This window comes from Dermacentor albipictus, chromosome 1 (genome assembly GCF_038994185.2).
Source record: "Dermacentor albipictus isolate Rhodes 1998 colony chromosome 1, USDA_Dalb.pri_finalv2, whole genome shotgun sequence".
Taxonomy (NCBI): Eukaryota; Metazoa; Arthropoda; class Arachnida; order Ixodida; family Ixodidae; genus Dermacentor; species Dermacentor albipictus.
Genome location: NC_091821.1, coordinates 96,537,405 through 96,609,493, shown reverse-complemented (window position 1 = coordinate 96,609,493; position 72,089 = coordinate 96,537,405). Strand labels below are relative to the sequence as shown.

Sequence of the window (72,089 nt, the reverse complement as noted above, 5' to 3'; positions counted from 1 at the left end):
TATGAAACTACTCACAAATTATTTGAAACATTATTGCAGCAGCTGCTAAGTAGTACATGAACTTTAGGAGTAGGCAACTGACCAATAAACTTTTGTGTGCTACCTCAAGCATCAAGGTTCTCAAAGTTGAGGCCCTCGCTATGCCATGAGCAAAAACTTGTCAGTATTTACCAGGAAAGCTTGCTTATATCACAGGCCTCCCATCGTGCAACACCGCTGTCTACACCATAAGGTGCTATGGTTAAAAGTTAGTGGCAAGCACATTCTAATGCCAAATTGAAAGGCGTTATAATATCCTGTGCATCTTTCACATTTTCTCAAAGTTTTGTAGTTCTTACACATCTGTATTGTCAGTTGCAGGGTGCAGGTGTGCATTCTACTGAACCTTTAGCACAACACTTTACTACCTTCGCATGCCATAGAAGGTGGCAGGCAAACATGTTGCGTATGTGTGCCTACAGCAAACTGAATGGTAGCAGCATCTGCTTCACAAGCATTAAAAGGTGTTATTCGCGTGGCGAGTTGTTTAGGCATTATCAAAATTGGATACACAATCAATAAACTTCATGTGAATACATTATTGCAATCTTATGCTTTCTAAGCAGAAAAATGACGAGTTAATTGGTGTTTAATCTAATACGAAGTGCATTATACTTCATCACGTGCTTGTCATAGAGCAAATGATGGAGACCATCTACGTTTGTATTAAGCAATCACCTTCCATCAAGGCTGCATCCTTTAATAGTTTTCAGTTGCGTTGCTATCCTGCAACTGCATGCTGCTATTAGATTCAGCGGTGGTGTGTAATAGGTGGCCGTGATGCTGGCACGTAAGGGAGGCGGCCTGGCTTAGTATGTAATCAATGCTTTGCAAACTTCCATTGCCAGCAATTAGCATACTCTAGTATCTGCATTGCAAGTGCAGGCGCTGGAAGCTTACATGTCATTGTTTCTACGTTAATCTAATAACACCACAGCGGTGCAAGCGAAAAGCATTACCATGCCATACCGTCATTGGTGTGCTTTCCCTAGTATGCTACATAGCACCAGCCCACATGCCTTAGCATGCCTGACAATATTATTGTGTATATTTTGTGCTGCTAATAAGCACAATGGCATGATTGCCTAGCCCAGTATGTAGCTTTGTATCCATAAAAATCCGGCCAGAAGCTCAACAAATGAGACAGCAGTCCCAGACAAACTATTATACAGGATGCCAGTCAAAGAATCGCATTGTGCAGTGCAGAACATGCCATGAGCTCTCATTTCATCTCTAACCCATGCACCCCACTCAAAACCAGCACAAGTTGAAACCCAAACTGCCAAGTCACATGTACAAACCATCATCAAAAGAAACAACCACTGTGTCCATGCTTTCAGCTGAGTCTGGGACATCTAGTTGGCCTTGAAGCTGACACCATTGCAGCTACAGTCAAAAATGCATTGGAATTAACCAGACATAGTAAGGCCGATTGGAGCGCTTACTTTAAACAGCCAGAACTCTGTCACCACAGGAACAGTGGTTAAAAAGCAAGATGTTTGTTGCACACACAATTGTGTTGAAAAACCTAGAGCTTGAAGGCCAGAAATTGAGTTATGTACGGATCTTGAGACATAGCGCACTGTGATACAGCTTTTGTGTGACAGCATTACTTAGGAGACTTTCTGCCTAAACAATGCCTTTAGGTGGTTAAAACCTTTTCGTACGACCACTGAGAGCGCATTATTCACAGTAGAAAACCTCAATTCAGTGAGAGTGCAACAAATAACTACACGATATCCAAAAGTTATTGTTTCAAAATTGCACCAAGTGCAGTGTGGCTCGAGCTTGAAGCAAGCCCCCTTGTAACATATCGGAAATCTTAGGTGGTGAGCGTATGGTACCACAAACCACAGATGCATGCGTAAGTTCTAGGCAGCACTTCGCATTGTTTGCATGTCACGGGAATTAGTTGTGTATTAGGCGGTTGATAAGTAATAAAAAAGAGAAGGTAAAAAAGATTATCCACACTTGAGATAAATGACGCCATAGGAGGAGCTTTGTCTTATCAACTGAACAAGTGCAGCGAAACGGAGAAATAAATGCAATGTAACCGAGAATGCTCTGCTTTCAGCTGTGCTGCCATGGTGGGCTTGCAACTACTCTACTTGACTGACTATTATGATTCCGCAGCATTCTATACCACATTATCACCAATTGAAATTTCTGTGACATATAAAGGAGACCCGCTTCTACCCTGCAGAAGCCCACCAGATCTTGGGACACATATTGAACTCGCCACATAAAAAGATTAATGGCTTGTTGTTTGCTTGAATAATTGTGCACTCATACTGTGACTCGGAATTTGGCAGCTACCTAAAAAGCAGCAAATTTTATTGTCTTGATGCTCGTATCATTTAGGAGATGAAGTATGGCATGCAATACGTAATTGTGACCGAGAAAAGTGAAGAATTTAGGTGTGCAGGTATTAGTGTGAGAAGTGAGCTCCGCAAGACTACATAATTATTCAGGTAACCAAAGCTTTCTGCTTCTCTCGGGTGGCTCATAAAGAGACATCCTCATGCTCCTCAATGATGTTCCTAAAAAAGCAATCTGGCTCGATTAATATGCAGTCTTTATGGAGTTTATATTGCATAGTCACTTTGGCCCCGTTTATATTTATCTCAGAAGAACCTAGTTTAGTTACATTGTTTTAACTGAGCGCTCGCCAGATAACTAAAAGATATTGTGCAAGTGATCTGCTATTAGAAATTCTGGAAATGGCATACACAGTAAAATGATTGCACATTACACAAACATATCCTACAACTCACAGTGCAGTGACAGTTTTGTACACACCTTTAAAAGCATGCAGGGCAAGTGTATCATTGTGCGATCCAGTTTGTAGCAGTGCAGCAGGTTCCTACAGGTTGTAGGCTTGACTCAAGGATTCGCATAACTTTCAACAGTAAGAAAGGTTTAATTTATGGCGATGTGAAGCTGCAAACGTGTGATTTACATTGTCAAGTGGAATTGAAAGAAAGGGACTCGCACATCAATCTGTACCTGCTTGTACAGATGTCTCGTAGTTATATCTCAAGTGGTTACACTATTATATCGTAAAATTCAGACGGGAATAAAACCAGCAGCAAACATCAGACTACCTGGGAAATTATCCCCGAAACTTAAATATGTTGTAAATCAAACGAACAATCAATTATGAACGGTCTAAAACCTAGGCCGCGATTTTGTAGCTGTGCCTTTTCCGATGCTACTCCTTTTGCTCAGTGGTCAGACTGACATTCCGCCATCGTTATTAACTAGAACAGCCAGCCGTGGACGGTGGGTCATAAGAGTGGCAAACATCAAGCGTTAAGCATCTCAACGAAATTCCAACACTTATTACGCAGTGCTACGTCCCACTGTCTTTGACAACAATCGCAGGAGCTGACATCCTGTTCTTCAGATGAAAATATTAATGAAAACGAGCGTCTGATTGACATGCCTCGATTAAAAACAAATTGAGCTGTTGTAATGTCGGTCTATATTGGCCGTGCAATATAGAAGACAAGTACGCGAGCGCGTCGAAAAACACAAACAATGCAGACAGGTTCTCGCGAAGCTGGATTTAAAACTGAACTGCATCAATAAAATACTCTTCACACAAGCTAATATCTGCTCAAGTCTCAAACACCGCAGTCGCGTGCCAACTCGCCATGCCCACGACACATCGACATACATTACACACGTAACTTGCGGAAATGCATATCCACGGAAGAATTTCTTGCCCGGAAACTATGGAGGAAACAATAACTTTCAGCGTTTACGTTAATGTTTGCCCATTCAGTCCCAACAATCAGCGGTGGTAGCACATCACTACGGAAAGCAAGTAAGCAGTCAGAAATAATACATTTCACGGAAACTCCCGTCGTGAAACGGTTTGCTAAATGTGCACAGCAACATGGGCAACATAGGCTGCGAAAGTGCTCTGTTGTCATTGCACAAAGCTATATCACCGACCGGACTCGGTATATACCATGTGACGTTGGCGTGGGCAAAATCCCGCCTACAATTTCAGCGGGCCTTTTCCGGTATTATTGAAATGAAAATAAAAGGAAGAAACGTAGTCATCGTATAATGGTGACGGCTATCCCTTTTCGCATAGCGGGAACATCATAAAATATATATGTAGGAAATTAAAAGAAACCACGTCTCAGGGTCAGAAATTCCCAGCACATAGTCCTATACACCCATGAACACATAGATATAAAAAGCAAATGGAAGTTGCATCACAATGAGTTTGTAAACAAAGTAACAAACACATACAAGTGGCCGTGATGTAGATGGGGATGGGCATATAAACAGATGAGGAATTATACAGAATTGAAATAATGCCCGCACAGAATATAAAGAAGTATGGCACGTAATATACAAGCGCGAATAATTACAAATAATAGACGCAAGTTATAGTAACATCATGTCACTATTCAGTGCGATATCTAGTATTTGTTAAGGATGCTGCATCATTGCACGCAAGGTGGCGAATAATCTTTATTGCCCTCCATATCCGGGCTTGCAACCAACCAGGGTTGCCAGCCGAGAGCGGTGCATGCAGCTATGTCCAACTATATACATACGATACATCTTCCCTCCTTTAACATCAGCAATAAAAACTCATGATCGGACGAATCACAGTCACACACCTCGCACACCCATCACAGAGATGTCGCATGCACCACTTTCAGACATCGATCTTCCCACTTCACTGAACTACATCGCTGAGCATAACAGCGCCAGGGTCAGGCGAGCTGCTGGAAGTTTTCGTCGTAAGACAGCCTTGCTGGTGACCTTGGCCACCTGACTGATCTACGTTCTTCTACCACATCAGGTGACTGGCACTGCGCAGCTAGCGGGAGCCTGTTGTTGAGGCTGTGAAACTGTAGATGGTCCATCCGATGAGCAATGGGATCTGGATTCCCTTTCTGTGTTTCCGAAACAATCCCTTGTTTTAGCACAGCCGTCGGTATAGACGGGTTTGTACTGTTCCTCGGTTGAGAGCAGATGCTGACAGTTCCTGCGGAGCTTGGTTCCATCTTCCGTGACCACAGTGTATCACCGCGGTACTACCAGAAGTTCCTTGAGTTCACGCCATTCTTGCACGAAATGATTTGACCACTCAAAGATACTGTCACACTTGATCAGTGAACGCAGTAATATGCAGTTCTAGCTGGCAAGTTTGGGATGTACTTGTCAAAATAATAGGTTCCTAGGCAAAATAAGCTTAGGAACCTGAGGACAGCTGTTTTGTCTTCTGGCAGGGGAAAATCTCTAACCGCCGCCATGAGCTCGCCACAAGGGCCTTATGCCACTTTTACTAATTATGTCACTCAGGAATACAATTTCTGAGAGCCCAAAGTGACATTTTCGAGATTAAATGTAGCATTCTTGCATTTCAGGCGAGCTAACACAGTACGCAGTCACTCACCATGCTCTTGTCTTGTACGTCCACAGACTAGAATGTCACCTATATATACTTTTGTTCCCGCTAGGTCTTCGAACATCTCGCTCATGGTTTTCTGAAACACCTCAGGCTCAAAACTAATTCCGAAAGGTAACCTCAAGTACTGGTACCGACCGAATGGCGGTGCGACCGTATATATATTTGATGTGGCTTCATCCAGTGGAAAGAACCCAGAATTCGTGTCAAGTTCCTAAAAGTAACATGCGCCAGCCAGTTGGACCTGGATTTCCTCGCGTTTGGGCAGTTGGAAGTGTTCACCTTTCTAGTTAGCGTTGATATGTCGTGGATCGAGACATACTACTCTGAGTTGTCCATTATTTTTAGGCACACTGACAAGACCACTCACCCAATCTGTAGGTTCTTGAACACGTCGCATAATTCCAGCTGTAACTAGGTGGTCCAGTTCCTTTCGTAATGGGTTTCTCAGTGCAAGAGGCACACGTCTCGCTGGCTGCACTACGGGCTGCGCTCCTTCACGTAGTACCATCTTGTATGGTCGTATCACACATCCAAGACTTTGAAATACCTCCGGAAATTCAGTTAGGACTGCTGCCTTTATAGCGATCGACTCTTTCGAAACCTGCAATACCCTGTTGATGATACCAAGTTGTTCACAAGCGTGAAAGCCAAGTATTTTACCGTTGTGTATCTTGACGACGAATAATTTAAGCAGTGCTTTGCGTTCCTTCCACATAGTGTTCACTGTTACGGTACCCACGTGTTGAATGGCGCTACCACTGTAAGTCGGCAAGATTACCTTGCTCGAGTTAATCTTCGTAGTTTTACAGCGAAAGCTTTATACGACTAACCTTCCGTAGTTTTTTCGGTGTCCGGCAACAAAAATGGACTTACCGATTTCTAACAAACCCATACGGGTGCACTGCGGCGGCGCAGATGTCAAAATGCGGAACAGATTGGAACGCTCGCCGTGGGCAATAGCGTGACGTGAAGGTTATCGCAGGATATAAGCAGGAGAGTTATCGGCCCTAAAACAGCTGCCTTATCGATGGGGCGGACACGTATAGTTCGTACACCCGAAGAACAACATGCGTACGAGGAACGCCGGAGGGAACAACAACGAGAATGTCAGCGACGCCGGCGCGAAATGACCGCCGATGAAGAACGCTCCCGCGATGCTGAGCGAAAACAACCCCGACGCGCAATTCGGCGTCCCTTGTCAATCTTCACCACTGTCTTGCGCGCTTCTTCGAGCCCTAAACTTCATTTCGCGCCTCTTGCTCCACTGTGGCCACAATTTTAAGGCGATAGCGCTAAGGGCCCCGTATCACAGAAAATCCGTCGTCGGACGTCACATCGGCACAAAGAATTTCTACACAAATTCCGAACCACGAATACCCAACCACTCTTCTACCACCAAAGTTACTCATACCTTATCTTTCATTCTTTACAATGTTATTCCTCGGAATTTTGAGAACGGCAGCCCACAAACAAATGTAATGGGAAAAAACATCGACGGCGCATAATCTTTTATGTTAGCTCTTCTCAGAGTGAAATTTAAAAGTGTGAAACAATTACAGGAGGGAGCCCACGCAAGAGGACGCGTTTCTACCAGAAAGCTTGCCTTCGGGCATAGGGTTCGCCGCCAGCGTTTCCCGGTAAACGTTACGGTTACATAAGCTACAGTTGCCAGGAAGCATGAAAGCAGTCAGGGGTCTTTGAATGCTATCGCGTTCCACTATTAAAGGTGAAGCTTAAGCAGCCTCCAAATTTTTCTGTGTTCCCACGAACATTTCATCTTGTTTCTTGGCCACCTCTTCCGCTCGACACACGCGGATAGCTTGCGCCAACGACAGATCTTGCTCCCAGAGCATTCGCTGACGCAGTTCGCTGTCGGCGATGCCACAGACAATCTGGTCGCGCAGGAGTGAATCCTTTAGCTGGGAGAACTGGCACGATTTAGCTGCAAGTATTTCAAGAACTGCTCCAACGGTTCGCCTTCCTCCTGAACACGCATGCGGAAAACGTATATACAGCGTTCGTAGGTACCGTTCTTTTTCGGCATACAATAACCTTCAAAACTTTTGACGATTGCGTCATACGTAGCTTTCGACGCGTCTTAAAATGTGGTATACACATCCTGAGCCTCCTCACCAGCAACACGGAGAAGCAAGGTTATCTTCAGAGCGTCTGTGCATCCATCGGCACTTTCTGTCGCCTTGAGGAACCACTCGAATCGTTGGCGAAAGCACCTCCAGTTTTCCGCGACGTTGACCGATAGTACGAGCTCCCCGGGTGGCTTCAGAAACTCCATTCCACGAGCTTGTTCTGTGGCCCGTCTGCCGAAAAAAAAAAAAATCACCGAAGCACTTCTGACCCCATGCATTGATGCACGCAAGATTCCGAATAATCTTTATTGCCCTCCACATCCGGGCTCGCAGCCAACCAGGGTTGCCAGCCGAGAGCGATTGATGCAGCTATGTCCAACTACATATAAACGACGCAACAGTTAGCTCGTAAGTTATAGTACGATCGTGTCACTATTCAGTGCGATATCTAGTATACTTGTTAAGGATGCCTGTCCTTTCGTAAAAATGTTCAAGTGGGTTCGTTCTTTTTCGCGGTGCTATATTCGGTGGCCATGGGCCCAGCAATTTTGCGAGTGAGAAAGGTCGGTGAGGATCAATGGTTTGTAGCTCTTGTTCTAGCGGCCGTCTTTGCGTCGCGTATATGGGCCTATTTAAGCGGCTTCGCAATGTATATTTTTGTATTATCTTCTTTCTTTCCTACTTCGTTACCATGGAATAAACAGCGTAAGTTTTGCACTGGAAATCGTCCTCGCCCCTGCCTTGTCGCGATTGTCTCTCGGACGCATTGCGGCCTGCCGACAATGCCACGCTACCCAGTAGAAACGCCGGTCGAGGTTCAAGTAACCGGCGTCGCAACAGGAGCCTGTACCTTTGACACATCTGCAAATGCCAACTACCGCCTATGACTCGGAGTGACATTTCCGAATGTTTATTCATACCATATTGGAATGGCCGATAGACGCCGGTCCGGGTTCCGGTGTAGCAACAGCAGGCTTCTTTCACGCTCGGACAAACACTTTTATGTAGCACGTATTGAGCAACAGAAAGCTGTATCGGGAGTTTTCCATCGTGCTCTACAATTTTCTCATTTACACTTTTAATCTCATTACAATATATGAGAGGTTGATTAATGAATAAAGACTATTTATGTAATTAGGCGGAATGCAAAAAATAATCTGAGTATCACCAAGCGACGGCAAACAACATTACCTTGATTCTGTCCAATTACGTGGCATTTGCATACTTTTAAATCTTGGTGCATGATAGTTGGGACACATTGTATATCGGAGTCATCTTTATGAAAGTATATGGCAAGTCACCATGAAGCGCGATCGCACTAGAAATTTATATATTAATTAGCCGAAATATGGTTGCTCCGGCTCTGTGAACTTTCTGCACAATTTTTGATGCGACTGTTTTACGGCTAGCCGCGTGCATTGATTCAGATGCTTCTTACCAGCATATGTTTCGCGCAGTGGAAATAGTGGATTCAAATCTTGCTTTGAAAGTTCAAGTAGCGAAAAATTTTGGAATGCGACGCACCGTCTTTGAGAGAGATCTCAGTGAGCTACGGTGAGACGTGGGCTGTCTGAACCAGGGTTGATAAAGCGCGAAATACATGCGCGTAAAAACCGCCGATACCGTCGTACAACGTGTGTGCTAACAATTTCATTCATGTTTCGAACAAGTTTATGACAGACTGTAATAGTCAGAGCAGCTATAATTTCGACGCGTCCTCCGACGTATCGGATGACTTTGACGCAAATGGGTCTTACATCTGAAAGCAAGACGATTCAAAGTATGTATTCTAGCGAACCATATGAAAAACAAAATGTCTCTATATGTCATGCACGAGGCGTGGTATTGTAATGCCACCGAAATAGCCAAAAATATATGCCTTCAGACCTAAGGTATCCTTCACATCTACTAATAATGTAGCCAAGAATGAGGTGAGTAGAAGGCGGGCTCGAACACGCTGCTATATACACTGGGGCCGCATTCATAAAGCTCTTTGTTCGTAAGTGCTCTTTGCCATTCGCTGGCCGCCTTAGCTAATATGTCCAGAATCAGAATTTGATAGAAACTGCTCTTACGAACAATTCTATGGTAAGAGCGTTTTGTCAATACGAGCCCAGGGTTTGAATCCACAAAGCTTTTCTTTCGTAAGTGCTATTTGCCATTGGCCGGCCACCTTCGCTAAAGATATGTCCAGCATCAGAAGTGGCTGAAATTTCCTCTTAGGAACAATTCGAGCGTTAGAGCCTTTTGTCAATACGGGCCCAGGAATCCATTTCCCGAAGATTTTCGTTCGTAAATGAGATTTACTTTTGGCAGGGCTCCTCCACTAATATTATGTTCAGTGTCATGATTGGGTGGATTTTGGTCTTACGACCGATTAAAGCGTAAGATCGAGCATTTACGTGAATCGAGGCCCACGTGTATTCATACATTGGCCAGTTTGAGTATAGCGAGACAATCGTCTATTTCCAAATTCACGATCTCAGCTGCAGATATGCCACCAGTATATCGGTCAATAGGTGACATAAGCAGTGGCATTCGAAAAGAAAACCTGTGCAGACAGCAGCCTAGCGAAAACGTTACTACCGCTGAGCCACTGACACGACACTGACATTAAATGAGAAACTCAGGTGGGTCAAAACCACCCCATCCGTCGAACGAAGAATCGGGAGAATGGCTGCACTAGATGATCTTTGAAACTTGTTCGAAGCTTTCTGGGTGCGCTTGTTGGCACCTCGTACGATGTACTGGGTGGATTTTAAGCTCGCAAGTTGAGATTTAATCTCCAAAAGTCCGCGCCATTCGGGCTGCATGCATTTCAAGCAATTCACTGAGCATTCACTGTGCAGGTGGAACCGTAAGAAATTATTTCTTACTGGACTAGTTGTTGATACTCCGTTACATTTCGATCCTGGGGGAAAAAAATGAAGAAAACACAAAAGAGAAAAGATAAGTGTACGGGACAAGCACTTGGTGCACCTGTGCGCGGGCGCTGGACTTTTGTGCGCTCCTTCGCTCGCCGCTGTCAACTGCTCGATGCACTCGTCGTCCTCGCGACTATCGAGCAGGAATGTGCACGGGGCGGCGCGCTATGCAGATGCGGCGGCGGCCTCGGCCGACCGCGTGTGACGCTGATGGAGCCGGACGGACGCCCACAGCGCCCAAGAGTATGTCGCCCCGGAGGGATGACGTCCCGCGCCCAGAAATGCTGTCAGGGCTGATGGGCTAAAGTGGTCCCGCGTCTGTCGTGCCGACGTAGCGCCGCCGGCGAACGAGCCGCGTGGCTCTGACAGCAGCCGGCCGACGAGGAAAAGAAGTGCGCCGGCAGGGCGCCCTTTTTGATGCCCCGTGGTGTCGTTCGGGGGCCGCGCGTGTCGGCGCGCGACCTTCCTCGAGGCGGGGGGCCGAGGGGGGAGGTCGAGAAGGTGGAAAGCACTAGGCAGCTGAATTCAGCTCTTAGCATGCAAATTCTCGCTTCTTCAAATTCCGGCACGCCGCGACGTGTGACCCTCGCTGTTCGCCTCTCTTCCGAGTCACTTAACGTTACCTGACGCAAAGTGTACACGCGGCAAAGTTTATTCAACAACCCATGACGTCCTGCGACGTAACTTGTGCTCTCAACTGCGTTGTCTTCTGCCACGTTTCCACGTTCTTTCTCTCGATCCTTGCGCGTCGGCTTTCCTTGTAGAATAAGCGAGTGCAAATGGGATACGCATATTGAAGAGAAGCTATATATATGTCTTCTCAATAAGAACTACGCGAGAATAAGTGGCCAAGTGGCATAGACAGCGGCAAAAAGAGGACGAAAAGATAACTTCGACGTCACCGCCTACTACAAATCACAATTGTTCCTGGTGGCCCGAGCATATTGCCTTCGGTAACGGGACCCACATTGCCGCCCAGAACAGGTGCCAGTCGTTACAAGCCATCGTGAGCACGGCATCTTCACTCCGCTCTCTGACGTCCGCCAAGTGAATGCCACGTCTCGAGAATCGCCCGGCCGTTCCGCGACGACGACGGCAACCAAAGAAGGGTGACCCTGGCTCCTTAGAATGAAAACGGGGCTGACTGACAGGACGACATCAAACGGTCGACCCGCCACCGCCTCTCGAGCCGACGATTCCGATGCCACGAAGCTGGCGAACAGGCGGTCGAAATCGCCGCCGCCTGTCTGTTGAAGCGCGCTTCTGCGCTCTCAATCAATCCAAGAACAAGGGAAAAAAGAAAGAAAAGACGAATCTTAACGAACGCCTTTGGGCCGCCGTTGCGGATGGCCTCGCCATCAATCCTCGTCGCCGCCGCGGGAGAGGGGGAGCGCGTGCGCCGACGAGCCTCCCCAATTCTGCCCGCAACGCTGACCCGCGAGCGACGGCCACCTGCCAACGTGAGAAACGAGCGAAACCGTCCAAATCACATCAGCGACGGCCATCTCCTTCGTGCCGCCTCGGCGACCGAACGCAGCTCTGGCTGTCGGCTTCCTTTGCGTGCGTGGCTTCCGCTCGGTACGACGCGCGCGCGAGTGCGGCGTGCAGGGGCAAGGGCTCTCAGCGAATTCCCGTTACTGCCATTGAGCCACAACTGCCTTCAGTTGGTTGTCAACACCGTCGTTGAGCCGTGCCTCTTGGGAGCGCCGGCCTGGCCTGTTTGGTCCTGGTTTCGGTGCCGCTAGAGTTCATGGGTCTCACTTGTCAATCGCGAGCCCGTATAAGGAAGCCCCTATTTCAATGCCTATGCGCCGCGCCAGAATCATCATTATTTTAATGCCATTAGCATCCGTTGGCTACTTAAGCCATATTGAGCCTATCTATCTATCTATCTATCTATCTATCTATCTATCTATCTATCTATCTATCTATCTATCTATCTATCTATCTATCTATCTATCTATCTATCTATCTATCTATCTATCTATCTATCTATCTGTTTACGCCGAGTCAGTGGCTCAAGTTGTTTAATAGCTGGGGCCACTAGGAATATGCTCGTAGTCGTGATGCTGTCATGGTTATTGCATCGTCCTCACTCTAGCTTCGTCATCAGACTCTAGTCATGTCACGGTCGTCATACAGGCTTCGTGATGCAGTCGTCATCACGCCATTGTCGTAATACAGTCGGCGCTATCCAATTGTGACCATACCGTTGTCACCTCATCGTCGTCACACACTTGTCCTCATGCATTCGTTGTAATACCGTCTTTGTGATGGCGTCGCGGTCGTTCCTCGTCATTCTAATTTCGGGACATCCAATTGTCGTCATGCCGTCGTCGTCACCCCATCACCGTTACACAGTGTTACGTCTCAACACCACCTAGGGGGTTAATTGAACGTGTGAAACCACCGCACCTCCTAACCAGACCTCAGCGCGGCGTGGACAACGAGTAAAAGCGCCCCCCCACCCCCCACAACCATTACCTGGGAACCGGAGAAAAGGATGAACGGGAGGGAACCGCACGACAACGAATGGATAAGCGCAGTTAATTAAACGAGTCAAATCACCACCCATTCCTCGGCACTTATCCAGCCGTCGAGGCAGCGTGTAAACTGGCCGTTGCAGGATTCCACGAAAGGCCCTCAGCCCGACCTTCACCTTGCAGACTGTGCGAAGAACGGGGTGAGCTACGGCGAACCAACCTGGTGTCGCCCTATGATTTCTTTTTGCCGCAAATTCCAAACCAGTTTCTTCGAGGCGGAGTTACGGCGGGTTATGGATAGCATGGGCGTGGCATCGCGATGGAGTCGACGACAGTGATTTGCTGCTGGACAGTCTTCAGATTCCCTAGTCGACTCGCCTAGGGAAGAAGACGGGATTAAAAGCAGATACTTTTCGAGAGTAAGGACAGGGGGTCCTGATGTGAACTGAGACGTTAACTTGCTCCTGCATGGATTGGGCTTCCGCGCTGGAGCCGTGTAACTAAGCGAATAAACCCTTTTCCTTCCTTTTCCACAACTTGATGTCGTAGTCGCCGATGGGCTTGGTGGATTCCATGCCCCGAACGCCACCCTAGCCGCAACAACAGTCACCGTTCTACCATTGCGGTCATGTCTTCATCGTCACTCTGTCGCTTTACAATCGTCATCATTTCAGTAATGTTATCTCATTGACGGCATGCCATCATCGTCAAAATCCCTTAGTTAATCCATCGCCGTCATTCCTTCTTCGTGTCATTTTATCGCAATTATGCTGCCCTCATTCAATCTTGAATTCGTGATTATGCTGTCATTGGCATGCTGTCGTCGTCATTGCGTCGTCGTCAGACTGTTGCTCTTGTGTGCCGTACCATGCGGGCCAATATACCGTAAAGTAATTAATTAAGAAGGTAATTAGTGCATTTCCGTTGATTAGTGGATATGTGTTTTGATTTCTTGTGTAAGTAATGTCGGCCTTTGCATATTCTAGCTCAAATAATGGAATTGTGCTATCGGCCGCCAGGTTATTACTCTTTAATATTCTGTAAAACTTAAAGTTGACCACCCGGTAACATCATCGTCGTCGTCATCATCATCAGTCTATTTGTTATGTCCCCTGCAGGACGAGGGCCTCTCCCTGCGACCTCCATTTACCCCTGGTTTGCCTATAGCTGATTCCAACTCGCGCCTGAAAATTTCCTAATTTCATCACCGCACCTAGTTTTCTGCCGTCCTCGACTGCGCTTCCCTTCCCTTGGCACCTATTCTGTATCTCTAATGGACCACCGGTTATCTACCGACCCAACGCAACAGACTCCAAAGACGCACATTCCCACTACCGCATGACAAGCTGAACAGGAACCAGGCCGTAACCTTACGCCTACTCCAAACACACACTTACCCTAGCCTGGTCGTCTTACACCGCTGTTACACCGCTTATACCCTACTGATGCGTATAAAGCGTGCGGACACAGATGGACGCTGAGACATGCTCTGAGAATGTGCCGGCAACAACAGTTCTGAAACCACCGCCGTTCGCGACGCCTCCATAACCGCCGCCGTTAACAACGTACAGGAAGCCTCGAGCTCACTCTTTCCCGATGCCGCCCCGGCTGCGGGGGCCGCCGGGGACATTCTCCGTCGGCATCGTCGCCGCTGGGAGGCGGCTCTCAAAAGTTCGGAGCTGGAAGACCAGCCCTGGGCCATCTGGCAAGCCGAAGAGGTCGCCCGAGTCCAAGGACTTCGAGCCGCCACCTGAGGTCACCACAACCAAAACTGCCGGGCCATTTTTCTTTAATAAAGTTTATTTTCTTCTTCTTTTAATGTCAACTAGAATACCGGCTATACCCGTCTTTTCTCTGATCCACACCGCTCTCTTTTTGTCTATTAACGTTACGCCTAACATTTTTCTTTCCATGGCTTTGTGACAGATGATTAATATTTCAATAAAAAGAAAGCGGGAGTAGGGGGGGCGAAATGGGCTAGGTGCATGAGCGCTAAATAAAAGACAATCGGAGGACAAAATTTACGAGTGAAGTTCGGATCATGTTACGCCAGGAACAAAACTTTCTCTTTTACTACATCGTCGCCACACGCGTTAGTTCGTTAACTCCAGAATTATTTTGGAAAACCATACCAAATTCCCCAAATTTCTTTTATGTCTTGTTACAATTGACGTTTAGCATTGTTTACCCGGCATCCCTTCTCGACGATTAATGTTTCACCGGCAAGCGCGCAGCTATGAAGGCCCTTCACCCTGTATCGTCATTTCCTCAGAACCAGGGGCTACTAAATCAGCGCAATAAAAGCTGACGGGCGAGACGAGCCCCCACTTGGACGAGACTGGACTCGACATAGACGGTGACAGGCAAACAAAGGGCTCACGTCGAGGTGACCACAGCCGGCGTCCATCGTGGAAACATCAGCTACCTTGCATACCACTGTACCGGAGCCTGACCCTGACAAATAGACTGTCACGAATGGCCTGCTAATTTATCAAAGGGGCCAACGTCGAGCATTTTTATGGGAACGACTTCGACATCAAGTTCCCAGCTGGTCACGTCGTTGCTTCGTATGCGGGGGCGAACGTGCAACATAGGAGGCGGAGCCTGGCGGAACGATGCGACGTCACGGATGGGATTTTGCGAACGGTTCAACAACTGTGGTTGGCTGAAAAGAAGAACAGTGAATTTCCCCGACGAAAGAAAGGGGGAAAATAAGCGCATAAGTAGTGGATCTTGAGTGCTCTGGGAGTGTGCTTCGACTCGCACTAGTGCTCTTAGTCGTACGGGTGCTCCATCTCGTACGTGTTGTCCTACTCATGCTCGGACTAGTACTCGTACTCGTGCGAGTATATGTGAACTCTCATCATGTAAATTTGTAAATAAACCTTTTATTTTTCATCTCTTGAACGTCGCCCGGGACCTCTCGATCGCACAGCATATGGCTCATCATAAATAAGAAACAGAACCGTAATGGCCGCTCGGACGCAGAGTCACAACAACTCTATGACAGTGATGGAATTCACTACCCTGAGTCCAAACAGAAGTCATATATTTTAGATGTCGTTCTGATTATGAGACTACATTACCTAATTTGTTTCTGATTAGAATTAACAAAAAAAAAGCTGCTCTTGAGAGCAGCTTTCCTTCAATGCGGACCGTAATTCGTCTCTGGCGGCGGGAGCAGCAGAACGTCGGGTCGAACGAGTGTGACTCGTCATTGGCGATACTGGTACAACCTCCTATGACGAGTACAGCTTGGGATTGGGGGTTAAAGGGTTAATGAAGGTATCGTCTTAAAATGGTGCAAAATTTGATTTTATTGAACCGTTATAGACTGTAATGAACGGTGTAAACTGCTTCGAAACATTCCGGACCTGTACCAGGACCGAACCCAAATATGTGAATTGTAACGTGACCAGAATTGAAAATGCTTCTGGTTTTACACCCTGTCTGCAAGATCCGGAAACTAAGAAAATAAAGCAGCACGCTTTCAGTATATGTACCCCGGATAATCATAGAGAGGGAAAAGCTCCTTACTGGAAGGCAGATATTTTTTTCGGCTCGCATGATACATACCCAGACATCCTACTTTGCATAGGGAGTGGGTGGAACATTCAAAGATTACAAAGGAGAATGCAAAAAAAAGGAAAAAGAGAAGTTATTACAAAGTGTACGCGACTGAACCTGGCTGATATTTACAGAAACAATGTGAAGAATGAATTCCTTTCTATATTACGAAGCAGCCGTTGGCTTAATCTTTCCGAGAAGGCTAACTGTAAAAGGTAATGAAGCAATAAATCCAAGGCCCACCGCTCTGTCGAATGGTAAGGCATAGTACCTAGCATGCTGTGTAACATCAACGAAGCGTCACAAACTATGTAAATTTGGCGCACAAAACCAAATTTCTCGTCGCAATACGCGGGTGCTCCACGGTGTTCAAACTGCTACAGCTATCGTTGTAAGGATCAGGGGTCTTATGGGACACAGGTAGCTGTCCATGAATGCTACGTTGAGTCGAAGCCAAAGGTATAGCGTCTCTGAATGGCGAAAGAATAGCCGTGAAATTCTTGATCTTACTCTAGGGTCAACCAATCACAGGAACTTCTGATAGTGAAGCAGCAGATTGCAAAGGCGAGCCCATTCTTCAAAGGCATGACCCCCATCTGCTGTAGCAACGCAAATGCTCTTAACGTGGGCTAATGTCTACTTTCTCTAACTAGCACATCTAAGGACCTAGCAAAATTGGATTCTGGAGCCTACATTGGCTTCTAGAATGAAATTCACTGAAATTGTTTATTTAAACGAAATTCAAATACCAAACATATTCCTTACTGCGTGTAGAAGGCAGACATTTGTTGTTTATAGTAGATACGAGCTAATTATGGTATACCAGTAAGTATCACTGACATACCTCACAAAACAAAAAAATATCAACAAGAAATGCTATCTATATATCTCTTGAAAGTAAAAATATTTTTGTACAATGTTTAGAATCAGCCTCTTGTGGTTTACACTCACTATATTTATAAACATCATGAAGGCTCGGTCACTATGTGACGTAGTGAAATTAAAACACTAAGTACCGACAAAATAAAAATTAAATTATGTATATTAACATTCGGAACGCACAGTAGGCTATATGAAGGCCACTGTAGAGGAAAATTAGGAGGAAGCTAGTTCGGGCCCAACTCTGATTTCCCCTATCAAATACACGTGAAACGCAGAAATGCTTTCCTGAGACAACCACCGGACTGATCTGAATGGAATTTGTTGTATTTCGGAGACAAATTTAAATTCTAGTACCTCCAGCAAACAGAGTATTTATTTAGGACTTGGAATGTTTTGCAAAAAATAGTCTATAATTGGTAAGCTTAAAGACAGAATGTTTGCCAAAAGTTTATAAATCCGTAACTCAGCACTGAAAACAGATATCACATTTTGTAAACTGCATCTGTTAGAGCATCTAAAGCAGATAAATGTGATGTCTGAACTTACAGCTTTTGTGGAATTGTTATAATGTTTACGGTGGTTTTGCAAATGTTCTACTCACAATTTAGTGTTGTGTAGCAGAGCGGTGTATAAAACATCAATTTTGTTCGCTTTGGATTTATTATTTGATGCAATTTACAGAATTCTGATATCCTTTTTTATTGGCGAAATGCAGAGTTGTAAACATTGTAGTTGTGTGCGTGTGCGTGCGCGTGCGTGCGTGCGTGCGCGTGTGTGTGTGCGTGTGTGTGTGTGTGTGTGTGTGTGTGTGTGTGTGTGTGTGTGTGTGTGTGTGTGTGTGTGTGTGTTTGTGTGTGTGTGTGTGTGTGTGTGTGTGTAAAATAATTATGCAGATCTCAAGCACTGCAAGTGAAGCTTTCTATGCTGTTCGCTTTGATTGACGATAATTAGGGGTGATGTCGACGGCGAACGTTTCCTTTCTTCAACGTTTTGTCCAACACGATAGTGGTGAGTTCACGTTAAACGTTACCTTGCGTCCGCCACTGCTGTTTGTCTGCGTAGTACACAAAACACAAATGGCGAGGTGTTTGCTTCAGGCGTTGTTGTGCGCCATATTTCATAACCTCTGAGAGGGTTGAGCATTGTCGTTGCCTCACATGGCAATTCGCATCGTGACAGAAGCATAAAAATTGAATTGGATTATGGGGCTGGTACGTGCCAAAACTACAATCGGATTATGAGGCAGGCCGTAGTGGCACACTCCGGATCAATTTTGGCACCGTGGTGTTCTTTACCGTGTCCCAAAATCAATGTGCTCGAGCGTTTTTTATTTTGCCCCCGTTGAAATGCGGCTGCCTCGGTCAAATCCGCGACCTCGAGCAATGCCGTAGCCGCAAAGCTATCGCGGTGGGCACAGAAGTGTTGATTTGACGTGCGACCGCTTCCGTTGTGTCGCCTAAACCCTGCGGTGCGCTTTAATTAATGCGGCTTTGCTTCTGCACGCCCTCCGTAAGTTGTCCGCTAGACATATTTGCATGGTTTTATTTTTCAGAAATAGCAGAAACGCGCTCTATACCGTACCTTGAACTTAAGTTTATCCAGCGTTTCCTTGCCTTCTACCGTCACATATTCCCTATCCCCCTCCTCCTTGTATTTGCATGGGAACTGCGAGCGAAGAGTGGCAAGAGTGGCACTCTTATTGCGACTGCGTTGGTTCTATCCATTCTCTGCCTCCTCTCTCCCTTCCTCTCTTCCATTCTTTCTAGCTTCCCTCTGGACTTGCGCGTTGGTAGAAAAGTAAGCGTTTGCAAGGGGTCACGGATAATTACAGCTGTCAAGAGGCTAATGCAGCGACGACCCGGGAGCTCTAGAGGGCATTGTGCACATTCGACAAGGTGTGGTCCAAACGAGTTCCTCGGGTCTTTTTTCTTCTCTGCCATGCTCCTCCAAGCTCTGAACCACTCCACGACGCGGTGTGCCGGACAGCAGCAACAGTGGGAAAGTCGAAGTAAAAGGCAAAGAAAGCTTCGCCACGGCCGCTCGATAAAAAAGCATCCAGCGGCCGTGGCTTCGATTTAAAAAATGGCGGCATAAACTGAAAATCCACTTGCTACAGTCACTAGATCATAACATTCATGCAACAGATCATGCAACAGGCCTCTTCGAATTCGGTGCAGCGGTTGCCGAGAAAAACGTCTTCTTTGTCCGCATGTATTTAGATAGGAATTCCCTAGTTAAAGCATCATCTTTTCTCGCAACACTTCTCACATCTTCTTCGCCAATACTCACTGGCCTTCAATGCTCCCTATTCTTTAACAAATATCAGCAGCATGGGATTAACTATAACGACGTTTGTAAAAAACAGTTGCGCGAATACTTTATTTCAGAACTGTTCTGAACATTCACATCCATTTCTTACCCCTACACTTTCATTTAATTGTGGTTATACCATCACGATCACTAAGCATCCAGTACAAGATTTCTCATTTGACAACATCGACTGGTTCGGAGCTTGTTGCCCTCCGAGGTGCCGTTGATTATATTAATAACCAACCGGCTAATCGGTGGGCTATATTCTGCGATTCCAAGGCGGCCTTACAATGTCTTCTGGCATCTCTTCGTCGCGGGTCATGTGAACAACTCGTGTCGGAGATACGAGAAATGCACCATCTCATGATCGCGAAAGGACACGACGTCGTGTTTCAGTGGCTGCCTGGTCATTGCGGTATCTCCGGCAACGACCTCGCTGACGAAGCTGCTAGAAAAGCACACGAAGGAGCAACCCTTGTTTCGATACCTTTATCGCGGACCGACGCAGCCCAACACTTAGGCAAGCTAGCGCACTCTTTGACATTGGAGAAGTGGCACACATCTGAATTCACTCACCATCGCTTGCATTCTCTCGATCCCTCTATGCAACTGCGGCTGTTACCAGGTCTTCCGCGAAATGAGGAAACAGTGCTGTGCCGCTTACGCTTGGGAGTCGCATTGACAAATGCTTATGCATTTCTGATTGGAATGGCTGATAGCGCCAAGTGCAATGCCTGCGGTGTCGAGGAAACCATAGAACACCTACTGTGCTACTGCCCATCTCATGAAAACGAAAGGAAAGACCTCTGCACAGCTCTCAATCAGCTGGATGGGAAGCCGTTCACCTTGAAGAAGATCTTGGGACCATGGCCTCGCATATCGCAGCTACAAAAGGCCACAAAAGCGCTGCTGCGATATTTGAAAGCGACCGGATTGAGTGAGCGCCTGTGATTCGGACTGAGTGACCGACTGATATCTCCAGTGGACTTTCTCTTCTTTTCATCTTTCCGTCCCCCTTTCCCTTTCCCCAGTGTAGGGTAGCCAACCGGGCTCAGTCCTGGTTAACCTCCCTACCTTCCTTTTATCATTTTCTCTCTCTCTCTTCATTTAATTGTACCTGATTGCCATACTTTCGTGCATTACATCTTTAAGTACCATAAGTGTCTTTGGCTTTATTTTTTTTTATTGATATGATATAAGGAGATGTCGGCGCGCAATTTAAGGCGCCGGCTACTCCTTATCTCTTGGGTGGTTCCGTCATACATCATTCAGGGTTCACGGTTACATATCAAACAATCATTTCACACAAGCACCAGGACTTATAAAGCAACGTTTCCACAGGAAGACTATGGCAAATGTCTCCACACTTACGTAGTCGAAAGTCTCAAAAGTAGAAACGATATTGTCGCCTAATAACACATTTTCTAGTCAGCGGGTCAGCGGGTACATACAATATACATGGCAAATGTCTCCACACTTATGTAGTCGAAAGTCTCAAAAGTACAAACGATACTGTTGCCTAATAACACATTGTCTAGTCAGCGGGTGGTATATACATCGTGTAAATATATTAGCACATACAGTCACAACAAAGCAGTCAACATAACATAATTCCCAAACAGATGGATATATAGAGTCACATTGAAATGAACAGAATAATGAAAGCACTAATAACGTCCAGCGATGCCGCTGTCTTCAAAGAAAGTCTTTAGTGCTTTTAAAGCGCTCTTCTGCAAGGCCGTTGTTGGCCAAGGGCCCAAAAGTTTCCTTAAACTGAAAGGTCTGCGGTCTAATTTACTTAGCGCTGATTTAAGTCGGCATCTTGGTGTGTCGTGATGTGGGCAATCTAGAAGGAGGTGATATATATCTTCATCTACAAATCCGCAATCACATTCGGGGGTTTCCGCTCGGCCAATTCTGTGTGTGTGTTCAGCGTTTCCATAGTTCTATCTAATGACAATGAAAATTTGAATTCAATAAATGGATCAATATGATATAAGTCAGAGCTCTTAGAATTCTGGTCAAACCAAGTGTTTCTAGACATGTTGAAAGACGTTGTCCTTATAATGCAGCGTATTCATTCTTTGATATTGGGAGCGGAGCCGTATCATCTTTCAGGTGCGCTTGTCGTGCTGCTTCATCGGCTGCTGTGTTGCCAGGAATGTTGCAATGCCCTGGTATCCACTGGAATGCTATTGCATGTTTTGCTTCGCTTGCCTTTGTGAGGTATTTAAGTGTTTCATATATTATACTGTCGCTGAATGTTTTCCCCTTTGTGCTGCAGAGTGATGTTAGAGCCGCCTGTGAATCGCTGAAAATTACCCATTTTTGCGCTTCTGTTACTGACAATATAAATTTTACCGCACATAGGATTGCGAACAGTTCAGCCGTTGTGGACGAAGTCGCACGAGATAACCTAAATGATTCTTGTTTGTTGAGGTGCGGTATAATGAATGATGAAGTTGAAGAGGTTGCTGTACTGGAGCCGTCTGTATAGACGTGTGTGTATCCTGAATACCACATATATATCTGGTATAGTGCTAGTTGTTGAGCAGCTTGAATGAACATGTCTCTTTTGCTGAATATCCCTTCTACTGACAATTCAATTTTTGGAACTGTAAGCAGCCATGGAAGATATTCGATGTCTGAGTTCCAAAATTCATTTTCTGGCAATATGTGAAGATTTTTTTGAATTTCTATATGACCATAACTTCTATCTCGTTTCATTATGTCTAGAGCCAATGGGTGGTTTTTATGCTGGGTTTGAAGGCGGAAATAATGCCGGCATGTTTCTGTAGTTCGCATAACTGGAAATGGTGATTGGCGAGCCTCAGCTATTACAAGAGAACTCGAAGTCGCTCGTGGAACTCCTAGACATAGGCGTAGTCCTCTAGCTAAAAGTCTTTGAAGTCTCTCTTCTGACGTGTGGGAAAGTCCGTGTAAGATGGGCGCGGAATATGCAATTTTTTGTCGTATTAATGCATTGTAAACAGTCAGCATGATGTAAACAGCCCCATGATGTAAACACATGTAAACACATGTAAACACATGTAAACACATGTAAACAGCCCCATGATGTGCCTGCAAGTCTGCGAAGTACAGTCACTATGGCATTGACCTCGTTTTCGAGTTTTTTTAAGTGGGGTGCCCAGGATAGCTGCCTATCAAGTATTATGCCAAGAAATCGATGCTGTGTGACAATCATTAGAGGGTGTTCTTCCAGATTAAGAGTGAAAGATTAAGAGTGAAGACCTCGTTTTCGAGTTTTTTTAAGTGGGGTGCCCAGGATAGCTGCCTATCAAGTATTATGCCAAGAAATTGATGCTGTGTGACAATCATTAGAAGGTGTCCTTCCAGATTAAGAGTGAAATTTTTTAACACCCTCCAAGTGAAGGGCAATACAGCAGTCTTTGCATGTGATAGTACCATTCCTCTTTCTCTCAAAAATTTGTTGATGATATTTATGCCGTCTTGCAATGCCATCTGGAGTAGTTGAGCTTTAGACCCAGATGTCCAAATACACACATCATCTGCATACAGTGAAAACTTTAACTGTGATGGCAGTCTTCGCGTTAAATCAGCCATGACGCAGTTAAAAAGGAAGGGGCTGAGTACGCTTCCCTGTGGTACTCCCTGTTTGACAATATGTTCAGCACTCTTTCCTTCACCCGTCTGAATAAATATTTTGCGACATGATAAAAATTCAGAAATCCATCGCAAGGACCTGCCAGACAGACCAAGTTCCAACATGCTTAGCAGAACATGAACGTGACTAACGGTGTCAAATGCCCTCTTGATGTCTAGGAATACTGCTATCGTCATGTTTCCACGTGCACGCTCGTGCTCCACACAGGTTACTATATCTAATATTGTATCCATTGTGCATCTATGTTTTCTAAAACCTACTAATTAGTTGGACAACACCTTCGTTTCATTACACCACCATTGAAGTCGCGCGTCAATCATTTTCTCCATTACTTTGCATAAACAACTTGTCAAACTAACGGCGCGGAAGGATTCAAGGCACAAGGGCGTCTTACCAGGTTTTAAAATTGGTATGATTCGAGCGACTTTCCAAGAGTCAGGTACAGTTTCCTCTATCCATAAGTTATTATAGATGTCTAAGAGCGCATTTGTACCTGTCGGTCCGAGGTTTCTTAGCATATTGTACGTAATGCGGTCCGGCCCAGCAGCGGACTTTTGGCGACATGATGCAATTGCACATTGGAGCTCGTTTAATGTGAAAGTGTGATCTAATTGAGGATGTTGGGCCCAGTAGCAAGCAGTAATTTTTCGCTTAGCCAACTCTACTGAAATATCAAATTCTGCACATTGTGATGAAAAGGCAGATCTGGAAATTAGCTCACAAAATTCATCTGCAACTATTATTTCACACGTGTCCCGGGCTACAGCGAGAGCACGAAATGGGAAGCTTTGTGTTACAGGTCCGCTTAAAGAACGAATTACTAGAAAAATTCGTGGGACAGCCGTGTGAGGAGACAGCATGCCGCAGAAATCGCGCCAGCGCCGTTTGCCTAAGCTTTCCATTCGTCTGCGCATTACATTGTGTATTTTCTGAGCGTTTCTGTATGCTTCTAAACTTCCGCTCCGTCGGTAAGCTCTTTCGGATCGGCGTCGGATGGCTCTTAGGAGTTCATATTCTCCGTCAACTGCAACATAGTCTTTTGGTATTGGGACCTTCTTTGTGCATATGTTCATATTATCCTGCAAAAATTCTGTAAATTTTTCCACTGTTACATGTTGGTTAATTTGATCCGTTAGGCTGCACCGAAAAGCTTGCCAGTTGGTTAGTCTGCTGTAACGCCTGATATCATAGTGCATGCTAGGGTGGTTAACAAGAATGGGAAAATGATCACTTCCGCGCGTTTCCATATCTGTTGTCCATCCCACACCATTCACTAGATCATGTGAACACAGGGTAACATCTATGCAGCTTGAGTAATTATATCCACGAAGGAATGTTGGCGACCCATCGTTTAAAACAGTCAAGTTGCATTTATCTATGGCGCATTCAATAACATTACCCCGTGCATCACAGTGATCACTGCCCCAGATGATGTTGTGTGCGTTGAAGTCGCCACATATAAATACATTAGAATGAGCTATTTTGAATATATCCACTAGCGCTTCTACTGAAATCCGGTTTGAAGGTTGTAGATATAGATTAATCACTGTTATACAGAGCTTGCCAAAGGATACTTTACATGCGATGAATTCCGGGAAGTCTGAATCACTGGACTGAATTTGATAAGATGGTAGGTCCTTTCTGACGCACAGGAGCACTCTGCTAACAGCACCTTGACGAGAAGTCTTATATATCACATAATTCGAGAGGCGAAAGCCGTCAGTGATTCCCGCCTCTTGAATGCAAAGTATTGGGAAGTTGTATTGCACAAGCAGTTTACGAAAGTCAGCGCACTTTCTTCGAAGACTGTTGGCATTCCACTGAAATATGGAGACATTTTTGTAGCGGTTATTCATGTAGTGCCTGCCGCAGTTTCGGCCCGGATTGTTGACACAACAGTGCTTCTAGAGGCAACAAGGCTTTTACTTCTGGTAGGTTGTTTGCTTCCGGCAAAGCAGATAGGATTGCCTTAAGAGCTGCGAAAAGCATTGGCAAAATCAGTTGTGTCACCGATGCTGTAGTATGTTCGCTATTAGCTGGTGTTACTTCTGCAGTAGATGCGTAAGGTCGCTGAGAGAAATGTGTGGGAGTACAGGAGCTTTCTTGTGTATTACTTTCTGCCTGTTGTCCTCTGGGTTTCCGTAGTACTGATGCATAAGACTGGGCGCTTGACTGTGATCCTCTTGATTGGTCTCTTGATTGCACTGTTGGTTGTTCTCTAGAGGAGGGATATCTTGTTGGTGCTCTTGGCTGTGGTGGTTCCGGTGCCCGCTGAGGTGGGTGATCTGGCACTGGATGAACAATCTCGAGGTTTGGTGCGGGTTCATTGCGTCGCGGTTGTCTTCCATGAATTAGTTCATGTCGACGCATTTGCGCCGCTGCTTTTTTCTGTGGGCAGCCTGAGAAGGAGGCGGCATAGTTCCCCGCACAGTTCGCACATTTAGGTTGAAGAAGTGACTTGCACTGCTTTGTGGTCATGGTCTTCTGAGCAGATTTTGCATCTACGTGTGCTACGGCAGGTTTTCGCAATGTGCCCGAATCTCTGGCAATTATAGCAGCGAAGTGCGGGTCCTAGGTATTCCTCGACTGGGTGACTGGTGAAACCCAGGTAAATTCTTCCAGGAATAGGGCGGTCGTCTCTGAAAGTCAGGATTACCGTGTGAAGTGGATATGACTTCACTGCTCCATCTTCTTGGCGGGAATACCTTATCTGTCTGCGTGCAGATATAACTCCTGCGTCTTTCAAGAAGTCTAGGAGTTGATCGTCTGTGTACTGCAGAGGCACATGTTTTATTTTCCCAACGTTTCGCGTGTACGACTCTGGGATGAATGGCTTGACCTCCAGGCCACCTACACTTGAGAGCATCAAAAGCCGTTTCGCCGATGCTAAGGAAGCAACGCTAACACTGAAACTTCCATCTCTGGTCGTCCTGAAAGACTGTACTTTCTCTTTGGCAGCAGAAACTATTTCGGCAGACACTCGGTTTGGATTTACTTGCAAAAAGTAGTACCTTCATTTGTTGGGCGAAAGACAACCGGAATGCCTTCGGCTCGCTTTTTCTTATACGTGATCACAGTAAATGGTGCATCTTCACCCATCTCTTCTTCATCACTTAGCTCATAAGTCGATGTTCTATCATCGTACTTGCCGTCTTCTAGGCGAGGTTTCTTGGTCTCGGCTTCACCATCAGCCATCATTCCTGAATTCGGTGAAGTTGATTCTGAGTTGGGGAGAACCAATCGTGCCGGCTTTATGAAGTTTTGTGACGCTTGCAAGGCTCCAGGCTTTTCATTACGGGCTGTAGCGTCATTCATATGGCTTGTTACGTTTGGACGAGCATAAGGCTCGTGACGATGTTCTCGGCTGTCGATCACCGTAGCGGCGGGGTAATAGACAGGTCTTCAAAAAAGAAATGTCGTACCTGTAAGGCGCCTGGCTCGTCGAATCTTCCCCCGATGTCTTGTTAATCAATCGTCGTCAAAGGTAACCGTAACTATCCAAAAAACCAGAAAACTCAGAGCACCACATAAAAACAGCGACCGAAGAGATTATCGTTCGTCTTTCACAAATTATTACTTTGCTGTATCTAATTGATGCCATTATTAACTTTGTTACTTCTAGTAACACCTGCGCATGTCAAATGTATGTATTGGTTATGTTTATCTGCATTTTATGTCATTACTTTTGTCATACTAGTTTAAATATTTTTTGTTCGTTATGTATGCTATATTATTCTGTTCTGTGGATATTATCTACAAGTTTTTGTGTCTGCTGCCTTGTGCACGGGCCCTGAGACACCTTCAAGGTACATTTTGTCGCTTTTCGCTTGGGGTGAGCCCCAACTATTATGTTGGGAATAAAATATTTTAATTAATTGATTGATTGATTGATTTAAGGACTAATTTTGGCCACTTAGGTTTCTTCAACGTGCACCTTAAGAGCGGTACTCAAGAATTTTTGCATTCCGCCTTATCAAGATATTGCTATATACCTGGAATCGAAGCTTTCGCCCGCGTGCTGAGCAGAAAGAAGCCATGGCAACTGAACCACCAGGATTTGACCCATCTGTCTTGCACCAACAAACTGTGGCGGATAAGAATTCAACGATTAACGGTCGCTTGTACTTGCCATTGCAATACAGCGAGAAAAATACACCACAGTTCTTGCAAAGTATTTTGATTATAACCCATTATTTTCTAAAGGCGCTATAACCGTATCCACCCTTTGACTCTATATTCCCAGCATCGCCCCCAATGCTCGTTTTTTCGGCTCCTGTAAAACAGTGCGGTCCGGCACACGTCTCGCACGGATGGAGGAAGTGGGAAGGGTCATTAGCGGGTGAGCGAGACTTCCACCTGAGTGCTGCGCTCTCCCTTTGGGCAAACGACTCGATTCGCGGGCCCTTGCGCCGGCAAGCCCGGCGACAGCGCATGGGTCACAAGCCAAACTAGGCACAGGTCAGCGCGCCCGTTGGTGGGCTCCCGCTGCTGTCCGTGTACACGCCGCAGCGTCTCGAGCGAGCGTCGCTGCACCGGGCTGCCGGCCACTAGAGGGCGCACCGGAAGCTGTTCAGCGTCGATCGAGCGGGCAAAGCACCACCACCTCGCACGATTTGCGTTCGCACCCCTCTCCAACCAGGGAGCGGCGCCGCGCAGGGAACTGGTCCGCGGTAGCGCGCGATCGCTAGTGAGAGCTTCTCGACGCCGGCGCGCCGAAGCGGCGCGTTCGCCCGACGGGTCAAGAGCAGTCAATCACTCGGGCGCGCGGCTGGCTCGCCTTTGTAGCTCGGCTCGCGCGCGCCGCGGGCTTGACATGTGTTTGCGCACGCTCTCTCGCGAGGGCGGCGCGGAGCTGCCGCTCCTCTTCAACCTCTCGCTCTTCTTTCCTCTCGGAGGGCCACTCTGCCATGACAAGTTCGCGACGAGACGGGCCTCTGGCGACGGGGCCATGCCCCCGCTTCGCCAAACAAATGGGCTGGCCCCGCTGGACCCGCTCAATCTGCGCGCGACGCCCCCTCCTCCTGTCATTGCCTCTGCTGATGATGATGCATGTACGTTGCCGCCAGGTTACAACGACGCACGTGCGCATGCGGAGCGCATCGTTAGCGGCGTTTATAATGTCACTCCGCACACCCTCCACCGAGCGCAGGATACTTGAAGGAAGTGGTTATCGGCAGAGAGGCTGTGACTTGCATACCTATACTGATATCGTAGTACATTGGTAAGTTGCATGCCAGAGCCAGCCCTCGAATGTATCGCTGGGACGTGTGGCAGCGCGGGGCAACCACATAGATTTGTTGCCATATGATTCAGCGCATGTCAAAACTGTAAAAAGAGCTGTAGCGTCGCACTGTTTGGAATCGTCTCTTCAGAAGTCGTGCCCGCACCTAATGCAGAAAAGTTTTAAGAATCAGGCCAGCCGACTTTTGGTGGCGGAGTTCCCCTATTCGGTCTTGATTGCTGTGTCTGAGACCCTCCTCCTAAAGCTAAAACTAGGAACACGAAGAAAAGATGACCGTCTGAAGACCTACAAGCCTTTGGTTGTGCCGTACCTGCACAAGACTTCGCACAATCTCAAGGAGGTCGAAAAGAGGCATGGGGTGTCCGTTGTTTTTTCGGCACCCAACAAGCTGGCACAGTTATGCCCACGCATCTGCAAATCTAAAAAAAGAGGTTGTAAGCTAAAACATGACAAGCCGTTCGTCAAGTGTTCCACAGGAGTGGTCTACGTCATTCCCTTGAAATGTGGAAAGGCTTATGTCAGCCAATCCGGCCGCTGCATTAATGAACGCTTGGGGAACATGCCCGAAATTTAAGTAATTTAAAGGACCAGTACGTACATTTGGTCGCGCACGTAATTAAATGCACAGGTTTCGAGGCTCGATTGGGAGAGACAAACATTCTCGGTAAGAGTGCCGACACGACGGCGCGCGTCAGTTTGGAAGCGTTCCACATACAGAAATATGGCAGCAAGTGCGTAAGCACCCCCTCTGTATCGCTTTTTGCTGCAGAGCTTCAATTTTTGGAAGAGACCGCTTACTGATTTGATTGTATGTTAGTATTCCTCGCCTTTTTTTTAGTTTTCTTGTTTTTCTATGTCTGTTTCCGTTGACGTTGTTACGAACTTCCAACCGGTGCCACCAGTGTTACGACATCCAACCGGTGCCGCCAGTGTTACGAACTTCCAACCGGTGCCACCAGTGTTCCGAACTTGTACCGCTGCACCACGATTACGGCTTTGTGGTCCCGTAGCGCTCGTCACCCGTTTCGTGACAGAGCGTTGGTAGCGATGACTCCGAGCCAGGCGTCGATGAGAATAACAAAAGGGACTTTATACATTATATACAGGTTATCATACAGGACATGAACGGGTCGGCACTGGGGCCGAGTGCTCACAACAAACGCGACTGTTCTCGCACGACGACGTCCGGCGAAAACGACATCTCACCCCAGTCGGGAGCGACACTCTCTCCCGGTGGGGTCGGCAGATCCTGTTTTCGAGCGGCGTGTCGCTGCTTTTATAATCCCCGAGGCCCATTGTCACTCAAACGGCCCAATACAAAGTCAGCACACGACGGTCGTCCGAGGGGTCCAACCAGCGACCGCGCTGGCCACCCGGTTCAAAGTTCGCGCGCGCGGTGACCTCCAGGCAAGGGAGGTGCGGCGCCGGGCTGTCGGGCACACGCGGACACGTCTAAACACGCTGCTCGCCGAGGCTTCTCCCGCACGACGGCGCAGCATCTTGTCTTGTGAAGAGAGAATTATGGCGCTCGCAGGATAGATTCCGCATCTGGCAGATTCGGAATCCGGGCTTGTGGTAATGGCACAACAACGTCCGGCACGTTCGTTCATGGATGCGTAATGTCATTTTTTCGCGATTGTATGACTCTCTTCCTCCTTTATTTCTGCCTTTCCCCTTAAATAAGGTATCCGTCTTCCGTCAATAAAATTTAGTTGACAGTCAGCGCTTGCGTCTCGTCCTTGTTACTTTGCGGATGCATGTGTTGGCGCTGTTACAATTTTAAAGTCAAGTGTTTTTGAAGGCTGCAAACAATTATGGGCACTGATGGAAAGAGAAAATTAGAAGACAAGGAAGAAACAAAACAGGAAAGTCTGTCTTTGAAGGTAAACTAGAATGGTATAGTGTCAATTCGACCATAGAAGGGTCAGCCGATTTAGACGTAGGGACTCCATCCTCAAGGCAATAGCGTCCTCTACAAAGCAAGTTTCCAATCGCCTGGTATGCACAAGGCCTACGTCAAAGGCATGTCAAAACACAGCAGGTAACAATTGCCACATGGCGGATTTTGTCATATTGGAACATATGCGATCATCGGACCTAGCTGCTGAGTTTATAGGGGTGCAATCTATGGCTCAAGACGTGCCTTCGGGAAATATATGTTCCATAGTGGAATCTAATGAAGAAGAGAGTAGGCTAGATAACATTGCTCCTGACACCTGTGGTATAAAAAGTTTTTAAAATGAGCGGCGTCCTCTACTGGAGAATAAGGTTTTCTGTATTTGGCTATTCATATCAACTGTTGTGACGGGTAATTCAGATTTACCACTTTCCACAATAATTACCATGGTTTTCAGCATGTCTTAAGTATATCGTTCTTAATACACGTTTTCTTTCGCAGTTATCGTCACGGATCCGCGAAATTACGCATACTCATTTGCAATTTTCTTCAGGTGGGCTCGAGGGGCACCACTGGAAGTGCCGGCACTGCAATGGTTCTTGCATCGAAAGTGGGATCACATGACATCGCTTCGCCGCGGCGAGAGGGTGCGCAGTCATTTTATCCCGCCATTTAGGAGGTTTATTTTATTTCTATGGCAAGTAAACGTTGCCCCTTATCTTTTAATTGGACTGACTGCCGTATTTTAACAGGCAAAAGTTGCTCGTGGCCTTCTACATTCTTTTTAATACGCTGATCACAGAATATATCCAGCCAAGACCGGGATATGTTCTTGTCTTGGTCAGATTGTTCATTTAGAATGCGGCGGCGAGACATGGTCTATATAGAAGTACACAGTTCAGAGACATTTTAGAGAAGCTCATTGGGTGAGAGCTCACTCCTCAGAGTCTAGTTATCATTCAGTTAACTTATTGTCAAAGGTTGTCGGTGCTCAAGGCACGACGACCCGGTTAAAGTTAGTGATAACGTTTGCCATATAGTGACAAAAAGAAAGAAAGTAGTTGAGTCGTTTTTTTTCCTAATTTGTTCATCACCAGAGCAAATAAAGACGACCTTGACTACTACATGATACAAGTATAAGCTGAAATTACTTTAGGTTAAAATAGAAAACAAAAACATCACCAACCCCGACTTTACTCCATTTATTGATTATTTTACTTATTTAATACTGTTAACCACGGACTGTGGGTCATTACTTCGTAGTTTCGCAATTTTTTTTCCCGTCTGTTCTCTTCGGGCATTTTCAATGCTATAACGAGAAAATTACCGCAAGATGTCTCATGCGTCATCGTGGAATCGGTCGCATGCGAACGAAACACAGCTACGCCGCACGATGCGATATGCAGGCCAATAAAGGTGCGTGTTGATCACGAAGGCTCTGAATTCCACGGTCGATAAAACTTGAGCCGCTACAGAAATTTATCGATCAACAATATTGCTGGTAACTTGAGTGAGGAAGATAGTCGCAGCCTTCAGAGGAGGCTTTAGCTCGGGCCCAACTCCGACTCTGACTATTCAAATACATGTAAAACGCAAAAACACTTTCCTGAGGTAACCCCATGGACCAATCTTAACAAAATTTGTTGCATTTGCAAGAGAAAGTTAAATAGTAGTGACTGTTGCAAGCGGAATTTCGATTGAGATTCTGAATTCTGTTAAAAAGGTTCTCAAAAATTCAGAAGTTTGAAGAAAATAGAAGCACGAAGTTTACAAATTAACAGGTCTGCGTCAAAAACCGATATCGCGGTTCTGTAAACGGAATCCGGTAGATAATTGAAAGCGGACCAATTCGATATGTCGTTGCATATCTTATGTGAATTCGTTACGTTGTGTACAAGGGTTCTGCGAAAGCTGTATTTACATATTACTAAATTTTTGAAATTCACGTCTAACATATCAATTTTGTCCGCTTTAGATGTACTATTAGATGCAATTCACATAATTGTGATATCATTGTGTTTATCATCATAATTATCATCATAATTGTGTTTTCATTGCTGAATTAGAGTTGTAAATTTGATAGTTTCGTTTCCCGAAAATTAGCGATTTTGCCAATTTATAATAAAATATTGACGACCTAAATCGAAAATTCGAAACCAACAGTCACTAGATTTTAAACTTTTCTTTTAAATGCAACAAACCTCGTCAAACTTGGTGCAGCGGTTGACGCGAAAAACGAATTATTTTTTTATTTGTATTGAGATAGGCGAATCCGAGCTAAAGCTTCCTCTACCTCGTAAAACCTGGTGCAGTGGTTGACGAGAAAAACGAACTCTCCTTTTACATGTATTGAGATAGCTCAATACATGTAGAAGGAGAATTCGTTTTTCTCGTCAACCACTGCACCAAATTTGACGAGGTTTGTTGCATTTAAAAAAAAACACAAAGCCTGGTCACTGTTAGTTTCGAACTTTTTATTTACATCTTCAATTTTTTATTAAAAATTGACAAAACTTACAAAATCTCAGAAAACGAAACCATCAAGTTTACGACTCTGTCTCTAGGCAGTCAAAAACTATATCGCAATTTTGTGCATTTCTTCTAATTGTAAATCTAAAGCGGACAAATTGATCTGTTACACATGACCCTCAAAACATTTAGTGATATGGAAATACAGCTTTTGCAGAACCCTTGTACACGATGCAACAAATTCACGTAAGATATAAATTTATATATCGAATCAGTCCGCGTTGCATGTTCTAATGGGCGCTGTTTACAGAACCGCGATAGCTGTTGTTGATGCAGAGTGTAAGGATTGGGGTCGGGCATGAAATAGATGGTAGCTGGCCCATGCCGTCGTCCGACTCATCCACGCTGAGGACGTTGTTGAAAGGAAGGACTTGTTCTCATCGAGAACGAGGAATATGGCATTTTAACGCGACAGCGTTAAGGAGCTCGTGTCGCAGAAAAGCCGGTGTCATCGGCGTCGGTGTCGGTGGCGTTGGCCGTGAGCAATAAATCTCAGCAGGCACTTCATGAATAAATAACAACTTGCAAGATGGGCTGGGTGGGAATTGAACCAGGGTCTCCAGAGTGTGAGACGAAGACGCTACCACTGAGCCACGAGTTCGATGCTTCAAAGCGGTACAAAAGCGCCTCTGGTGAATGCGGTGTTGTCTTAGAAACGAGCTGTTTCTAAGGCTCAGGCGTGCGTCGCTTGCTCAGGCGCACATTTCGTTGCCGCGCCGAACGCTGCGTTGCTCGACGCTCACCGCGTCCGATGCGGGGCGCGTAGTCGCTGCGCCGTAGCCCATTGTCTTACACCCCTTGGCGGGTCGACGGGAACGCTGTCGCGTTCCACTCTTGAAGGCGAAGCTTAAACGTCCTCCAATTTTATTTACAATATCTACATGAAGGGTGGAGAACGTTACATTTCATCAGTCTAGCTGACTGAAAGAGAATCAACACCCAACAGCCACGCAACAGCCGCTTATAAACACTCTGTCCTCCCTGGATCCCTAGGTGAGAGAAAACGGCCATTCAACCTTCACCTGGGAGCGTCCACAGTCATCGTGGCCGACCCGCCTTTGAGGGTGAGGGTTTACACACTCACTTCCGCACAGGTTTCACTGAACACACCGTGGAGAGAGGGTTCTCGCAGACAGAGGTATTGACCCGAGCAGGCGCCTCTTTAATGCCAGAGCTGATCCTGCAGACAGTGGCCACCGCGTCTGTCCATTGACTGACCACTTCTGGGACCCGTGAGACCGCAACGCAAAACATCTTCCAGGAGTTCCCCCGCTCCAAACAAACCGAGACGGCGGCGGCGAACCCGCTAACAATACTTGGTCCGCCGACCGCGTGTAGACATGGTGGCGCCGACGGACTGTTGACGCGGCGCATTGTCGTCCTTACAAAGCGAGTCGATGCAGCAGACTGGGAGAGTCTGCTGCAGCTGCACCCCCGCAGCTGCGGCAGGCTGGGAGAATTTTGTAGGTCGGTCCCTCTGCAGGCCGACCGTAACAAGTGCTATTAATTTGTAAACTTCGTGCTCCTACTCTTGGTGGAACTTTCGAATTTTCGAAATTTCTTTTAAAAAACTCCAGGCCCTAAATTGATATTCCCCTTCCAACAGTCACTAGAATTTAACTTTCTCTCTCAAATGCAACAAATTTCATTAAGATCAGACGAGGTGTTATTTCAGAAAAGCGTTTCTGCGTTTTACATGTATTTGAATAGGCCGCGTCGGAGTTGGGCCCGAGCTAAAGCTGCCGCTTGAGGTACTCAAATAATAAAGCCATTTTTCATGGACGTGGACGGCCAAAGACAACGATCTGGCAGTAACGAACGATGCCCCGTCGTCCACGAGGAAGTAAAAAGGAAAGCCCCCCCCCCCCCAAATCTTTTTAAAATTATTATTAAACGTATACCAATAAGTTCCCAACACCTACGACAACATGCCTTCACATGTGCAAACGAAATAAGGGCCGTCGATTTACGAGACGTGAAGCTTTGCTACGTGCATGCATGACTGGGTGCATTAGTCGCGTCTCTCTCCCTTGGCGTATTCGACAGCTTGCTAACAATAACTTGCTAACGATCTCCAAAACTGGACAATCGGCCGCTTTCTGTGCAGGTGCTGCTGGAACACCGCCCCCATCGCTCGTCGGCCCATAAAGCGGTGAAGGTGCTTTTGTGCTTCTTGAGGACGACGGGCTTGTGTGAACGTCTGTGACTATTAACGCAATTTCTATTAGACCACATGCATCAGCGAACTCACCGCTAATTTCCTTCGTTCCTTTCCTCCTCTCTCTCCCTGTCATCTTTGCTTTCCCCTTTCCCATTACCCCTGTGTAGGGTAGCAAACCGGACTTCATTCTGGTTAACCTTCCTGCCTTTCTCTTTCCTTTTCCTCCTCCTCACTCTTGCTAGCGGAACTTGTTCTGTACCTGTCTATGCGAGCTCTAAACTTTGCCACCGGGACTTAACGACCGTTGAGCTTCTTTAGAAGCTACCGCGGTATATATTTCTGCAATAGTACGTAGAGCGAAATCCGGTCCACATCGGCGCGGAGAAAACCTGATATTTTCATACAGCGTATAAAACGTTAAAATCCAAACAAGAAACAAGCGCTATTGCGTAAAACTGCCACGAGTGACCGAAATTCTGCGGCAGTACGACGAAAAACGAAACACGCGTCGACGCTGAAGCAGATGATCCGGCACATCATCCCGCTTTACGTTATTCAGGCGCTGAAGGCAGCTAGGCAGCCACCACTATTGTACCCGCACAAAATCACCATTTTCTTGCCGAATAGCTCATACGCAGGGCAGGTTTACCGTTTTTACTACCCTTACAGTTGTCCTGGCTGCTCTACTGGCCTTGTTGTCTACGAAATTGCTCACTGATAAAAAAGATGATACTGATAAATATCCGCATTGCAAATACATACGTCGCCAACAGAACAAATTCTGTAATAAAACAAACCTTTCTATGCTTACTTTCGGTATGGGGTTTGGCGCATGTGGTTTTTGGTTGGTCTTTCGCCGAGTAAAGTGCACTTTACTGTTGCAGTGTCGCCAAGATCTGCCCGCTCCACGGGGCTTGCCGACCCTAGATATAGTGTCATAGCAAGGGAGGCGAATCCCGGAGACAGTATAATGTGTGGTTACGTTGGTCACGTGGTAGGGATCTCCGCGTCATGCCGTCTTCAGCGGTATAGGCAGACAATTGACCGCTTTAGTGCAAACCGCTGTACATAATATGATCAGTTGAATGGCACTTATTTAAGCGTTTCTCAAAAACTTCGCTTCTCAGATTGCACCCTGAGAGGTGCATCGGCATCATTCTTTTTATTTATCTATGCAACGTTGAACCACATACTTTGCATGGGCTTGGTGAGAAAGAAGTTAACAATGCATGTTTGTTTCAGTGAGGTAAGCTTGACGCAAATAAACATCCAGTTCTTCACTTCATTGCTATTAGCAAGAGCTCGAAGGAAAAGGAGGGTAGTTGATTTGTCAACAACGCATCGTTGTCCTCGGTCGGAGCCAAATAAAGCATTCTTCGTGTGCTCTGTTCTTTTCCTGCTTGCTACTTTGAATTCGCAGTGTTGTTACTGATGCCGTCTAACACATTAAACAACATGACAATTTGTTCAACAGGGCGAATAAGATCTCAAATTCAATCACCGTACACATGAATGGAAACGGTATGTCACAAATAAAATAATACAATTTCACCCGGAAATTTTTGGCACTCTTTCTTCTTGTGCCACCGAGGGTTGTGAAAAACTGCTAGTCAATATTCGGATAATTAAAGTTTCCGGCAAGGAGCATCGGCGACCTTGCAGTTTGATTTCTACGCTACATATTTCACACGTTACATTTAACACGTTACAAGCCTTCATTGCTAAGCAGATGGGCATAACCTGGAGTGCCTGCAGTGTCTCTTAAATTACTTTTTATTTATCTGGAGTTCTCATTCTCATGATTCAGGTATCCTGAAATGTACTTCTGCGCGGATTCTGAAGCTACCAACCATAAATTCTTGTTGCCTTGCTTTTCAGTTAACGTTTCAATTTATCATGTTCTTTTCCTTTCGTAATATGCCTTTCGCGATCTTTTCGTTGTCAGTGGCGAAAATACGTTGATGTGCCTTATCGCCGTCAGGATTGGTTTAAATGTACCCGGAACAAAGGAGAAGGTGTACCTGCACACAATATGACCGAGCGCCCACGAACGTGTCGTGTGATGTTGCTGAAAATGAAAGGACCATAATTTATAGTGACAAAATCCAGCATGCTGTTCGCGGTTTAAGTAGGCTTTATAATCTTAAATTTTGCACACAAAGTCGCGGATAACGGTAAATGGCGCGAACCGCCAGTTAAACCTTAGTACTAGAGATGGACGTAAACAGATAACCGAACGTAAGCCGAACGTTAACAAGTGCACGATACTGATTGTTCAAAATGGCAGTCTTTACACTACATAGGCGTTCGCGCTTTGTTTTATGAGTATTACAAGCTAAAAAGAAGTCCTCCCAGACAAAAGGAGCTGCCTTCGCGGCAACGAGATCGGCACAGCCGTGGCAAGTCGTGGCGTCCTCCATGTTGCTTGGCGGCGCACACGAGTGCTTTTGTACGCGCGCGAGTTTGCGAGTGAGTGCCCCGAGTTCTGCGGTCTCCCGGCGAGATACAAAATGCCATCGAATAATTGTACCGCAAATGAGTGCCAGCAATACCTGAATAGCAATTGTGGTACTGGCATGATCCTACCGCATCCCACTAATGCCGGCGTATAATTGCTATCGAGCTCACCTATCACTCGTTTCGGCACGTTTACAGCGTACGACTTCGTGATCGCTACCGTGACTGCAGATCGAAAAAGCCTGTTTAAAAATGTTCCACGGTTTTTTTCGCTTACCACTGCAGGATTAGATAGTCTGACCAATATGTTTCCCATTGCATAAAAAAAAAAGGAGAAAGCAGGGCATACCATCTAAATTGGTTGTTGGTCCCTTTAACATGGCAAGAATATTGTAACAATTATATGGCAATGCTACTCCTTTTCGAACTTATTCAATGGTCCAAGCGATGCGCCAACGACGTTATCGAATTGGCATCGGCAGGCCGTGAGCGCTAATGATAAGAAAGCAAAGTAATGGAGTAGGGTTCCTTGAATTGCACCTATCCTGACTTGTGATGTCCAAGTGGTAGTTAGAGTAAAACGTGTGATACCCAAGTGGGAGTAAAACGATGTTACAGTAGTACAGCTTTCTCCTAGAAGGCGTAAACAGAGTATGCACAGCCATTCAGTATGCACCTACACTACTGGCCTTCTCATGGTACATTTGGTGCCGCTGAGTTTGGTAATAGACTCACTTGTGCAGTGAAATGTGCGCAGGGTAGTAGCTGTTCCAGCATGCAGCGACATGTACAGTCGCGGACAGAATAAAATGGACCACGGAATCTCCGAAAACGTTCAAATCCCGAGCAGCCTGTAGCAGTAACCAGTAAAACTGCCCACGACAACGTTGTTAGCATATTCTAGTCGAGGTCCAAAATGCAAATACCAGATTGCGTTGTGAGGTTGCGGAGATATTCAGCTTTTTCTTAGATTTCATGGTCTGTAATATTCTGTCCGCGACTGTACATATAAAGTATAGCTGCTCAATCCACGACGTGTCAGCTGGTCTTTGTCACTGCAGGTAGGCGCAGATCAGCTTTTCAGTAATATGAAAGGCGCAGACGTAATAGAGATTGCCCAAGCATTCATTATAAAGAAACCAAAGACTTTCCCTAGCATGTTCTCAAGACGTTTGTAACAAAGGCAGCTCAAATACACGAAAACTCTATAAAACCTAGGACACTGTGCCGACATACTGGCCCTCATGTGGGCGAAGTTCAATAGTGGAGACTTGGGCCCTATTGTTTTTTGCAAGTAAGCGACCTGTCTCCGCGGAAGAAATGCAAATTAAGTCTTAAAAGAATATTTCAACGGGATAAATAATTTTAAGTGTTGCCATTCGTTGTCTGTTATTGACTCCACATCATTGCGACGAGCCGCCCTTGCTGCAGGAGTACCTGTTCGAGTGAAAATCCTCCAGAGCGTTCGTACCCCTGCCATTTTGGGAGAAAACAATGCCACGTAAATGCATGAGCGCTCACGGTGTCCACTGAGGTGAGACCTCCTTCACAAGGTGAGATAGCCAAGGGAGGTGCAGCCGAATGCCCCGAATTGCTGGGATAATGTGTCCTTCCAATTGGATCACATCTGTCTTGTTTCTCACCAGTTATGAACACGCACACTGCCCCTTGCCAGGTTCGTTCTCCACGTGAGGTCAACACATGCTTCGCGCAAGGTGCTTCGCACAAGCGCTCTTTGCAACCACGAAGAAGGCTGATTTGTTTTCCCATCATGCGCACCCTTGCAGAGGTGGTGCACTCGGACAATGCCTAGGGCGATAAGCGCAAATAACATGAAAACATTTAATTAATACAAAATGGCAATTCACTATACGTGTACTATAATATAGCTCCGAGGAGATGCAAACGGCCCTAACCGACGTTCAATAACTCCGTCGAAAATGCGCAATATTATTTGGGTGAACTTCCAACATGGCGGTCGCACAAGGCCAGCATCCACGTGAGCGAATGCGGAATCAAGCAAAAGCTCCCAAGGCAGCGCTGCTGCGGGCTCAAGTTCTCGAACGCTGCGCAGCTGCTGCACGTGTATATGCAGGTTTCTTTATTGGGCCGCTCGGCTCACTGGCCTTCCTTGTCGGCGATGTCGCTCGGGTGTCATGCCATCGGGCGGCTGTCTTTGTGGTGCCTCGCCGTAACCCGACACTCGGCGTTGCGCCAGGCTGTGCGCGGACAGGCCTCGCCGGGGGACGAAAAAGCCTCGACCGCGATTCCAGACCGGTAGCGGCCGTGCGTGGCAGGTGGCAGACGAGCGGGCGGCGATATCTGCAGGTAACGAGCTGGGCTGTGCTAAGACAAGGTCTTTCATTACCAGCCACTGACAGTGACGGGCTCCTTTAGACGCCTCTGCGGCGGCTTTGCTATATGTGCCGCACTTGCTCCCAGAAATGATGACATCGCGGGCGATATTTCCCTCATGCGCAGGCTGCGGGCATAGACATCGCCAGCTGTCACCGCATAAAGAGGTCCGCAGCAGAACACGCCGCGGCGCGTTTTATGCGACCGGCGAAGATGCTACACTCGTCTGTTTACAGTACGGAGTAGGGGGACGCGTTCGGAGAAATAAAACGTGCGGCGTTATTCGCCAGATACAACTTACTGCGCCCGTCTGCGCCGGCTGTCACGCTTCCCGCCAAGGTATTCGCGGGCCGCCATCGGTAGTGAGACAAAATAAAAACGCGCGACAGCCCCCTCACTGACGAAGTCAATTATTCGCCACCATTATGCGCGATCGAGAGCCGGTAACGTTTCCAGTGTGCGTACGGCAGTTTGTATACCCTGAATTGAGGTCTTGCGTTTAAATTATGCCACCTACTCATTTCAGTCGACAGCAGCATTTTAGTGAAAACAAAAATAAAGATACGCGCTATCGATGGCACGCAAAGACGGAGACGCTCCCATAGTGGCTCGAAAAGCCAGGCAAATAACGAAAGCTGCGAATTTAGGCTAGCCGGTTCTTTCTTAGCGAGGAAACAGCGCATGGGTACAGCTGGGATGCGGAGTATGAAGCAGTACGCGCAAGCGCTCGCGTGTGTCGCGCTTCTTTCTTGTTCCCGTGCTGCTTACCCTTTTTTTCTCGCGAACGTAATGTGAACTTGTATGGAGTTGGACAATGTGAGAAATGATAACAGGGCACAAAAAAGTGCTCACCACTATGCGACAGGCCACCACTCAGGCTTGAAAAGCCGCAGCACGCCCTCGTGTTTTCTTCATCGACGCCGAGGTCCGAAGATGCTGACGCCGGAGATATATGTTTTGCCTGACTTACTTTAAGTGGTGCGAAGGGGAAGAGCGCCATCGTCACACACAAACACACACACACACACACACACACACACACACACACACACACACACACACACACACACACACACACACACACACACACACACACACACACACACACACACACACACACACACACACACACACATTTTAACGTCGTTTACTTTTCGTTGCCTCTGGAGTACAAGCGTAGCGCTCCGCCACTGGCCGCCATTTAATCGAAGAAGTAAGCGTTGGTGATGGTAACGTCCAGCTACAAGTGCCACAGTTATGTTGGACCCCACTGTCCGGAAGGGCAGACATGGCATGGGTCAGTGTAACGTATAGTGATTGGTGAATAGTCCTAAAATGGCGTATCCTTTCCCTCAAGCGATGTCGAGCAGGAGTGCTCAGATGCCATAGCGAGCATATCCATTATATAAGAGAATTGAAGTTGATTCGGCTCCTTCGTCGGCAGTGACGCTGCAGTGACAGCCACTGAAAGACTGTATAGATGTATACTTCGTGATGGCTTTCTGTAGTCTTCAAGAGCGGTTTTTCGATCGACGTGCGATGCACGGCTGATATACGGGACTTTGTAAGGCCACCTTTGAGAAGCAGATTATGAGTGCTCCGGTGAGGCAATGAGAGGGAACGTTTGTTCTCAAGGAACGATTACTGCCAACGTGGAAACTGGAACATGATGTATCATTATGGATAACGTTACTTTTCCTCTTAAACATTTCGTCTTGTGGAACACTGTTCGCTATATGATGTTCAACCCCTATACCCTCTTGAACGCGAATTTGGGTCATATTGTATGCGGCGAGCAAGTTACCAGTTCGCTGGCTGTTGATGAACATAATCCCTACCATGGAAGGAAATAAGTTTCGACTTTGGCGAGGCTATAGTGTACAACTCGACTTTCTACATGTTCATAATGACAAAATGACTACTACATTGTGATACAACTGGCATAAATAGTATAGAGCCGGTTAGAACCACTCTGCGTACATGTGTATGAAGTCAGAGTATACCATTCGTTGGAGCTACGGGCGGTGCTCAGCTACTTGCTTCGTGGCGAGCGTGCATGGGCCAGGTCGGTCTTCTTACTTTTTACGGTCTTCTTACGCCGCCCAGCTGTCCATCTTGCTACATTGCACTTCTGGCTGTCGATGAAGCCGCAGAGCAGACGATGATCGGGCTGAAGGCGCGATAGAAACTGTGCGGTAGGGAGGAACAGAGCGGCGAACACCGTCTGTGTTCTGTCCGTTGGCATACAAGATCTATATATAGAGCCGAATAAATTTTTTTAGTATAAGCCCTTAGCTCCAATCACGAAGAAGAAAAAAATGCATGGATTAAAGAAAGCACATTTAGAAAATGTAGAGTTAAGACAGCGACAGGCGGTGGCAGCTGACAGTTACTCGTGGAGCCGCGCAGAAATATTTTAAGCGTGACATAGTAAATTAACACATATGCTAAGTCGCTAACTGTACGTAAACAAACAAATTTGGTTTCCCCTTCCCAGTTATGGCTGCAAGGTACCTGAGCTCTCGACACCTGCCCCGAGAGTTTAAACCATCGACAACACACTCCGCCTGCCATATATAACCCGCGGCGGACGGTAAAATATATGGTTTCGGGTGACTCAAAACAAATGACATTGTCATCGCCTTTAATCTCACTGGAGCCAGCCATTAAGGGGTGCTTTCTGCTGCATGGGCGGCGTGCCCTCAGGCTTCGCCACGACAGCACACAGAGGGCATAGCCACACGAGCCCGGTCGCTTAATAGCGCTGCGCCGCGCCACCCGCCGCCGCGGCGACCAGCGCCCACGGAGTGACCGGCACACGCGGCAAGTCGCGCCGGCGGCAACCGCGCCGAGCAGGACGCGCGAGGGCGCTCGATGATCGGCCGGTAGGGAGAAACAGTTCGCGCGGCCCTTTCCAAGCGCGGGCCGTGGCAGCGGCCGATAATGGCAGCCGTCGATGCATGACTGGCCCACATCGAAGACAGCCGGCGGTCGTTAATCACGCGCCCCTATCGGCTTCTGGCATCTGATTCCGGCTCCCCTTTGCGGACCCGCGCACCCTCCTCCTCGACGGCCATTAGACACACACGCACACGGCCGGCTATACACTGTATACCCCTGTCGAGACGTGCTGTCCCGCACTGAGCACGCCGCCGCATGGCTGCGTGGAGGCGACGGGTTAAAGGAGGGATCACTTTGTACTCGCGGGGAGAAGGAACGCGCAGAGGTTGGCATACGGACGGCCGTTTTTATGAAAAATTGAGCGGCTTTAACGAATCTGAGCCGATGCCAGGTCCGATATTAGACGCGTGGCTTGTACAACCTACTACACGCGCTCTCGCGTGTACATGCCGTGCGCGGCTCTTTGCGCAGCCGGGTCATTTATCCCCGTCCTTGCTTCGCTCATCGGCTGCCAATTGTTCTCGTGATTCACATTATGTACACGTGTCCTGGCGTAAAAGCATTTCTCCTTCTTCTAGACAAATTTCTTGAGATCGCTTGTTGAGCGAAAGAGCAGTATACATGAGCTCGCTGACAGCCCTTACTTTGGTGAATCGACTGCCACATTTCACCTCCAGAGAGAAAGGAAGCACGGCAGACGCATGTAGAATGAAGTGCGCTTGCAGCTGTCGCAAAGCAGCCTCTCACTCCCATGGTAACAGAAGGCTATAGCGCTTAATGAAAGCTGTGACGTCACGCGCAAAAGCTGAGAACTCATACCTTTCAAAAGGCTCATACCTAGACGCTGGCTACACCTAGCGCGGCGATAATTTCTTTTTTCAACCAAATATTGTCAAGAGCATAGTTGATCATCCTAGGTGTTGCCTTTTCTACACTCTTTAGCTCTCTCTCCATCTTCAGCAGCTTCTCTTGAAATAATAAGCTGTGTTGACCACGCTTCTGTGCAGTACTTGTCGGTGGTAGGAACTGCTGCGTCCACACATGCTGGTACAGTCGCAAAAGAACGGCTGTTTCAGCACTCTGCAGTCACATCACTAAAGTAGACATTGCAATACAAGCTTGGAACGCCATTAATAGCAGTTAAAAACACAGTTCATAAATATCCTTACTACCAAACTGACATAGCATTGAACATGTCAATCGCCGTTGTTAGGTGACTAATATTCTTGGAAATGTCTCGCAAACTACAGCCTGCGAAAGGTCCATAAAGGACTGTGAATGGACAAATTAGGCCAACAATACGTTTTGGCGGTAAATGTAGGAACGTCCCCGTCATAATTGTACGCGGGACGGCTGATCGCATGTACTCGAGCTGGTTGACACGAGTTATAAGGCTACCCTCTGAGAGAACGACACTCTGTCGCCCACGTCAGCGTATGTCTTTAGAACTGAGCGAAATAACAAACGAGTCACGCCATCTACACGGCAAACCCAATGCGCCTGACAGCAGTAAAGACGCCGGCCGGCTCTATCCGCGGGCTCATCGCGCATCAGCGTAAATGAACACCCATCGGCGCGCGCGCGCATAAAAGGCGCCCCGCGAAGGCGGTGGCAGACGGGGGAATGTGCCATCTATCTTTCCCGCCCGTGAGAGACAGTGGGAGGAGCCGCGGCCGCGAGACCCCGCGTGCGAGCGACCCCGCTGCCGCGCTCAAAGCGGCAGGAGCAACAGCCGCGGCACGCACGCACACAATGTGGCCGCATTGTCGGCGACAAAAAAACGTGCAGCCGGGACACAAGAGGGAGAGACAGGGCGGCGCGTAATTTATGGCGTGTTTGGTGTCGTTTGCTCAGCGCCTGTCCGGCGCCCACAATGCGAGATGCGTAAAGTGCGCGTCGCCGCGCCACAAATCCTGCTCGAAATGCAGCCATGCCCGCCGCGCTCTCTCGCTGGCCGCGCGCTTCTTCGCGTGATGTTGTACGTGCGTCTGTACGCGTTCTGTGTCCGGCTGCGGCCCCGGGTTCTCGGGGAGGACTTGAGACGCGAGAACCGTTTACACACCGGCGGAGGCTGTCTCGCTGCTGCTGTCGATCCCCCTCCGTTCTCTATTATGCCGCTTTAAAAGGGAAGGTGAGCGCATAAATCACCCTTTAGATGATGACCCTGCTGATGGACGATGTTCTTCGCGCTGTGGGAGTGAGAATACGCCGGGGAAGTTGTTCCTCTGTCCTCCTGCCAATTGCTGGAGGGCTCTGTCGGGGCCGACGGGTTCCGCGCACAAAGGGGCCGTGTTCCTGTACGCTGAAGGGAGCGCGCTGCGCGGCGTAATGGATGGCCCCCGAGTAGAAACAGCTGCCCCCTCTTGGCGTGAGGGGCGTCGGCGCGCCGAGTGCTGGGACCGATGATGTGGAGGGGGGTGCACGACTGCGCGATGCGGAAGGAATCGCCTTCACGGCGCATTGGTAGACTGGCTGAGCCGCCTGCTCCGCGACATTGGCTGCGGTCGGCATTATGGCGGCAGCCTCACGTCCCATTGTCGGGCTCTGCGCGTTCTCCTGATTACGGGCCTTGTTGAAGAGCCTGGCTGCATTGTGTCATTGTTAGTCGCGCAAGTAAAATCGGACGATGGCTGTTTGAGGCGCGCAAGGAATACGGAATGCGTGCCCGGACAAAACCAGAGCTGTCCATTACAGTTTTCTATTTCCACATGATACAGTTGATAGTCATTGATATGCGAGAACCGAAAACAGCTTAGACATCGCTTAGATACGTCGCAGGAGTTCGGTAGCGTAACGGCCAAAGTTTCGGAGATTGCCCTGTAACTTCTCGCTGCCAGGGAGCACACCTCACTCGTCCTGTTAAGTTTAACACGCTTTTCAGGCGCTTGAATTTAATGCGTCAGTAAACAAGCTTATAGTTCATCTGTCTCTTTTGTTGTTCCGACACCAGTTTTTATGACGAAAATGCCAATGCCCTCGAGGCAGTTCAAGATCACGCCACCAGGTATATTCATTCCACATACTCTTACAACGTCAGCATATCATCTTTAAAAAAAGACTCTTCCTTATCACTTCTACCCTTCCTCGCCACATTGCCACCCTTTCCCTCTTCCACAGGTTCTACTATTAGACACTGAATCGACCACCATACATTGTTCCCCCAACGCGCCGGTCACGGCGCATTGGCCATCCCCAGCAGGTAGCACAACCATATTCACACACAAATACATTTTCAGCCTCATTTTTCTACCGAGCATCTAAAGACTGGAATGGCCTTCGTCATCAAATCGCTGCCATCACCTGCTTTTCACAATTTGTTCAAGATGTAACAACTTTTTATATACAGAATTGAATGCATTATAACACTTGTTTGTATATGTTGTATTCCCACCCCTTGTGTAATACCCCTACTATGGAGTCTTTAAGGAAATAAAATGAAATGAAATGAAATCCAAATGCATTGATTAGGAAATAAAGCCGAGAATATGTTTCTTTTCATGCTTGCCTGACATTCCGAGCTACAAATGTCTGTCCTCTTTAGGTACTTCACAGGAAAACAGTTGTGTGCGATATTCTTCAGGTGTAGTATAAGCGCATTTTACGACAGGATATGCATTCTGCCGCAGGAGTAGGCTAAATCCGCATTGGCGATATTAAGACGCGTTCACACTGGGAGCTTTCTGTCGTGCGAGTATGAACGAAATCCCCGTCGGTGACAAAATGGGTGCGTTCAGATTGAAGCTGTCGGCACGCACCACAGTGTTCACTGCCGCCCTCCAGCTTTCACGACACGCGCTGTGCACGGACTAAAGCTTGCCAGCTGAGTTCTAGCAGGTTTATTATACGAGTGCATGGTTACTGCACCAGTATCTAGTACGTGTGGATGCAAAAAAAAACACGAAATGCACTGCACACAGAACAAGACGAAGCCATTATATTACGTGGGCAAATACGGTGGCGAGCTTCCGTAAAAATCAGGAAACACACTCATACCTCCTTTACGTTTCGTGCTCCTTTCCCATTGCAGACACTTGTACTGTAAATACAACGGAGTGCTAATTAGCACCTCGTTGAGTGCGCTCACTACAACAGCGTATGCATGACTGTACAGCCGGTCTTGCAGCTACTCTTTATGTTATGCGCGAAGTTGGTCACGCTCTCCAGCTACATCGCGCAGTACCTAAATATACGCAGCACAGGATAAACCACGTTCTCACTCGCAGACGAATGAGCTTTCCAATAGGCTGAAATGATTGCATCAATTCTCTTCAGCGCAACAGTGCAGAAAAACAAGATGCTCACGGTCAAAAACGTACTCACGGTCAAAGCCCGATTCAAACACACACACACACACGTACGCACACATACGCACGTACACACGCAAACACACACCCGCGACTAATCCACATATATTTTAGTACACATAACGCGCAAGTGTACAATACACTCGCTCAACAGACTTGTCTTTACCCTAATAAAACTTAAGCACGGAATGAATTCAGAAAACATCATCAAATATACCTGCAAGCAACGACCCGACCGGCCATGAATCCGCCATATTGTAAAGTGGCTGCGTGGCTTGCGACAGGCAATTTTTCTTTTTTCTGGCGGTGAAAATTTGTTTCGGATCGATCGACGCAATGAGGGCTTGTCACGCGACGTGGATTTTCCGGTTGCCTGTCTTGTCGGCGATTGGAAGTCTCCCAGCATGTATGCGTCGTTAGTGTTACTCAATATGCGCCACAGATACAGTGACAATAATGTGGGCTTTTTAATTTAAGTGGTAATTATGTTGTTCCATGAATATGCATGGTGACAAACATCCAAGGCAAGCATACACCTTGTATTACCAAGGAATCACTTTTACTGACTTATTGCATTAGGTGCATTGGCTCCTGCAACGGCTCCACCCGAGACTATACATTATATATACTAGCTTGAAAAGCAGTATTATGAATCATCCACCCGAAGGGACAAGGCTGGCTATACATGCTCGAAAAGAACAAGCGAAAAAAAGAAATCGCCAACGATTACGATACTCGCTAATGCGAAATTCGAGCGCAGCTCTATACATGTTTTCATTTCACGATATATTGGCTACCGCGGTCAATCTGTCTCGTGCGGCACGTTGCAAAGGGAGCGGTGCGTGGCGCGACTGCTTCGCTAATCGTTACACGTGGGCGGGATTCGCAGCAGCCGCCGCAAACAGGCCTCCACTGATGCAGCGCTTTGTTTCCATGCAGACGACGCGCGCTACTCTGGCACCATCTCGTAGCCATCGACACCGAAAAGACCGTCATGCGCGGAATTACGCTTTTCTTCTTGAGCTTTCGCCATACCCTCCTCCTCCGCTTTCCTCCTCGCGCTCTCTTCGCTATCCCCGCATTTCACCGGCACTCCGCGTTCGCTCTTTTATCTTTTTGCTGTCCTCGTTCGCTCATTACGCCGACGCTCGCCGCAGGAACGGGCGCCTAAGAGCTGCGCTCTAAAAAGGCATCGAACTAACGCACATGAGTAGCGTCACCATTGCCCACACAACAAGAGCAATGCGTCTTACATGTACTTACATGTACCATATTTATGCGCGTACTGGATGACAACAACGACAATCATCTGCATTGATTGTTACTTAAAGAACGCCCGTGTTAAAGGGCCCCTCACCAGGCCCCATAAAAATTTTGCTTATACGCTGGAAGTTGTTACGTGTCCTTTAGGGAGTGTTCTGGCGCAAAAATTTTTCACATCGGCTCATTAATAGCCGAGATAGAAATATTTCAGTGTCGCGAATCCATGATTTCAGGAGGCGAGCTCCACTGCCAAGCGAGACTCTTCATATGCCCCGTCAAGCCTCCACAAGCGAAATTCCTTCCCTGCGTTCTCCCATACCAGACCTCGAGGATCGCGTGAGGCGTACGTCACGGGTCACGCCTTCATTTTCTTTTTTTTCTCGTCGCTTTTTTTTTTTGCGGCGCGGCGCACTTCCGTAGACGGCGTCGGCACGAGCTGTTGTGATTGTTTCGTTTCGCGCGGCGCACGATTTTGTGCGCTATGCACGAGGAAACCTGCCTAGCGGTATAATTCAGTGCTACACGAATACTGAGGCAGACACAAGCGGATCACAGAGCATGATCCCGCGCTGGAACACAGTAGAAAATGATATAGTTTCGGTGCCTGCGCGCGCGACTGCACGACGTGGGAACAAGCAGATGAAACGGAAGTACACCTCGCTTTCTGCGGTGCGAAGTAAAACAAAAGCATGTGGACATTCGGTTTGTGTGTTTTATTATTTCTCTAAGCTTTAAGTCGTCTATTCAAACAACGCGTTACACAAATAACAGATATTGCCTTGAATAATTCTCGAAGTCACGTGTCACCACTAGTGACGTCAAAGTGCGAACACGTGTACGTAGGCGCACTAGCACGTGTACGTCATCCTTCGACTTGGAGCGCGGCGGCCGCGAGGAGAAGGGAAAACGGCGTTCGGTTTGAAATTTCAGAACTTTCTGCGGCAGGTCGCGATGTAATACTTTGCAGACACGATCGTTATCGCACATTGTATGCTCTACGCTTGTCAGCTCAAAATGTCCAGACCTGGTGAGGGGCCCTTCAAGAGCCTATGACGGCGATTACAAGCAGGATACAAGGAAGTGGTTCCGAGCCAGCGCGATGGCATTTAAATGCACTCGCAGCTAGCTGCATTGGCGAAAACTTCACCTTTAATGTTGTTTTAACAACCCCCATCGCATCAGTGCATCCTTTGATGGACTTGTCATCAGTAATGTGGCAGTCTATTGCGGTTGACGCGTGGCTTCACCGGTGGTTCGATCAAGAAATGCTAATGTGAAACCTTTAATAGGTTAATGACCATTCCACGCTGTCTTAGGCCGGGTATGTTCACAAGCACCATAGTCTCCAGATCTAATAATGCGAAATAAATCAACTAAAATGTATAGTTATATGGGTTATGACTTCAGGCAATATTATATAGCCACATGAAACTTATAAAGTGGGGTTGGGGCTCTTATGGCGCATGAAATGAAGATATAGAAGTGATGATGCTCATGTTTGTTTTTATTTATTTCTATGGGGTATATAGCTCGTTAATTAATCATCACAGTAGTGCTCGGTCGTAATATGCAACGGAAAGGAAAAGCACAGTGACGTAGTCGTCGCAGTCAAACGTGCGTCTATAGGGTCTCAAAGGAATTCGAGATCAGCCACGTTAATTCTTATTCGAAAGGGCAAAAAACTTCGGTCTGTAACGTCGAGCGTTAGCAGAAACAGCTTCATAAGTGTAAAGTTACTAATATCAAAGTCATTTTTGCAGTTTGCAGCCATTGCGCTGTTTTATGCGCATCCTACTTATCACATTCTGACATATAAATGCCACCGCGAGAGTTCCAAGTAGGGAAGCCGCATGTAACTGCCACCTGTAAGCACTGCCTCTTGATATTTTCCGTAAAAATGGTGATAGGCGTGGGAACAGTCACATAACCGACCGCTGCAGTGTCACTGACTCGTTCTAGCCGTAGTCGCCACAGCTTTCCAAGTTGTGATGTGGGACGGTATGCGGGGAGAGAAGGTTACAACTAGTGCATTTTTTTTAAGAAGGCGAGAGCAGTAAGTGGCGCGTTGCAATGGCCCATACCCGAAAAAAACGGCGTCTAGTGGAGTGGTACAAAAATATCATCAGCAACGGCTCCATTCCCCCCTAAAAAATGACATAATCTGGAATGGTTCACACCCCCATAAGCAAGCAAAGCTGCAATGGCTGAATATCAATGAAGGCACGAAAGAACAAAAGAACGAAGGAAAGAAAGGAAACATCAAAATCAGGAATGGCTCATACCCCCGTAAGCAAGCATACATGCAATACAGCATCTTTGCTGTACAGATACAGCAGCGAGTGTCGTCTTGTGTGTCTTCTCTGTGTCCGTGTCAGTGCGCTGCTTCACCAGCAAGGTATGAGGAAAGATGCAATGGCTGAATATGAACGAAGAAGCGAACGAACGAAAGAATGCACGAAAGAACAAAGAAAGGAAGAAAGAAAGAAAGAGTGAAATAAAAGTAAAAAGACGGAAAGAAAGAAAAACGAAAGAAATAACGAAAGAACCTTTAGATAGTGCATTGGGTGCTCGCATGTGTCGTTGAGGAAATCAACCTATAGCGCAATACGTTTACTTCACGCTACAGCTCGTTATGTCTTGCAAGAAGTCTGATCCATCCGATCGGACAACTTAATGCATTACCACGTGTGCAGCATGCCTTCGCATTCACGTGTTACAGGAGCGTAACATGCTCATGCCGATTATCCTTCTTTTTTTTTTAATCTATCCGCATCTTACCTTTTCTTTTTTCTCTCTTTTCCACGTCCGCGATTGCTAATGTGGGGGAGAATGCTTAGATTAAATTCCAATAAAATATGTAACGAAGCCTGAGCTCTAAATATATTTTACGTATTTCCTACAGACTGCAGTAATTCATGCTCGGGATTTGAGCAAGACGTTAAGTTGTAGCACCCTAAGTGATGTGACGCTTGCACAAAAAAAGAGATTATGATGTGATGCATATGATACTGCTCTCCGTCACTGCATTCGTTTAGCTTCACTCACTCATGAACGCTTGTTCTGTCCTAATCGTTTCACTTTGTAGCAGCGCTACTCTACTTTAAAGGGAAGCTTTCTTGCGGAGTTCGAAGTAGTTTTTCGTATGTGTATGGCTTCTAACGACGAACGGCACGGCCGCATGCTTCGACAAGCGGCATATATAGAACACCCTTTCTTGCGTGCAAGCCAGCGCGTTGGGACGCTTGGCGTGTTTCGATCCGCACTTGCACTAGAAGGAACTGACGCATCAGAAACACCACAAGTGCAACAGTACACTATGGATCCACCACAGAAAATTTAACCAAACATTATAAGTATAATGTACCGCATGTAAATATGTGCTTGTAATATTCAGCCTGTCTGTAATCCACTGTAAATAAGATAATATCTTCTTATAACATGCCGCACTTTAATGCTGATATTTATACCTCGAAAACCACACTTCATATCACACACACATGTTTCATGAGCCAATCACACAAAGAATGCTTCGCTTTACGTAGATGTCAACCGGAGTTGAGTCTGCTTGTCTTTACCGCGAAGTTTCCGTTGCCTCATCCTTCGACTTTTCCACTGCTGCTGTTGCTGCTGCTGCGGCTGTCTTGCACGCAACGTCGGGAGGTGGTTCAGAGCGTGCAGTTACGTGGCAGGAGCGTGGCAGAGATTAAATGCGACGCGAAAAACTCGTTTGGATCTTTAGATTGACGATCGTCACAATACCTTCTGGACCTGCGTGCAAGGCGTCGGCATATCAGCGGTTGCGGACAAAGTGGGTAAATTTGAGTTCGAGGTACGGTGCCGTACGTTTCTGCTATTTCTGAAAAATAAACACCACGCAAATTTGTCAAGTGGGCGAGTGACGCACGGCGTGCAGATGCAAAGCCGCAGCACCGTAGCGTCTAGGTGATACTACGGTAGCGGTCGCACGCCATATCAACACTTCTGTGCCCGCCGTGGTAGCTTTGCGGCTATGGCATTGCTCGAAGTCGCGGGTTCAATAACCGCCACGGGAGCCGGATTTCGACGGCAGCGAAATACAAAAACGGTCGTGCACTTTGATTTAGGTGTTCGTTAAAGATGGCCAGAAGATTAAAATTAAACCATATTGCGCCACTACGGCGCACCTCATAATCTGATTTTGGTTTTGGCATGCACAGCCCCATAATTCGATTAAACACTTCTGCCACGGTGCGATGTGCCCTGTGAGGCAATGACAATCCTAACTGTTGAAAACCAGGAAGCGGAGCCGAAGTAGAGAACGTCTTCTTTATTCGACGCTTGCTAAAAACAACTAAAAAAAATGCAGGCGCGCGCTCGGCTCCATGCTCGTTTCTCACTTCGTCTTGTTCTCTTCTTTTTTGGAGCATAATATTCAACACTAACCTTCTCGAAGATTATGAACAATGGTGTACAACAACGCCTCAAGCAAACACGTCTCGCCGTGTGATCTATGTATTTTGTGTAGACAAATAGCAACGCGCAGGTAACAATTGTCATCAACCCACCTCTCTCGTATTGCACTAAACGCTGAAGAAATTGACGGATACACAACATCACCGCTAATTATCTTGAATCAAAACAAACAGCCCAGAAATCTTCAGTTGTGTCGATTTCCACAGTGCGTAGGATCCGCATAACTTTTTCCTCTTTTCTTTCATTCAATCTTGTTTTGTTTTTTCTCCCGATTTGTACATGTCTGTGTGCGCCAGGTTTCTGTACCAGCTCTCATGGTCGCAATCCGTAATTAGTAGGACAGCGCCGGAACATATTTTCTGCCATAAATGCTTGCGCTTCAACAAATCCATCCACTCAGAAGTCACGACCGCAACAACTGTATCTTCGCTGATGCGTGGCATTCTTGCAGTTTGGTGCGCATTATTTTAACAATAAGTTTACCAGGTTGGACCGTGGGGGCTACAAATTAGTTATTTGCCAAACTTGCCTCGCAACTCGTTAGTGAACGCGCGCGCCGCTGCATATGCACAAGTTAGCAGTTTGCCGAACTCCCTTCGCAACGCGTTTGTGAACTGAGAGACGGGAAGTTATCAGACGCGGTACTCCTGCCGCCATCTATCGACAATATTTTGATTTGTAGCGGCACCCTCCGACTACACGGGCCCGCCGGCTTTTCAAAAAGGGATTCGAGGGTCGTCTTCCCACTACGGAGCTTTTCATTCTTCACGTGTCGCCTTGAATTGGCTGTTCTTTTTCAAACCTTCTGAACTCCGAGAGCAAGGAAAAATATCGCGCGAATGGCGCGAAACATCAATGCAACGCTTTTAGCTAATTAGCTCAACGAAGAAAACTTTGTGTCGTTAGTTCAGCTCTCGGTATTTATTTCTCGCTTTTTCACGGAGCATCTGACACTGAAAAACGACAGCCCAGACTCTGGCAGACAGCAACGCGAGGTGCAATTAATCGACAACCCAGGGAGAGGGAAAACGCCTCTAGCTATCCGCAAAGCGAAACCCTATTCGAGCGCTGCAGGCGTGCATGGGTGCACTCGCTTTCCTTCGATTGAAGCAAAACAGCCGCAACTCTTTCCGGCCTCGGATCGTTACGTCTACATAGCCAAGGGTGGTCCCCCAGGCTTCCGCGTCCTTTATCTAACGTCGCGGTAGCAGGCCATCCTACAGTCGACTGAAAATGACGTTACGAAGGGCGCTAACAAAGGGCTCTGTATGAAGGATGGAGCACTGGAAAGGGGAGGCGAGGGGGAGATATCATTACAACATCGTTACAGCGGACCGCTCCCGTTATTCTTTTCTTTTCCCTCCCTATTCGCGAAATGATCGTTGACCGCTTTCGAGACAATTAGGCTTATCGGCAGGGGACGCGAGACTATTCTTCACATGCACAGTTCCTTTAGTTATTTTTCATGTTTGATGGGCACTTTGTGTAACCCCAGTCATTTTCGCATTTATGCATTCAGGCGTCTCGTTTTTCATCTACACTGCCTATTTTGGGGACACGGAAAACTAGAGACGAAGCTCATTTGTTTTCTGCCCCTTTTTGCTGGTCTCATTACTGGGCGCGAAGCTCATCACGCAGTCCATGCTCAGCGCGATATGAATGAGTAAATTTGGAATGGTAATAATTAAAATGGGGAATTATAGGTAATTCCATAGGAAATGAATGTGTCAAGATTATTCCCACATTTCTTTGTGTGGAGCGCACCAGAACGGCCCTCGTTCCGTGAAACCCGCATTTCTTTTATCTTCTTCTTATATTATAGCTTGCACTTCTAAATAAGACAGCGTAGATTAGTTTGACAGCTATACCGTCAAGATGTGTGCGATTCCCATAACTCACGGTTGTGTATTACTATAAAAATGAAAAACAAGAATAATAAAAAGGCCACAAACTACCATAAGGTGCTAGCACAAACTATACCGGGTGTTTCAGCGAACAATATTAAAAATTTTTTTCAACTTGCCCGCGACAGATAGCCCAATTCTAGTTGAAGAGCTGGTCTACTCGAAGAGGCGGACATTACTCGCATGAAAAATTGAAATACATAATTGACTAATTAACGAAATTCATCAAATATGATTTTAAGTAATTACCTTATGACACATATTGCAGTTTACAAGTTCTAGCAGGGGCGTTTGCAAGGTGGATCCACTTGAAACGAATTCTCAGGATGACACCAATTTCGAGATATTAATTCCCGAACTTTGCGGAGAAATGCATTCGCGTTCCATTTGCTCTTGAGCTTCAACGCATGAAACGTCATTTTCTTAAGAAAATAAGTGGAACGACGATTCGTTTTTACCCAAAGTTTGATGGCATATATCTCGTAAATGGTGTCATCCAGGCAATTCTTTTCAAGTAGATATGCCTTGCAGTCTCACCCGCTAGAATATGCAAATTGCAATATGTGCCATGTGGCAATTAGTTAAAACGTTAATTAATGAATTAATAATTAGTTAATTATGTATTAAATTTTTTGTGCACGTAATTTCCCCCTCTTTGAGAAGACCAGCTCATGGACTAGAATTGTGCTATCTGCCCCTGCAAGTGTGAAAATGTTTTTGAAAATGTTACCTGAAACACCCTGTATAGGCAAGAACTCCCTGTAACATTCGTAGCCCCCTACTTCTCCCGGAACACAAAACTTCTAGAACGCTTCTTCAAATGTTTTGACAGATGCGTAGACGTCTAAGTATACCGGGTGTGTATTTTTTATGCCATACATAATTCTTAAAGATCGTCTGTGGCAGATAGCATAATTTAAGTGCTTGCACTGGAATATACAAGAAGGCCTAAATTACTTCTACCAGAAATAGAAGTGCATAATTAACGAATTAATAAAATTCAGTAATTAACGCTTAATTACTTATTTTACGCAGACATTGCAATTTACCAATGGTAGCCGGTGAGTTAATTCCCAAGGCTATATCCACTTGGAACGAATTTTAAGGATGCCACCAGTTTCAAAGTATTCATTCTCAAAGTTTGCGATGAAATGCATGGGCGTTCAAGTTACTTTTGTACCTCAATGAAGAAATATGGCGGTTTGTTAAAAAAGTAAGCGGAAAAATAGTGCACTTTTACTGAAAACTTTACGGCGTATATCTAAAAACCCGCGCGATCCTTAGAAGTCGTTCCTAGGGAATATGCCTTGTCAACTCACCGGCTATAATTCGCAAATCGCAATAAGCGCCGTCAACTAATTATTAAAAATTATAATTAGTGAATGACTGTTAATTAGCCGATTACGCATTCCGATTTTTCGGGAGAGTAATGTCCGCCGCTTCGAGTAATACAACTCAAGGACTAGAGTTACCCCCCCTCCCTTTGCCACAATTTATTTCTGAATATTCCGTATGGTCTTAATAAAAGCGGCCCATATTATGCAAAGTTCAAGAAACACTTGCGACAAGACGTTTTTAGAATATCCACCTCGAGAGAAAATGCAGATTTAGCTAGCAGGCTTTCTTTTACAATGTATATTTGAGTTTTTGGATTGGTTAGAAAAGTTTTTGAAGAACGGTTCAGTTTCCTGCACATTTAAATGTTAGGCGTAACGTTAAGAGACAGGAAGAGAGCAGTGTGGATCAGAGAGAAAACGGAGATAGCCGATGTTCTAATTGACATTAAGAGAAAAAAATGGAGCTGGGCAAGCCACGTAGTCCATAGGGTAGATAACCGGTGGACCATTAGAGTTAGGGTGCCAAGGGAAGGGAAGCGTAGTCGAGGACGGCAGAAAACTAGGTGAGGTGATGAAATGAGGATATCTGCAAGTGGAAATTGGAATTAGCTAGCGCAAGACAGGGGTAACTGGACATCGCAGGGAGAGGTCTTCGTCCTGCAGGGGACATAAAAATAGGCTGATGAAGATTATGATGATGACATTGAAATTTGAGGGGGGGGGGGGGGGGGGGCGTTGTTTTGTCTTGAGTCTCCGCAAAGATTGAAGCCGATGCACTTGTGCTTAGACTTGAACCACTTCTTATTGAAGTCGAGAAACGCATTTGAAGTTTAATTACGCTATTTCAGATATACTTTGCGGCAAAAAGTTCTTCACTGCGTTTATCAGAAGCGGAGTTATTGGCAATAAAACACACCCTTCGCGATGCTTCCGCTCCTTCTTCAATGATTTGCACTGCGAAGGCTACGGCGGTGCGGGGTGTGCCCACAACGCTCATCCTACTGAACGTCACCGTGGCACGCCGTTTAAATTTGATTTTGAATGTTCACGTAGACGCCGCTATTTCCGATTCCGGCGCCTACGGCGGGCCAAACGTCCCTCTATTTAGCCAAACGCGGTTGTTCTCAGCGAGCCGCAGTGCACTCAGCCAGTGCACTGTAAAATAATTTACACCCTTAAAAGTGAAGAAGGGCGTAAATTATTTTACAGTGTGGACTCGTCGCGGCAACCCGCGGCGGCCGCGGTACCTACGCTACGTTGCAGACCGCAGCTACATGCAACTGCAACGTTTGCTTTGTTCAGGACAGGGCTAGAGTGTGCGCTCGCGCTTATATGCCCCTGTCTGGCTGTGCTACGGGGTGCGCACCGGCTTTGTTCTGCGTCAGCTTGACCAACGAATAGTAGCCACGTCTAACTTGCGCAATTTGAAGCGCTATTAATAGCTCATTACGAAGCGACCAGGAGTGAGCGCGTGTTGGCAAGCGTGCGTGTGGTTCGACCTTAAGTTTCGCGTGGTTTGAGGCTAGTTGAGTGTTCAAAACTATATATATATAGTCGACGGCATCGAGACCCGGAGGCTACGGCACCTATTAGCAGCGTGACCAAAGCTTAGTTTTACGCGGGCGGCCGTGACCGAGCGTGAGCTGACGATCGATAGATGGCTCCTTCCGGAGGTACGTAATTATTATCGAAATTCGAAAGCAGATTTTCGCTTACTTCAGCCTGTTATTAAACAGTAACAGTAGAAAGAAACGCACTGACCGAAACGCCCTTCTTGATTATGTCAGCTATTGGCCAATAGCAGCCGTATTACGAAATAAAGCGTCTAGAAAAAAGTGAGGTGCAAGCTTTTGTTAAAAATAGAGCGTTTGAGAGAAAGGTGACTCTGCGCTCTGCTTGCGAGATCCGCGCGCAGCGCACTAGTGCAAAATTTGGCTGAGATGTTCACAGCAGCATATGCTATCCGCGTACTGTGTTTTTTCACCAAGCCAGAGGGTTGGTTCAGGGCCCCTTTAAAGGGTCCCTGAAACTTTTTTTGTGGTAGGCCTAGGCCACGCACGTACCCAGGTTGGGGTGGGGGGACAGGCCCGCACTCCCCCCCTCCCCCCCCTCGAAATTAGGTGGCAACACGTCCCCCCCCCCCTTTCCCCGCCCACGCCATCACTCACATAAAGCACCGCCAAAAAATCAATCTTGACATTTGACACAAGTATTCTTCCACCATGACTTGACAGCTATTCGGTGGTCAACATTTTGCTGCCTTTTTCACTCCTTTTGGATGGTGGTAGTTATCGGCATCTCCTGTGGTGTGAAGGCCAGTTTTCTGATCGATTCGGTGCACGCGCGATTAACTCGAGATGCGTTAAGTTGTCACCATCTATTCAACGGTCACGCGCATCGCTGTCGCTTCATTAGTTCAACCTTCTTTGTTTAGACTCATCCAGGGACCAGGAAATAGATTCGGTTCATAGTCAGCTATTCTGTATGCTCGTGGAACAAGCTGTGGCCGGAGGAAACGACAGTTGTGTTTAACTTTTCCTTTTGCTTCATTACTTCCTCGCGTAACGGCTCGCCGCGACGCTGGCAGATCCTCGGAACCGTATACCCGCAATATGGGTTCGATAAGGTGGAAAATAAAACAATGCGAAACAGCGTCCATCATCAAACCTTGCAATAACTGCTAAAATCATAAGGAATATAACTGTCACCCGTTACCTCGTCTGGTTTTTCGCTAATTGTACAGCACTTTTTGTGCGAAATTGGCACTGGAACAAGAGTCGCAAGGAATTGAGAAATTAAGCGATCTACTAAGGGAGAGAGCGGAGGCAACAGCCAAACACAGACAAATGAAAAGCGAAAATGAGCAAATTTAGCCGTTGCTTGTAAAAATACTTATGGACCAACATATTTTTATTTAAAAAGGAAGCAGAGAAAACACCGCGGGAAGTGGAGAATAATTCCGTGTGTCTGAATGACGCTTCCACAGTAACCAGTCGAGCCACCTGACGAAGCCACTTCTCTGCTCTGCTTATGTTTCCGCGGTAGGGTAACCTTCCGCGGTGGGCGCAGTACGTCTAGAACCGCAGCGTCCTGCGCTCTACGCGGTTGTAGGGGATTGGCGGACACGCATCGTTGGGCAACTTCTAAAATGACAATACGAGTCGGTTTTGGCACTTAACTTGCTAGAGCAGGAGAAATAGAAAAAAGACTGTGATTGTTCCACAAATTTTTACTTCTCTATAATTCTTCCAGATCTAATTCAAAAAAACGCTACTCGAAAATTTTACTTTACACTTTCGCTTGTTTACTTGCTCTTGGCAGTGTTCTTCCTGCGCTACTTTCCTGCGCAAGCTCATTTGATGTGTTTCCTTGTTCGCAAACTAAAGTAGAGGTGTATATCACAGGCGTACTTGTGAGATACACCTTCGTTGGTGTCCGGCGTCGGATGTCGCTTCGGCAAAAAAAATACCGAACCAAGTTCCGAACAACGCATACCGAACCATAATCAAGGGTTCGATGAAAGCTCGTCTGGTCAGGCATGGAAATGAAGGGGATCACGGTCACTGACCAAGTCTGATGTATAATCCGACGTTTCGGAACCGCGTACGGGTTCTTTGTTCACTGAGTTGGACAGGCAATCGTCGTCACTGTGACGACGATTGGTCGGCAGGGATGCCGAGAGGTTGAAGGTAGCCAGCAGGTAGCGTTGACGGTGTTTTGCGGCGTTGGTATTTCTCGCGCGAAGCAACGTATCGTCGTACGGCGCGGGCAAGCCCAGACCAGAAGAATCGTCGGCGGATTCGGTCGTAAGTGTGAGAGACGCCGAGGTGTCCAGCAGTAGGGTCATCGTGAAGTTCATGGGCAATCGCGGAACGCAGATGTTGGGAACGACGAAGAGCAGGGCAGATCCTTCAAGGTGAACGTTATGACGATAAAATATGTCATCTTGCAGAACGAACGAGCAAGCGTATAGGGACACGTCGAAGGGCGAAGATTCGAGGCGTGGTCAATGATGGAGCCCAAGGAAAAGTCATGGCGCTGCCCGTCGGCGATGTTAAGCAGCTGTGAAACGAAAAAAGTAAACTCATGTGTCCACGTCGGTATCAGTGACTGCAGATGGTTCCTCCACACGGTAATGAGACAACCATTCTGAGTCTTGATGTAAGTGACCGGATTTGTAAACAACCGTATAGGAATATTCTTGCAGTCGGAGCGCCCACCGACCAAGCCCGTGGGATACTTCAGTGACGACAGCCAACACAGGGCGTGATGGCCTGTTATTACAGAGAAGGGCCTACCGCATAAATACGGGCGGAATTTTTTTTGAAGTTGTATAGTTGTAGAAAAAAACAAGAGGATGTTGGGACCTGAAAGAGGACCCAACATCCTTGTATACCATTCGTATAGCACTCATATATATATATATATATATATATATATATATATATATATATATATATATATATATATATATATATATATATAAATATATATATATATATATATATATATATATATATATATATACAAAACATATGTCGATCCATATAAAAGGAAAAGCTCACAGCGGCCAAACCAGTCTATCATCCAAAAAACTAACAAACATGTACAGTTGCGATATTACTTTAAAGCAGGCTCTAACTATGCAAAAAAAAAGAAAAAGTGTATCTAAGACGCTGAAGAACCATAACTCTGGACAAAGTAACAACTAGACTAGGAACAATGCGAATCAAGTGATATAAGAATATGTATAGTAATACAGAACATGCAGTATAATTCACATTGCCTTACTGTGATAACGTGAGAACCAATAACGTTAAGAAAAAAAAGAAAGAAAATGAAAATTTAGATTTAAGAAAAACATTACAACTGCATTCGGGTGTATCACAGCCGTCACTGTGTGCAGGTGTATCGTTATAATGTTCTTTTGTGTTCTAACCATCCAAACGTATATTTTCCTGAATTATGATTTTTTAAACTTGTAGTTTGAAGCCTTTTTTCAGGACAATCGAAATTGAGCTTTTGTTCTAATTTGTTTAATGTGCAAGTTGTTTGATAAATAAAAGTATGTTTCCCACAGTTCGTGTTTCTTGCGTGCGGCGCTGGTTTTGGCGGATAGGACAATGGTGTTGCCTTGCACCTTCATTTCGCTCATACAGTTTTTCACTGTACATGAGTTGCAGTGCTTTCATGTAAAAAATATTGATCAGCACGAAGCATATGGTATTTTTCAAATAAAGGTGCTGTCCTCAAGTTCATATAATTTATTTGGTAGTTGCAGCAAAGACGGAGAACTTTTTTCTGAAGAAGCACTAGCTTTTTTTTTAGTTAGTTTTGAAGTTGTTCCCCACACCAGAGCTCCATAGCTAAGCTTAGAAAGAAAAATGCAATCATATATCTGCTGTTTCAGCCATAGCGGAATAAGTCTAGAAATTCTACACATATTACCAACACTTCTACATAATTCTATGCACAGTTTACTAATACGTCCTTTGAGGGTAATGCCTCATTAAACACCACTCCAGGAAACTTCTCTTTTTTTTTTACCTGCTGCAATGGTGAGATCCCTAATTATATATATGTGTGTGTATTCCGCGACATGAATATAATGTATGTTGTTTTTGCCATGTTTAGCTGTAATTTATTTTGTTTCAGCCATCGTGCTAGTCTCATTAAATCATATCTTAGCGCTCGCCGCCAGTATGTTGTTTCACATCACTATTCATCCGAGCTGTTAGTAATAACAAATAGCGTACCCCAGGGAAACCTGTTGGGACCGCTTCTGTTCAACGTATGCATTAACGACATATGCAATATCAGTCCTTTCGTTAAATACATAATATACGCAGGCGATACCAGCATGTTTTTCTCCTGGCCCAACATCAAAGAACTAACGGAAACCGCAAATACAGTATTAGCTTCCCTGTCTGACTGGTCATCATTAAACGCATTAAAAATAAACAAAGAAAAAAAACAAAGGCTTTATTATGCCATCCAAAGGGGCTAAATATAACCAGTGCGCCATCGCTGTATCTGGACGATGCTCCCATCGAGTATGTGGAAGCTTTTACTTCACGTGGTGCTGTATCTACCGCTACCATGTCCTATAGGACGCCCAAATCAGCAAAGTCTGCTTAGCTCTTTCGAGATACAATGGGATAATTTCGCGAAACGAACGCATTCTGCCTGCCAAGGCAAAGCTAAATCTTTATTATGCATTCTTTTATTCTTATGTGTCGTATTGCTTCCTCGTCTCGGGAAGAACTACTGCATCCAACATCCAGAAGCTTGTATATTTGCAGAAAAGAGTACTTCGCATAATTCCTAATGTGCCGTATGACGCTCCGACACGTCCTATCTACCTGGAATACAAAATAATACACATAAACAGATTGTTCGACTACAGGTTTGTGTCCTTCTACAAGAGAGTAACAGCCGAAAACGACAGATTTTTTTCTAGCATTGTAGTACTTACACCACATCAGACTCCATACGTGACACGAAAACGCATTACCTATACCTTACCCCATTGCATAACAAACTATGGCTTTTCCACACTAAAATATATGCTTCCTAAATACCTGAACACGACATTCTATGACAGCTTACACAGTATGTCTGCCGCGACTGTCTGAAATGCGTTTGTGGTCTAAGTCCTGCAATGTGTGCAAATGTGTGTGAAACTGTAAATCATATGGGGGGGGGGACATTCATATTTTCACTATATCTAATCATTACTTGTGAGCACAAAGCAAAAAAAAAAACTTGCCGATGCGCAATGTGTTGCTTTTCCACGTCTCAACCACTGATATTCAAATGATATGTGCTAACATTCATGTACCTATTGTAGTCGCTGCAAAACTGCTTCTTTGTAGAGGTGGCGAGGCTTGTCAAGCGGTCGTAAAGACTGCTTTTTTTCATGCCACCCTCAGTTTTTGTAAGAAAGCTGGAATGAAGTGATTTGATTTGATTTGACACAAGTTAGGCGATTCACACTGTGTTCTAATTCGTCCAGGTTACGTGATTTAAAGAATAGATTCGTATCGTCGGCGCACATATTCAATTTGGTGAATCAGGTATGTGAACTATATCTTCTACGAAGATTATAAATAACAACGGACCTAATTTGGAGCCCTGAGGGACGCCATGTTGAAGCGTTGAAAAGTTAGATGAAGCAACCTGCATATGCACGAGCTGTTGCCGATTCTTTAAATACCTTTCAAGCAACTGAGCTGCAACACCTCGTATTCCGTACTTCCATGATTTTCTTAATCATGGCACATGAAATTAAAAGCCTTCTTCAGGTGTAAAAATAAACCACGCGTATAGTTTTTGTCTTCAATATTCGATATTATTTTATCTTTAATATATAGAAGAGCTCGTTCGGTGGATTTTTTCCTTTGAAAACTGTATTGACTCTTAGGAATTACGTTGTGAGCGTTCAAAAATATCACTAAGATGTCATAAATTGTGTGTTCGAAAATTTTTGAAAACACAATTAAAACATATATTGGTCTACAATTATTTAATTGTCGTTGGTCCCCACCTTTGTGTATCGGTTTAACTCGGGCTCTTTTCAATTCTTCTGGAAAAATTCCAGTAGACAATGTTAAATTCAGTAAATACGCTAACACTTCGTTAATCTCATGCACGACATGTATGACTACGTTAGAAATAATTCCATCTATACCCGCTGCTATATTACGTTTCAGTTTTTTTTATTACTGCTCCCACTTCGATGGGATCTGTTGGCTTCAAGAAGATAGCTTTACTAACCTTGATTATACCTTCTTTATCATTCCTGCAGCTTTCTGCCTCAAGTTGATAAGCACCCGCTTTTATGAAATTCTGTTCATATCGACAGCTATTCACATGTTTTCCGCTGTCGTCCTGGCTATGTGAAATTAAACCCGCCGTGGTTGCTCAGTGGCTATGGTGTTCGGCTGCTGAGCACGAGGTCGCGGGATCGAATCCCGGCCACGGCGGCCGCATTTCGATGGGGGCGAAATGCGAAAACACCCGTGTGCTTAGATTTAGGTGCACGTTAAAGAACCCCAGGTGGTCAAAATTTCCGGAGTCCTCCACTACGGCGTGCCTCAGAAAGTGGTTTTGGCACGTAAAACCCCAAATAAAAAAAAAAATGTGAAATTAATCATTTCTTGTTCTTCCTGCTAGGTTACTTACGATTTCCCCCAATTTTTTGGGTAGATTGCGCAGCCGATAAAAATGTTTCTCGAAGTATCCGTCTTCAGCCTTCTTTAAGTCGCCATTCAGTTTATTTTTATATTTTTGTACTCTGTTAACACTTTTTGATTCCGGATTCCAAAACCGTGCGGTTTTATACGTCCGTGCAAAGTTTTATCTATCCATGGTTTTCTTGCCTTTTGATTTTTGTGGTGTTATTGTGGCAGTGGAAAGGATATGTCGTACTATTCACGAAAGTGCTACAAGAAGACGGTGTAGGCCATCCCAAAGTCGGATTCACGATAAACATCTTCCCATTGTTCACTTAATAGCAGTAGCTAAAAATTCTATAGCGTGTGACCGTTTATCTTACGATGGAAGTGAGCTTGGCGACGGGGTTTCCTTTTGTAGGAATTCAATTTAATTGCGTAAAACATAGAAAGGTGATCGCTTACATGAACAACTAGGACTAGGGTGCGATCGAAGATCGTTGTTCGGCGCATTCGTTCGATTACCGGCGCGCGATCGGCCTACTGTGCGCCGACGTCGCCAGCCGCGGGGCACGGCCACGTTTTTGGTGACGTCAAAATGACGACACGCTCCTGTCAATCATCTTGCAACCGAGCACGTCGTCTTCTAGGCGCCGAACGCGAAAGGAGTTGGAAAGTTTAGGGCGATCATGCGGTCGCACAAGACCAGCTTCGCATGGCGCGTCTGGTGGATTGGATTGGATCCAAACGGCGGCTTCGGCCGCGGAATGGCATGTTCGGATCCAATCCATATTTTAATTCGAGAAAATGAAGCTTGTGATTGGAACTTCGGTTGTTGCATTGGCGTTGCTTGAGGAGGAACGAGAACAGTGGAGGTGCGAAATGCGTTTCAAGAAATGGCAGAAAACGAATTCCGGCGTCGCTTTCGTTTCTCGAAACAAATAGTGCGTTGGTTGTGCGGCAAACTCGACCCCATCATCGGGTGCCAGCTAGCCACTAGAATGTTGTTGTTGCCTCTTGAAAAGTGCGCCACTTTTCCCGTTGTTTCTTTTTTTTTCTTCTCGCTGTGTGCGACCCCACCTAGGGACGACGATGAGAAACTAATAGTTATAAATTGTAGTAGTCATAGGTATTACTATTTGAAAACGTGCTTAAGCTTGGAAAAAAGTATGTTTTTTAGATAAAGATTTAATTCATTTGAAGACGAGAAACATTTCGTTTTGTAGTTTACTGTCTGCAAGCAGACGACAAGCGAGGGAAGTAAACTTCCGGGGAGTTCAGCGCTTGCCGATTGGCTGCTCTTTCCGTGCCGTTCTCACAAATTTTGCATACTGCCACTTTGTGACGTTGCAGCAACCGAATAGAACGCGTATTGAACAAAGATCTGCGATCGCGCCTCTGCTTTGATGTCATTGCTGTGTGTATTTAATAGGCATACGTCTATTAAAGTACTAGAATTAGTCGTTAATATTGCGGGCAATTCAATGAAGCTTTTGAAAGCATGACATATTAAAAAAATTATTTATTTCGTACTACCACATGTCTTCAGAATTCATACTTATATTAACATCACCCATGGCGATGGAGTATTCATTAGCTTCGTATTCTTGTTGAAGTAATTTCTCCAATAAATCACAGAACTTTCTTTTTTGTCCGTTCGGTGGTCTGTAAATTACAGATGCTATCGTTTTTCCTGCCCACAAAGTTAGACATTCAACATCCTCGCTGACTGCGGAAAGTTTTTCAGCCACAGAGTATAGGAATGGGAATCTTTGACATATATTGCAACTCCACCACCCCTCTTTGTATCCCGCACCAGGTACTCAGAACGGCAACCTGAGAATAGAGGAGCTTGATCATAGGTATATATATACTCAACCATATCTCGGTTATTCAAATAATATATTTTACTGCATGTTGTTTCGTAAAACATACTTAGATCGTCTATGTTATTTCTCATGCTCCTCACGTTAACATGCACTGATCTCAAAACAATCCCTTCTTTGCACTCGATCTAAGGTGTTGTAACTACCATCTTGCTTCTGGACTGCCATTAAGAAGAGTTTCTCAGACAGTACCCGCCCATTCTACTGGCGTCATTTCGGAAAAGTCGTCGCTATGCGCAGAACGGGGAGTGATGTCATCCCTTCTTGCGCATACTTTGCCTTTTGACGTCCAAACTTACTTCCATTTCACCTCTCTTTTTTAAAGCGAAGCTTTCTGTATCTCACTGATGCGCCCGTGAGCACCGAAAACGCACTGCAGGAAAGCCAACTTACACATCTGCATAGAACATTACAGTTTACTGGGGTGGTTGCTTGGGCTAGTCGGTAATTCATGATAAAAAAATAACGTACAGCGCGATGGACAAGGACTGCGAGAGACGACATACACAGCGCTGTGTATGTCGTCTCTGGGCAGTCGTTGTCCTTCGCGCTGCACGTTATTTTTTATCATGAACTACAGTTTAGATTCCAGTGTTGACTGGCGCCGGCCGGTCAGTGCCTGATAACGGCGCGAAGCGATGAGCTCAGCAAGAGTAGCCCATGCGCACAAAGTTCACTGTAAGCGCAAGTTGCGTCTGCTAGGCATGATACCACCCCTGTCGCGATTAACTTAATTTCCCTGCTTATCGGAGACAGCTAGTGCGCGTGAACACGGGCTCGTCTTAGGATCTGGAAAAAAATATCAAAGCCCCTTTCTTAAGGAAAGATTGTTGAACGCCACGCTACCCAGACGAACTGTATATATCTCCATTGCATTACGCGCGTCACGCCTCTGACCGTCTGACACAGCGATCACAAGGCAATACTGTGTAAGTGTAGAGTCGTCCGTGAAAGTGTGAATGTGTGCGTGCAATCAGGGGCTACATGATCTAAAATAAAGACAATGCTGCAACTTAACGAAATGTGTCTTCGTTCAGCTCCAACATTCAAAAAATACAATCCTAAACAAGTAATCAAACCGCATATGCATAGCATCGGGTCGCTCAGCATTTCTTGGCTTCTTTGCGTGGTTGTTGGCTTTGGACTTTGATCCAGTTTGCATTGGGAGAAAGCTTCGCGTTCAACCATCTTTCTTTAAGAAAGGGGCTTTGATTTTTCTGTTTCGCCGCAGCAAGCAGCTTCTTGTTTGTCTGTGTAAGGTGTTCATTCACGAACACAGCATTTGTCGACTGATATGCCACTGCCGATGCGTTCAGTCTCTTCTTTTTTGTCAGGGTGAGGACCTCGTCCCGTTTACTTATTTGAACGAAACCAACAATTATATTCTTCAAGCCTGCTTTCGGAGTATGCACCCAGTGGGATGTGTCAATATCGGCATGACTGATTGTCGCTACAACGCCCTGCCCTATCTGTTCCACAACTTTCGCACGATCAAGTTGTTCTGTTATTCCTTTAATTTCGAGATTGCTCAGCCGCTGGTACTGCTCCAGTTCTTTGATTCGTTGTGACAATCTTTCGTTTTTTTGTTTTTAAGTTTCTGTTCAAGGTTGCCATTATTTCCTCTCTAAGTGCTGAAATCACTTTGCTCAATCCTTTCACATCATCACATGTATCCGAGTAATACTTTATGCTGTCTTTAAATTTTATCATTTCTGTTCTCAATTCGCGCTTGAGATTTTCAATTAGTTTTCCAATTTCTTTGATGTCTTTGATATCAGAGGGTACCATGGTTAGTAACAAAAACACACTTTGTTCGGCAGCAGAGCGTTAGGGAAATAGCTACGCAGAAAATAATTTCATGACGTTTCTCACCTGCAAGTGCAGACAGCCAAGATTAGCTGCGTGTTGTAGACGCACTGCTACCGAACTGGTGAGCAGGTTGGTCAGCCCGTCATATTTATGGTAGCGTGGCAGGCAGTCTATAACAGCTGTCTAAGTGTATAACAGCGGTGTCTTACCAGTACCCTCGTACGGGGCAGAAACGTGGAGGCTTACGAAAAGGGTTTTACTTAAATTGAGGACGACGCAACGAGCTATGGAAAGAAGAATGATGGGTGTAACGTTAAGGGATAAGAAAAGATCAGATTGGGTGAGGGAACAAACGCGAGTTAATGACATCTTAGTTGAAACCAAGAAAAAAAATGGGCATGGGCAGGACATGTAATGAGGAGGGAAGATAACCGATAGTCATTAAGGGTTACGGACTGGATTCCAAGGGAAGGGAAGCGTAGCAGGGGGCGGCAGAAAGTTAGGTGGGCGGATAAGATTAAGAAGTTTGCAAGAACAACATGGCCACAATTAGTGCATGACAGGGCTAGTTCGAGAAGTATGGAAGAGGCCTTTGCCCTGCAATGGGCGTAACAAGGCTGCTGCTGCTGCTGCTGCGGATGATGATTATGATGATGGTATACGCAGTGAGTGTCGTATGCATTCAGTAAGCAGTCACGTGGCTTGATGGGCCCGCTGTCTCCGCTGCTTGGTCGCTTGGTGGCCAATGCGCCGAAGAAACTAAGCTTTTCCTCCGGGTGCGGCAGTCCACTGCTATCTAGGAATTACCTGCAAGTGCAGGCAGCCAAAATTAGCTGCGTGCTGTAGACATGCTGCTGCCGAACTGTTCGTAAGCTGATACCGCTTAGACCAGCGCAGGACATTTCCGCTTTGCGTTCGAATAGTGGCGCTCGGCAGCTGTCAGGAGCCGGCTTGCATAGGCAATAACACGATTGTAGCCACGTTGGTGTTGAGCTAAGAGTGGCCAGCGTTGCATGTGGACGTTCCTCGTACCTCGCCACGGAGCTCCGCAGCGGCCGTATGGCACCGTCCACATTTTCGACCACGGCTCGCGGTGATGACACTACGTCGCCAGCATAAGTTCCAAATATATACCACCTACATCACGCATCCTCCACCCCGCGATCCTGGCATATTCTCCGGCCAGAATGGTCACGACGTTGACGACTGGCTGAGTATATACCAGCATGTTAGTCAGAACAACCACTGGGACCCTACCATTATGCTGGCTAATGCAAGTTTCTACTGTGCTGGAACGCCGCGTGTCTGGTTACAGACACACGAGGAAAAGATATCACGCTTCCTCTCTTCCACCGACACCTTTGTGAATAAGACTGAGCTGCACGCACGGTGCCTTTGCCCGTGCGGGCAGCGCGTACCCCGTGTAGATCCTGCCCGGACGCTAAGCAGAAGAGCGGGTGCCTAGTGCTCGCGCGAGGTCGTACCACGCCGAGCCGCACTTATTGGAGGCCCAAGCCCAAGGAGGTTGCTCGAGCTCTCGCGAGTTGGCCCATTGGTTATCGCGAGAGCAAGTAGCATAGCCGCCGGGACTTTTCCTAGTGGCGCGTCCCAGCTTGAGCCGGTGCTCTCGCAGCGACGTGGTACGGGCGCATGACTGTATTTTTCGCTCTTAGTGCGGAACCCCTTTGGTTCCCCCCCCCCCCGGGACGGGGCGTTTGTGCAGTGTCGGGCGCCACCGGATACAATAAACGGTTTCCGTTAACTCAGTGCAATACTGTGTTCTTGCGTGCGTCACTCGGAGCTAGCTTGCGCGCAGCGGCGCTGGAGGTTGACGGCTGACGCGGCCCTGTGGCTCGCTAAGCTCGAACCCGCGGTGGTCGGCACTCCTGTGACACCCGAAGAGCTCACAAGTGATTACAGAATAATTCCACATTTTTAAACACCCGGAATAGAATATGAATGGAATGATCGCACCAGTAGCACAGGTGGAATGGGAATGGAATGACAGCTTGAGATTCCGGAATGGAGTTGGAAAAGAATGGGCACGTAGTCCTGAAACGCTAAACGTTGATTTTCAGTGAGACAACCGAACCGGCAAATTAGCCATTTAGACTAAGCTAGACTTGGCCAATATATTTCATTTCTCTTACCTGTTCTTTGAGTATCTTCTAATGGGTGCCTACCTTCACCACGGTGAAAATAAACAACACCTATATTCTGCACATTCTACACTTGTGAAGACATGGAAACCTTTCAGTGTTTCAAGAATGAAGTGCCTTTAAAGGCAGCAACTTCTAGGTGTCAAGAAATTTGATTAGCTTTAGCAAGCGCACACTTGACCTATGACACAAGGATGGAGGCAAAAAACGACGTCGCAAGCGGGTGTACGCTGCACGAGTCCACGTTGATTTATATCGCACGGCATGTTTTTTGGCACACTGTCGATTATCCAGAAAGAGCGATAACAGGAAGTCAGAGAGGTGTCCTGGAAAAATCGGTGCCCATTAATATGCCAGCGGATGTGAAACAATGAAGATCATCGTGCAATACATATAAATGAGTTTCGCTTTTATGTTAATCCTCAAAGCGACAAAATAATCTAGCTGAATGCGTGGTCAATACAACGATGTAAGATTATTTTATATTTTGCCTTGCACAATCGAGTTTCGAACAAATTACAGATATTCTTAAATGATGGATAATATGTAGAACTCAAGCCTTGCTTGTGTCGCAGCGTGCCATGAGATCGTGAAACGCCTGACACGTGTGCAGCTAAAGTGAAGCAAACTTCATCGGTCGCAATGTGGAAGCTATAGACTATCGTATTTGAAAAATTCGTTCATTATAATATCAGAAATTTAAGTCAGGTTTGGCTTCATCCTAAATTGAAGAACCATGTAAAACAGACGAGGTGTAATTTCCCTTATGAAGACCTCGATTATCATAGCCATTTTTTGAAATTGCGGTTTCTAAGAAGGTTTTGGAGAGCGAGCTTCCGATGTCCCTCTTCGCTTCTTCGATGTAAGGTGGGAGGCGCTTCTGAAAAGCGGACAACGATTCAGGCTGTCAACACAAATTAGCCTGTTTGTTGACGCTATTTCAAACGCAAGACAATAAAAGTTATCTATCAATGCTTTGCGTATTTATTTGTCTTGTTGTATTACACGTAAACGTGGCTTGAGTACGCATCTTGCATACATGTTTGCGAAATAAGATTGCTTACGTATGGATACTTCATTGACCCAGCGTGTGCTCTACCATTTGAGCGTTCGCGCAAAGCTTCTTTTGAGGACTTACAGGCGCACAGATTTTTGCACAAACCAAAATTCACAAAAGGCTTCTTTTAAAAATATTATGCAGGGTAAACGCACGTCTTGAAATATGTGTGGATCGGTAATGCAAGTGCATAAATGTGCATATTTAATTCCTGCGTCTTTCGTGTAAAGGAAAGTGGCTGGTGGCGTCTGCTCTCGCGCACCTGTTCCAAGCAATGTAACACACTTGGCGAGCATCTCAAGGAGGTAGTTGGCGTTGGCGCTTTTCAAGAGCATACGCGAGATTGTGGTCTAACGGTTAGGGCGTCGGGCTCGTAATCGAGTACGTAATTCAGTTTATGTTTAGGATACGCTATCCAGCCTGATAGCAGCACCCGCGCACGGTCAGGAAAGTCGGGAAGGGTTCGCAAAGAAAGCGTCGCCTTAAATAAATAGATTTTAGAGAGATTACAAGCGACAACGTGCTGCAGACATAACACCTCACGAACATGTTCCTTGTGCGAAAAAGTTGGACGTAACGTTACTTGGAACGTAGTTAAGAATTTAAAAAATATGTTTTTAGTTACGAGGGACGCAAGCGAATTGTGCTAAACAATTAGAGAGAAAGCGTTTCGTATACTAGACTTGCAGGAATGGAATGGTTCAGCTTATCCACTACACGAGTGGAAACCGCCGAGTTCTCACCATTCTGAGAAGTTAGAAAGAGTGGAATTGGCGGGGGATACCCCTCTCCGGAATGGAGTGGGAATGCAATGGAGGGCCCCA

At 46.2% G+C, this 72,089-nt stretch overlaps 1 pseudogene; it reads left to right on the top strand.

Annotated features, from left to right (window-relative positions):
* The first annotated feature begins 28,191 nt into the window (after positions 1-28,191).
* On the top strand, positions 28,192-62,833 carry LOC135902656 (uncharacterized; annotated as a pseudogene).
* Positions 62,834-72,089: the final 9,256 nt, after the last annotated feature.